Raw genomic sequence first — 72,089 nt, forward strand, 5'->3', positions numbered from 1 at the left:
GGCGAGAAACGGTGCAGCGAGTCCGATGGGACAAAATACCATCATATTGCCAAGAATGCAAACACGTTGGCCATTCAAGTGAGGTGTGCTATGCGACGGGCAAGAAGGAACGGCCGCCGAAGAGAAATTACCACAACGGCCCGCCAAAACAGCCACAACCCGAGAGACAAACCGAGAAGGGGAAACAAGATACGGGGAAGAATGTCCCCAACTCCAATGAATGGAAACGTCATGGGAAGAAACAAGGCAAGGCCGGTGATCGACCAAACAATAACAAAACAAATGGGGAGGATACCGGTGGTATTTCTTGGGAGGGACCGGACATTATGGGTGACTCTACTTTGGGGAGCAGATCGAGCTCCGGAACTCAAAATGCGGGGCTCAAGCCCGAGGTTGGGAAGTCCCCGCCGAACGGGGGGAGCCTTTCGCACCCCACCACCGAACCACCAACACCACGTGGGAACATGGAAGTGGAGTGGGGCTCCCCCAATGCGAGGCGCTCGGTTTCACCAGATTATCGAAGGAATCCGAGAGGAGGCGCGCGCCATGCTATGACAAGGGGGCGTGGGTTCTTTTCGGCAAAGAACCACATGAGTACTAACCAATATTACTCTCTCATGGCGAATGGAGAATTTGATGTTGAGAATTGTGGGGATGTGGACGAAGACCCCATGGAGTTGTACGGGGGGGACGAGAGGTTTGGAGGCAACATTCCGGCCGACGACGCCGAGGAGGCCGCCCCGAACAAAGAGCAACACCGCATTGACTATCAAGGAGGGCCTTCATCCTCCTTGGGTACGCACCCTTCTTGTCAATGATGTCTTACAATTTCATGTTTTGGAACGTGAGGGGGATCGCGAACGCGCCCACTCAAAACGTTTTAAAAAGACTAATTAGTTGTCATAATGTTTTATTTCTTGCAATAATGGAACCGCTCACTCCCCCGGACCCGGACCGATTCTCCAAAGCCTTGGGGCTACCCTACATTGGTTCGAACACGAACGGGAAGATTTGGTTGTTTGCGGAAGAGGGGTCCACCTTTGATATTGAGGATGAATCGGAACAAATTCTTCACGGGCGCCTCAAGTCCCACCGCCTTGCTAGACCGGTGGCCATTTCAGCCGTGTACGCCAAACGCACAAGGGTCGAAAGACATCACTTATGGGACAAGATGAGGGAGATCGCCGGGCCTCTCGAGGGATCACCTTGGATCATCGGTGGTGATTTCAACACCATCCTATCACACCAAGACAGAGTCGGAAGTGATACCAACCGGCAAGCTGAGATGGTTGATTTTGCGGAGGCAACGGAAGACTGTAGGCTGCTTGATCCTGGATTTGATGGAGCGGCATTCACATGGGCCAAGAATGGCCTTTTTGAAAGGTTGGATAGAGTGCTTGTCAGTGAGGAATGGACTAAGACCTTCGAGGCTAAGCCGAGATTAAAAAGTCCGCAGTGGAGTTTTACCAACAACTCCTTGCCCCCAACAATCCGACACTTGAAGATCCAGACCTCGACCTAATCCAGCAGGTCCACTCAGCCGAGCAGTTCGTTGGCATCGCAGACGCCCCAAGTGCGGATGAGGTCAAGAGTGCCACCTTTTGCATTTCCGGAGATAGTGCACCCGGACCCGACGGCTTCTCGGCCACTTTCTATCAAGCCTGCTGGCACATTGTGGGGCCGGAGGTAGTGGAAGCAATCAGACAGTTCTTCAGAGGGGCCTTCCTGCCAAGGAGCATCACGGCCACAAGCATTGTCCTTATCCCAAAGAAGGCCTCGCCAGAGTCATGGACCGACTACCGACCCATCAGTCTTTGCAATGTTTTAAACAAGATCATTACCAAGGTACTCACCTCTCGACTCTCCCCCTTCCTTCCACAGGTCATCTCCCCAAACCAAAGTGGGTTTGTCAAAGGCCGGCTCCTTAACGACAACGCACTACTGGCTCAAGAAATGTTCCATGAGCTTGCTAGATGTTCTCCAGCGCCTAATGTGGCTGTTAAGATTGACTTGGCTAAAGCCTATGATAGGGTCTAATGGCCCTTCCTCTTCAAAGTTTTACGCCGTATGGGATTCCCGGATTCATGGATTTCACTTATGGAGAGGTGTATTGGTTATTGCTGGTTCTCGGTTCTTGTTAACGGGGCACCCTCGGGCTTCTTTAGATCAACTCGAGGACTTCGACAAGGAGACCCGATCTCCCCTGCTCTGTTCGTGATCGCTGCGGAATACCTGTCCCGAGCCTTAGATAAGCTCATCCTTGGCCAAAAGGACATGACGTTCAAAGCCTCCCGGAGATGCATGGAGATCAGCCATCTAGCCTATGCGGACGACATAATTATCTTCACTCAAGCGGCGGCAATTCCTATGCGCCGGCTAAGAGCTTGTCTCGAGAAGTATGAAAGAGTCTCCGGCCAACAAGTCAGCCTTGCCAAGAGTAATTTCTATATCGCCGAAAACCATGAGCATTGGGCAAACTTGATCCAGGCGGAAGGAGGCTTCTCTAGAGGGGCCTTCCCTTTTCTCTACCTCGGTGTCCCTATCTACCGTGGTGTCAAGCGCACGGACATGTTCCTCTTCCTACGGGAAAAGATTGCAAGAAGGATTTCAGGATGGGCACACCGTCACCTCTCTTTTGGAGGAAGGCTCACGTTGATTAAGAGCACTCTTGAAGCGATCCCCTTGCACATCTTCCAAGCCGTCGAGCCCACGACCGGTACCCTAAAGCAACTTGATCAACAAATGGCCCGATTCTTTTGGGGGTCTACGAATGAGAAGAAGCGGACCCATTGGATTGGATGGGAACAAATGTGCCGCCCTACTGAAGAAGGAGGCCTTGGGATCCGAAAAACTAAGGAGGTCCTCCGCGCCTTCAATATCAAACTTTGGTGGCGCTTTCGGGAGCAAAACTCCCTTTGGGCAAGATACATGATGGCAAAATATTGCACCAACTCCACACCGCTCACCGTGAGACTGCCGAGCAGGAGTAGCCCTACGTGGAGAAGGCTCTCAAGAGCCTGGCCCCTCGCGCAACCGCACATGAGATGGCTAGTGGGACAAGGGGACATCTACTTCTGGGATGACATTTGGTTTGGTAATAGTCCTCTGAGGGAAATTAGCCTTGATGACAGGGGAAGACCAACCACCCGGGTTTCGGAGTTCATTACAAATGGTGTTTGGGATGTGCCCAAGCTCCAACTCCTTCACAATCAGGCCGGCCTTCCTCAGCATGTTATCGATGGCATCATTAATACACCGATCCTCCATGACGAACAGGATATCCTTCATTCAGCCCTAAACAAGGGCTGAATGAAGTTAATCAACATGGGGGGGTAGATGATACCCCGGGGCCCTCGTCGTGGCCGAAATCGATGGCGGACTTGTTTAAGGGTACACCTTTGGGCTCGGCGAGTAACACTCTACAAGGCGGGGGCGAAGGCGCCTCAAGCCACCCCGACCGGCCGAAAACTTTGGCGGACATGCTTAAAAGCTCGACTGACCCTATCGGCCCTCAAGCCTTTGAGCCGGATAAGCTCCAAAATATTGGATTTGCCTCTGTGTCCGACGGCATCCCGGCCATTTACTTCTCCGGAGCGGAAACTCAAAAGCTAGCTGAGCGCATGGGCCACGCCATTGTGGGTAAGTTCTCTCACTCTATCCCCACGGGACTTCAAATTCAAAAGACCCTTAATAATATTAAACTTCGGTGTGGATTTAGTTGGAAGTACATTAATGCTAAACACATTCTCATTCAATGCGAGGACTTGGCGGACTATGCCCGAATCCTTGGAGGCCCAAAGGGTACGCCCGTATGGCTCATTGACCGACACCCGATGAGGGTCTTCAAATGGTCCCCGGACTTTGATGCATATTGCGAGTCCCCCATTGCGGCAATTTGGTGCAACCTAATTGGCCTCCCCATTCATCTTTTCGACCAATCTGCCTTATTCGCCATCGGCAAGCTTCTCGGCACTCCAATACAAATTGATCGAGCCACGGCAAACAAGACTCGACTTTCATTTGCCCGAATTTGCGTCGAGATAGACATCACAAAACCGCCTCCCGAAGAGATAATCCTTGACCTTGGTGGGCGAGAAACGGTGCAGCGAGTCCGATGGGACAAAATACCATCATATTGCCAAGAATGCAAACACGTCGGCCATTCAAGTGAGGTGTGCTATGCGACGGGCAAGAAGGAACGGCCGCCGAAGAGAAATTACCACAACGGCCCGCCAAAACAGCCACAACCCGAGAGACAAACCGAGAAGGGGAAACAAGATACGGGGAAGAATGTCCCCAACTCCAATGAATGGAAACGTCATGGGAAGAAATAAGGCAAGGCCGGTGATCGACCAAACAATAACAAAACAAATGGGGAGGATACCGGTGATATTTCTTGGGAGGGACCGGACATTATGGGTGACTCTACTTTGGGGACCAGATCGAGCTCCGGAACTCAAAATGCGGGGCTCAAGCCCGAGGTTGGGATGTCCCCGCCGAATGGGGGGAACCTTTCGCACCCCACCACCGAACCACCAACAACACGTGGGAACATGGAAGTGGAGTGGGGCTCCCCCAATGCGAGGCGCTCGGTTTCACCAGATTATCGAAGGAATCCGAGAGGAGGCGCGCGCCATGCTATGACAAGGGGGCGTGGGTTCTTTTCGGCAAAGAACCACATGAGCACTAACCAATATTACACTCTCATGGCGAATGGAGAATTTGATGTTGAGAATTGTGGGGATGTGGACGAAGACCCCATGGAGTTGTACGGGGGGGACGAGAGGTTTGGAGGCAACATTCCGGCCGACGACGCCGAGGAGGCCGCCCCGAACAAAGAGCAACACCGCATTGACTATCAAGGAGGGCCTTCATCCTCTTTGGGTACGCACCCTTCTTGTCAATGATGTCTTACAATTTCATGTTTTGGAACGTGAGGGGGATAGCGAACGCGCCCACTCAAAACGTTTTAAAAAGACTTATTAGTTGTCATAATGTTTTATTTCTTGCAATAATGGAACCGCTCACTCCCCCGGACCCGGACCGATTCTCCAAAGCCTTGGGGCTACCCTACATTGGTTCGAACACGAACGGGAAGATTTGGTTGTTTGCGGAAGAGGGGTCCACCTTTGATATTGAGGATGACTCGGAACAAATTCTTCACGGGCGCCTCAAGTCCCACCGCCTTGCTAGACCGGTGGCCATTTCAGCCGTGTACGCCAAATGCACAAGGGTCGAAAGACATCACTTATGGGACAAGATGAGGGAGATCGCCGGGCCTCTCGAGGGAACACCTTGGATCATCGGTGGTGATTTCAACACCATCCTATCACACCAAGACAGAGTCGGAAGTGATACCAACCGGCAAGCCGAGATGGTTGATTTTGCGGAGGCAACGGAAGACTGTAGGCTGCTTGATCCGGGATTTGATGGAGCGGCATTCACATGGGCCAAGAATGGCCTTTTTGAAAGGTTGGATAGAGTGCTTGTCAGTGAGGAATGGACTAAGACCTTCGAGGCTACCCGGGTAACGAATCTCCCCCGGGTTGCCTCGGACCATGGACCAGTTCTTGCAAGGTGCACGAAGCTGAACACATCCGCTGGAGCCAAGGCATTCAGGTTCCAGAACATGTGGATCCGGCATGAAGGATTCATGGCCGTTGTGCAAAAAACATGGGAGGAGCCCACGGGGGCGGGTGGACTCCTAAACATTCAAATCAAGCAGGCCAGAGTTAAAAAGGCTCTTAAGGAGTGGAACAAAGAGGTTTTTGGGAACATCCATTCTAACCTAAAGGAAAAGGAGGAAGAAATTGCTGTGGCTCAAGCTAGTTTCGAGGCAAGGCCGACACCGAATCACAGGACAGCAATCAACAAACACATTGCCGAGTACATCCTTTTGTTGAGAATGGAAGAAGATTTTTGGCGACAGAAGGCAGCCTTGAGGTGGCTTGCCGAGGGAGATAAAAATACCCGGTTCTATCAAAGCTGGGTGAAACAAAAGAGGGTCCGTCTCCGCATCCACTCAATTCGTGCCAATGGGCAGGAGCTCACCGAGGAAGCCGAGATTAAAAAGTCCGCAGTGGAGTTTTACCAACAACTCCTTGCCCCCAACAATCCGACACTTGAAGATCCAGACCTCGACCTAATCCAGCAGGCCCACTCAGCCGAGCTGTTCGTTGGCATCGCAGACGCCCCTAGTGCGGATGAGGTCAAAAGTGCCACCTTTTGCATTTCCGGAGATAGTGCACCCGGACCCGACGGCTTCTCGGCCACTTTCTATCAAGCCTGCTGGCACATTGTGGGGCCGGAGGTAGTGGAAGCAATCAGACAGTTCTTCAGAGGGGCCTTCCTGCCAAGGAGCATCACGGCCACAAGCATTGTCCTTATCCCAAAGAAGGCCTCGCCAGAGTCATGGACCGACTACCGACCCATTAGTCTTTGCAATGTTTTAAACAAGATCATTACCAAGGTACTCACCTCTCGCCTCTCCCCCTTCCTTCCACAGGTCATCTCCCCAAACCAAAGTGGGTTTGTCAAAGGCCGGCTCCTTAATGACAACGCACTACTGGCTCAAGAAATGTTCCATGAGCTTGCTAGATGCTCTCCAGCGCCTAATGTGGCTGTTAAGATTGACATGGCTAAAGCCTATGATAGGGTCCAATGGCCCTTCCTCTTCAAAGTTTTACGCCGTATGGGATTCCCGGATCCATGGATTTCACTTATGGAGAGGTGTATTGGCTATTGCTGGTTCTCGGTTCTTGTTAACGGGGCACCCTCGGGCTTCTTTAGATCAACTCGAGGACTTCGACAAGGAGACCCGATCTCCCCTGCTCTGTTCGTGATCGCTGCGGAATACCTGTCCCGAGCCTTAGATAAGCTCATCCTTGGCCAAAAGGACATGACGTTCAAAGCCTCCCGGAGATGCATGGAGATCAGCCATCTAGCCTATGCGGACGACATAATTATCTTCACTCAAGCGGCGGCAATGCCTATGCGCCGGCTAAGAGCTTGTCTCGAGAAGTATGAAAGAGTCTCCGGCCAACAAGTCAGCCTTGCCAAGAGTAATTTCTATATCGCCGAAAACCATGAACATTGGGCAAACTTGATCCAGGCGGAAGGAGGCTTCTCTAGAGGGGCCTTTCCTTTTCTCTACCTCGGTGTCCCTATCTACCGTGGAGTCAAGCGCACGGACATGTTCCTCTTCCTACGGGAAAAGATTGCAAGAAGGATTTCAGGATGGGCACACCGTCATCTCTCTTTTGGAGGAAGGCTCACGTTGATTAAGAGCACTCTTGAAGCGATCCCCTTGCACATCTTCCAAGCTGTCGAGCCCACGACCGGTACCCTAAAGCAACTTGATCAACAAATGGCCCGATTCTTTTGGGGGTCTACGAATGAGAAGAAGCGGACCCATTGGATTGGATGGGAACAAATGTGCCGCCCCACTGAAGAAGGAGGCCTTGGGATCCGAAAAACTAAGGAGGTCCTCCGCGCCTTCAATATCAAACTTTGGTGGCGCTTTCGGGAGCAAAACTCCCTTTGGGCAAGATACATGATGGCAAAATATTGCACCAACTCCACACCGCTCACCTTGAGACTGCCGAGCAGGAGTAGCCCTACGTGGAGAAGGCTCTCAAGAGCCTGGCCCCTCGCGCAACCGCACATGAGATGGCTAGTGGGACAAGGGGACATTTACTTCTGGGATGACATTTGGTTTGGTAATAGTCCTCTGAGGGAAATTAGCCTTGATGATAGGGGAAGACCAACCACCCGGGTGTCGGAGTTCATTACAAATGGTGTTTGGGATGTGCCCAAGCTCCAACTCCTTCACAATCAGGCCGGCCTTCCTCAGCATGTTATCGATGGCATCATTAATACACCGATCCTCCATGACGAACAGGATATCCTTAGGTGGAATCTCTCTAAGCATGGGGAATTCACGGTGGCTTCGACATGGGACACACTCCGAGGGCGAAACCCGATCATCCAAGGTTTGGGGGATGTTTGGAAGGCGGGACTCACCAACTCAATAGCCATCTTTATCTGGAGGCTACTCTCCAATCGGGTGCCGGTTGACACAAAACTTCAATGGCGGGAGATTGAGCTAGCCTCTAAGTGCCAATGCTGCCCAATTCGACCGAACATTGAGTCCCTCCAGCACCTCTTCATTCAGGGATTCGGAGCCCGTAGAGTATGGAGAGAATTTGATGAATGGTTTGAAGGTACATCCCCCCGCCTTTCAATCAATGACACAATCCCAACGAGAATTGAAGTTTGGATGCAAAGATGCAATCAGCCGAATAGGAAGCACCTTAGCCGAGCCATGCCCTACCTCATCCTATGGTTCATCTGGTCGGAGAGGAATAGGAGCCGACACCAAGATACAAGATTTAAACCCCACAATGTAATATGGCAGGTCCACATGTACATCCGGAATTCTATGGTAAACGGGTGCCTGAAGCCGAAGCACTGGCGAGGAGTTAAACTTGGAATTAACATCCCTCAACAAGCGGAAGCCATTCGGGCGTTGCCTCTCGCCATGGCGATCAAATGGGAGCCACCGGACCCCCCTTGGATTAAAGTGAATACGGATGGTTCCTTCAATGAAGCGATCAACAAAGCAGGAGGGGGAGGAGTCATTCGCGATTTCTCGGGTAAAATGCTTGTGGCCTTTTGCATTCCTCTTGAAGCACAATCGGCTCTGGAGGCGGAATTGTTGGCAATGATCCACGGGCTGAACATCGCCAAGGAATTTGGCCTCCCTATTTGGATTGAATCAGACGCCGAACAAGCTATCAAATTGATTAATGGGGCAGGATGGGGACCGGCGCTTGCCCGGGAAGCCATGGCGCATCTGACCCTTCTTAAGCGCCAACTTAAATTCCGTGCCACCTTCATTCACCGGGAGGGAAACAAGGCGGCGGATTTCCTTGCGAGAATGGGACTAGGGAGAGATAGAGGCCAACAAATGCAACAAGACTCGGTGCCGAGAGAGCTTGCGGACCTCGTCCGCATGGATCAAATGGGCCTTTCACATGTTCGTACCCTAGGAAGGGACGGGGACTAGAATTGTTTTCTCTTGCTTCTTGTAATTTTGTCGGGAGTATGATGAGGTCCGACCCTTGTGGGATCGGACCGCATACTACTCTTGGTTTTTGTCTTGGCACACCACCTTCGGGTGTGGCCGCGCTTTGTAATTACCTCATTTTGAAATATAGGGATGAGGGACCCACGAACCCTCCACCGTAAAGGTGTTATAAAAAAAAAAAAAAAAAAAAAAAAAAAAAGGATATCCTTAGGTGGAACCTCTCTAAGCATGGGGATTTCACGGTGGCTTCGACATGGGACACACTCCGAGGGCGAAACCCGATCATCCAAGGTTTGGGGGATGTTTGGAAGGCGGGAGTCACCAACTCAATAGCCATCTTTATCTGGAGGCTACTCTCCAATCGGGTGCCGGTTGACACAAAACTTCAATGGCGGGAGATTGAGCTAGCCTCTAAGTGCCAATGCTGCCCAATTCGACCGAACATTGAGTCCCTCCAGCACCTCTTCATTCAGGGATTCGGAGCCCGTAGAGTATGGAGAGAATTTGATGAATGGTTTGAAGGTACATCCCCCCGCCTCTCAATCAATGACACAATCCCAACGAGAATTGAAGTTTGGATGCAAAGATGCAATCAGCCGAATAGGAAGCACCTTAGCCGAGCCATGCCCTACCTCATCCTATGGTTCATCTGGTCGGAGAGGAATTGGAGCCGACACCAAGATACAAGATTTAAACCCCACAATGTAATATGGCAGGTCCACATGTACATCCGGAATTCTATGGCAAACGGGTGCCTGAAGCCGAAGCACTGGCGAGGAGTTAAACTTGGAATTAACATCCCTCAACAAGCGGAAGCCATTCGGGCGTTGCCTCTCGCCATGGCGATCAAATGGGAGCCACCGGACCCCCCTTGGATTAAAGTGAATACGGATGGTTCCTTCAATGAAGCGATCAACAAAGCAGGAGGGGGAGGAGTCATTCGCGATTTCTCGGGTAAAATGCTTGTGGCCTTTTGCATACCTTTTGAAGCACAATCGGCTCTGGAGGCGGAATTGTTGGCAATGATCCACGGGCTGAACATCGCCAAGGAATTTGGCCTCCCTATTTGGATCGAATCAAACGCCGAACAAGCTATCAAACTGATTAATGGGGCAGGATGGGGACCGGCGCTAGCCCGGGAAGCCATGGCGCATCTGATCCTTCTTAAGCGTCAACTTAAATTCCGTGCCACCTTCATTCACCGGGAGGGAAACAAGGCGGCGGATTTCCTTGCGAGAATGGGACTAGGGAGAGATAGAGGCCAACAAATGCAACAAGACTCGGTGCCGAGAGAGCTTGCGGACCTCGTCCGCATGGATCAAATGGGTCTTTCACATGTTCGTACCCTAGGAAGGGACGGGGACTAGAATTGTTTTCACTTACTTTTTGCTCTGTTTCCCTACTCTGTAGCTCTGTGTAACTGCTCGTGGTGTTTGAGGGAGTATGATGGGGTCCGAACCATGTTGGATCGGACCGCATACTACTCTTGTAATGTTGGTGGCACACCACTTTCGGGTGTGGCCAAGTTCTGTTTAATTGCCTTGTTGAAATATAGGGATGAGGGACCCACGAACCCTCCACCATGACGGTGTTTGAAAAAAAAAAAAAAAAAAAAAAAAACCTTCAACCGCTTTCAAGGCCTACCAAACGGAGTTCCCACCCTTGGAGAAAGGTCGAACTCTAAAGCTACGTGATTCCTTTGAGCGTGGCCGACCGAAAGGTGCCGAGATGGTGCCGAGTCCGTGCTCGAGTCAGCACGATCTCCCTTACACGCATGTCAAGCCGGGTGCGGGAGAAGGCCCCACGGTCTCGGCCAGCATGCCCGAGCCCCCGAAAATTGGGGCGAGCCCGTCATCATCTCCTAATTCCGGGGTAATGGCTGACCTCTTTAAGGTAACTCCATCAGCCACAATGAATGGACCACAGTGTAGTAGAGAAGAGGGAGCCGGGGTCGGTTCGAACGGCAACTTGCCGGCCAATGGTGCCGAGATGGGCTCGGTAACCACAAATGCATGGCGCTCAATGGCGGACCTGATCAAGGGAGCCTCCGATCCGAATGGACCGCAAGTGTTCGTGGCCGACAAGATCCAAACCATTGGATTAGCATCAGTCTCAAATGGGATACCATCAATCTACTTCTCGGGGCTGAAAATCCGGAAGCTTGCCGAAAACGTAGGGCACGCCATTGTAGGTAAATTCTCACACTCTATACCGACAGCCGGACAAATTTAAAAGGCTCTTAATAACATGAAATTTCAATGTGGCATTACTTGGAAATACATTAATGCCAAGCACATTCTTATTCAATGCGAGGACTTGGTGGATTACGCAAGGCTCCTTGGTGGCCCGAAGGGGACGCCGGTGTGGCTCATCGATCGGCATCCAATGAGGGTGTTCAAATGGTCTCCGGATTTTGACGCCTATTGTGAGTCCCCGATTGCAGCAATATGGTGTAACCTAATTGGCCTTCCGATCCACCTATTCGATCAATCAGCCCTCTTCGCCATTGGCAAGCTCCTAGGGACGCCAATACAAGTTGACCGAGCCACCGCGAACAAGACAAGGCTCTCCTTTGCGCGCATTTGCGTCGAGATTGATATCACGAAACCACCCCCCGAAGAAATCATACTTGATATTTGTGGAAGAGAGACGGCCCAACAAGTGCGGTGGGATAAAATTCCAGCCTATTGTCGGGAGTGTAAGCACGTCGGCCACTCGAGCAATGTTTGCTATGCTGTGGGAAAGACCGAGAGGCCACCGAAAAGAAACTACAACAATGCAGCCCCCCAAAAAGCAAATCAAGATGGAAACAGTCCCACGGAAAAGCAAGCCACGGAAAAGCAAGCCAATTTGGAGGCCAAGCAAAATGATAACAATGAGTGGAGACGGCAAAGGAGAAACAAAGGAAAGGGATCACCCCCGAAAGCTAGGCAGAGTGGGGAGGAGTCGGTCTGGGAGGGTCCGGACATTGTGGGCAACCTTCAAGAAGATGATGGGCTTGGGAAAGGTCAACTTAACACAAGGCCGGTCCAAGGTGAGGAAGCCGCTACTAAATACTCAATGGGGCCGAGTCGAATAAAATCGAAAGATGAGGAATCAACGGGTGTGCCGTGGGAACATGGAGACACAAGCCGTCGGATGGCTTTGAGCTCCCGAGGTGGGTCAAGAGGGGGCTCGAGAGGGCGAGGGCGACATCCCTCATCAAACCATGGAAGGAGTGAAGATGAGTGGACGGGCAATGTCATGAGCACAAACAAGTACTACTCGCTCATGGCTAACGGGGAATTTGACATCGAAGCATGTGGCGAGATGGATGAGGTGGAAATGGATTTCCAAACCTTTGGTGCACAACCTAAGGATGCCTCGCAACAAGTTGATCATGTCTTACAACCTCATGTTTTGGAACGCTAGGGGAATCGCTAATGCGCCGACCCAAAACGTCCTTAAAAGACTAATCAAGTGTTATAATGTCATGTTTCTTGCAATAATGGAGCCACTCACTAATCCCGACCCGGATCGGTATTCCAAGGTGCTGGGACTAAATTTCAAAGGATCAAATACGTCTGGTAAGATATGGGTATTCGCCGAGGAGGGTGCCAACTTCATCATTGAGGAGGACTCGGACCAAGTCCTACACGGAAGGCTTACTTCGCACCGCATGGCGAATCATATCTCCATTTCGGCCATCTACGCTAAATGTAGTAGGTTGGAGCGACACCCTCTGTGGGATAAAATGAGGGAGATATCATTCAGGACGGAAGGAACCCCGTGGCTGATTGGAGGGGATTTTAATACGATCCTTGCACACGAAGACAGGGTTGGTAGTGAAACCAACCGGCAAGCAGAGATGATTGATTTTGCCGAAGCAATTGAAGATTGCCGGCTTTTGGACCCGGGATTCGATGGTGCGGAGTTAACTTGGGCTAAAAATGGCTTGTTTGAGAGGTTGGACAGGCTGCTTGTTAATGAGGCATGGTCTAATGCGTTTGAGGCAACAAGGGTGACTAATCTCCCAAGGGTTTCCTCGGATCATGGTCCGATTCTTGCAAGGTGTAAGATGCCGAGGCTTCCCTCCGGGGGCAGCGCCTTTCGTTTCCAAAACATGTGGGTCCGGCATGAAGGCTTCCTGCAGCTTGTGCAGAATATTTGGGCTCAACCAACAGAGGCGAGTGGGCTATTGAATCTCCAAACTAAGCTTGCTAGAAGCAAAAAGGCCCTCAAGGCGTGGAACAAGGAGGTTTTTGGCAACATTCACGCCAATCTCAAAGGAATGGAGGAAAGAATCGCGCAGGCTCAAGCCGACTTTGAGGCTGATCCAACGCCACACAATAGATCCGAGATCAACAAAAGCATTGCCGAGTACATCCTTCTTCTCCGGATGGAGGAGGACTTCTGGAGGTAAAAGGCGGCTCTAAGGTGGCTAGCAGATGGAGATAAGAATACCAGATTCTACCAAAGCTGGGTGAAGCAGAAGAGAGTTAGACTCCGAATTCACTCTATCAATGTGAATGGCCGGGAGATTGCAGATGAAACTGAGATACGGCACTCGGCGGTCGAATTCTTTCGGAGCCTTCTCGCCCCGGACACCCCGGACCTTGAGGACCCGGACCTTGATCTTATTCAACAACTCCCCCCCTCAACGGATCTTGAGGAGCTACACTACCCACCGAACTCCGAGGAGGTGAAGAAAGCGGTTTTTGACATCTCCGGGGACAGTGCTCCAAGTCCGGATTGCTTCTCGGCCGTCTTCTACCAAACATGTTGGGGGATTCTTGGAACGGATGTGGTGGAAGCCATAAAACAGGTCTTTCTCGGGGCCTACCTCCCTCGGAGCGTTACGGCCACAAACATTGTCCTTATCCCGAAGAAGGCCTCGCCCGAGACATGGGCCGATTATCGCCCCATAAGCCTTTGCAACGTCCTCAACAAGATTATTACAAAAGTTCTAACCGCACGCCTTGCGCCTTTTTTGCCACAGGTTATCTCCCCGAACCAGAGTGGATTCGTGAAGGGGCGGCTCCTACATGACAACGCCCTCCTCGCCCAAGAGATGTTCCACGAATTAGCAAGGTGCTCCCCTGCACCGAATGTGGCCATTAAGATCGACATGGCCAAGGCGTATGATAGAGTGCAATGGAGCTTCTTGATCAAGGTGCTTCGGCGCATGGGTTTCTCGGATGCGTGGATCGACCTGATTGAAAGGTGCATTGGTTCTTGTTGGTTCTCGGTCCTTATTAATTGTGTCCCAACTGGATTCTTCAAATCTACTCGGGGGCTCAGACAAGGAGACCCCATCTCCCCGGCGTTGTTTGTGATTTCCGCAGAGTATCTCTCCAGGGCCCTCGACAAGCTCATCCTTGGTAAAAAAGAGATGACCTTCAAAGCGGCCAGGAGGTGCATGGAAATCAGCCACTTAGCATATGCCGATGACATTATTATCTTCACTCAAGCAGCTGCAACCCCATTGCGTCGGCTTAGAGAGTGCCTTGACGGGTATGAGAGAGTCTTCGGGCAGCAGATCAATCTGGCAAAAAGCAATTTCTATATTGCTGAAGCGCACGAGCATTGGGCGCATGAAATCCAAAACGAGGGAGGCTTTGCTCGGGGGTCCTTCCCATTCCTCTATTTGGGGGTCCCTATATACCGTGGAGTCAAGAAAACCGAAATGTTCATGTTCATTCGAGAGAAGATCGCTAGAAGGATTTCCGGATGGGCGCATCGTCATCTATCTTTTGGAGGAAGGCTAACTCTCATTAAGAGCACTCTTGAGGCAGTTCCTATCCACATCTTCCAAGCCATTGAGCCCACGGCCGGAACCCTTAAGCTACTCGATCAGCAATTGGCTCGCTTCTTTTGGGGCTCGACGACTGAGAAAAAACGGACACATTGGATCAGCTGGGACCAAATGTGCCTCCCCACCAAGGAGGGAGGGCTCGGGATCCGAAAGTTCACAGAAGTTCTAAGAGCATTCAACATTAAACTCTGGTGGCGGTTCAGAGAACAGAACTCTTTATGGGCCCGGTACATGATGAGAAAGTATTGCGCCAATTCCTCGCCACTTTCGCCAAGGATCAAGGGAAGGAATAGCCCGACGTGGAGGAGGCTGGCCAAAGCTTGGGCCCACGCTCACCCGCACATTCGTTGGATTGTTGGTCAAGGTAAGATCTACTTCTGGGATGATATATGGCTTGGCAACGTCCCTCTTAGGGGGCTATGTTTCGACGAGAGGGGCAGCCCTACAACGATTGTCCCTCTTAGGGGGCTATGTTTCGACGAGAGTGGTCCGGTCGCCTCAACCCATCATCCAAGGGCTCGAGGAGATTTGGACGGCTGGCCTCACAACTACCATCGCTATCTTCAATTGGAGGCTCATATCTAACCGCATCCCTGTTGACGCAAAGCTGCAATGGCGCAAGATTGAACTCGCATCCAAATGCCAGTGCTGCCCACACAGGCCTAGTACCGAGTCTCTCCAACATCTCTTCATTCAAGGAGTAGGTGCAACAAGAGTGTGGAGGGAATTCGACCGGTGGTTCGAAGGCTCGGCCCCCACTCTCGTGGTCAATGACACGATCCCAACAAGAATTGAGGTATGGGCGAGAAGAGTGCAGCAGCCGGGAAGGAAGCACCTCAGCCGAGCCATGCCTTACCTTATCTTCTGGTTCCTCTGGGCAGAGAGAAATAGAAGCCGCCATCATGATGTTCAATTCAAACCGAGCAATGTGATTTGGCAAATCCTCACTTTCGTCCGAAACAGCATGGCCAATGGGAGGCTTAAGCCAAAGCATTGGAGAGGGGTTAGGCTCGGAGTCAGTATCCCAAGCCATGCCGAACCTCAACGGCTACCGCGACACGCTATGATGGTTAAGTGGGAACCACCGGATCAGGCCTGGATCAAACTTAATACGGACGGGTCCTTTAACGAAGCAACAGGAAAAGCTGGGGAAGGCGGCCTCATTCGAGACCATTTGGGTAAGGCGCTCGTCGCCTACGCGCTCCCTCTCGAAGCACATTCACCACTCGAAGCCGAACTACTCGCCATGCACCACGGCTTGATGCTGGCCTCGGAGCTTGAGAAACCAATTTGGCTCGAATCGGACGCCGAGCAAGCACTCAATCTCATTAAAGGGCCAAGTTGGGGGCCTGCTCACACTCGTCAAGCCATGGCCCACATGACCTTACACAAGCGTCAACTCACACTCCGAACTACCTTCATCCACCGTGAAGGCAATAAGGCGGCTGACTTACTTGCGAAGATTGGTGTCGACTTGAGTCACAGTCGAGTCTTGGAGGCCCAAGACTTACCGAGAGCCGTCCAAGATGTCATTCGAATGGAACAAATGGGGATTCCGAACTTCCGGGTCCGTGCCGAGGAAGATGCTTAGGAGGACACCGTAGAGTAGGCGGGTGTCGAGCCATTTGTGACACGACCCCTACTTACTCTTGTGGTGATTTGGCCTTTTGATTGTCCTTGTTTTGGTTGTAATAGTTAGTTGTAATAGCCGCTTGTAACCCTAAGCCTCGAGCTAGGCTAATTGTAACCGAGAAATATTTTGCTATATAGGGATGAGGGACCCACAAAAAAAAAGAAGAATAGACAGATTTGGAGGATACGAGGGTATCGACTTTGGTCTTTGTTTAATTGTATTTTGATTTTGTAAGGGAGTATAATGAGGTCCGGGCTTGTTGCTTGGGACCGCACTCTACTCCTAAGATTGTTATGGCACATCACTTTTGGGTGTGGCCACGTTTTGTATGCACCGTCTTTTGAAATGTAGGGATGAGGGGCCCGCGAACCCTCCACCATGATGGCGTTGGATAAAAAAAAATCGAGCCAACTTCCGGGGCGCTTAAGCAACTTGACCAACAGATGGCTCGATTTTTCTGGGTGTCGACAAATGAAAGGAAAAAAACACACTGGATTGGCTGGGATCAGATTTGCCTCCCGACCTCCGAAGGGGGGGTCAGGGTCCGAAAATCCAAAGAAGTTCTCCGAGCCTTCAACATCAAACTATGGTGAAGATTCCGAGAGCAAAGCTTGCTTTGGGTAAAATACATGAAGGCGAAGTATTGCAAAAGAACCTCCCCCTTGCGGCCAACCCCTCCGGGCAACACAGCTCGAATTGGAAGAGGCACTTGAGAGCGCGACATCAGGCAAACCCATACATCAGATGGATGATTGGAAAGGGAGAAATCTATTTTTGGGACGACTTTTGGGTGGGTGACTCCGCCCTTAGGGAACTCAGTCTTGACGATGGGGGTGCCCACACTTCTTTGGTCGCGGACTTCATCACGGAAGGCGCTTGGAAAGAGGCTAAACTCCAGCAGCTCCACGACCAGGCCGGACTTCCGCAATGGGTAATATCTCAAATCCTTGATACCCCGATCAAGGCTAGGGAACCGGACATCCCGAGGTGGACTCTCTCCAGACTCGGAGAATTTTCGCTAGCAACAACATGGGACACCATACACATAAGCCGAGGATACAGAGGCTCGAAGATATTTGGAGGGCCGGCCTCACTAACACTATGGCAATCTTTAACTGGCGACTCGTGTCGAACCGCATTCCGGTTGATACCAAGCTTCAGTGGAGGAAAATTGAGTTGGCATCAAAATGCCAATGCTGCCCCAAGAGCCCTAATATCGAATCCCTCCAACATCTGTTCATTCAGGGCCGGGGAGCAATTAGCGTGTGGAGAGAGTTTGATGGGTGGTTTGGGGGATAGGCACCTTCTCTTCGAATAAATGACACTATCCCGGATAGACTAGAGGTGTGGTCGCTAAGGATCCAACAAGAAGGTAGGAAACACCTCTGCCGAGTTATGCCGTATCTCATCTTGTGGTTCCTTTGGGTGGAGCGAAACCGAAGCCGGCATGAGCAAGGCCAATTCAAACCGTACAACGTGGTGTGGCAAGTTCAATTGTTCATCCATAACAACATGGCCAATGGGATCATCAAGCCAAAGCATTGGCACGGGGTGAAATTGGGAATGAGCATACCGTACCAGGCCATCACAAGGGGCCCGAGACCTCTAGTTATGCCGGTTAAGTGGCACCCCCCAGAGGGGACGTGGATAAAAGTCAACATAGATGGGGCATACTTGGTAACAAAGGATAAAGTGGGAGGGGGGCATTGTGCGTGAATATTCCGGGAAAATGCTTGCGGCTTTCGCAACCCCCCTCGACACACACTCAGCTTTGGAGGCTGAGCTCATGGGCTTCCACCACGGACTGGAGATAGCCAAGGAGTTTAACCAACCCATTTGGATTGAGTCAGACGCGGAACAAGCTATCACGCTCTTCAATGGTACTACATGGGGTCCGGCGCATGTTCGTCTAGCGATGGCACGCCTATTCATGTTCAAGAGGCACCACACCATCTTTTGCCACATTCATCCACCGGGAGGGCAACAAAGCGGCTGATTTGCTCGCTAAGATGGGGCTCGAACAAGAGTCCCTAATTCGTATGACCACTCACAATGCTCCAAGAATGCTTAAAGCCATTGTCCGGATGGACGAGTTGGGAATTCCCAACATCAGGGTGAGAGATGACAATCGCGAGTAGTCATGGGACCGGAGAAGGAAATGGTTCGATCTCTCCTTTTCGTGTGGTGTAATCGTCCTAGGGTGTATTATTTTCTGTTGTTTTGGCTTAAGTGTACTGTTGAAAGGAGTAGGGTGAGGTCCGGACCATTTGGGACCGAACCGCATAATACTCCCTTGTTTCGATTAGGCACACCACTTTCGGCTGTGGCCTTGTTTTGTATTTGGACCACTTTGGAATATAGGGATGAGGGACCCGCGAACCCTCCACCGTGATGGTGTTTGATTAAAAAAAATCTGGAAAAGTAAAACAAAAACAGAGTAGCAAAATGCTTCGGCCCCTCATGGTTTAAGAAGAACACAAACTGAGAAATGCTTCTTCCAGGGTTCAGCTCCCTTCTTCCTTGATGATGAAGAAGAGAGGGATTTGATGGTAGAACGTCGACTCCAGCAGCTCCTAGCTTCCTTGCTCCACACTATCTACAACCTAGTGTCTACGAGAATATTGAGTGAGTAGTGATCTGTGGTGCCTGATGATCCTCCCCTTGCTTCATTTCCTCCCCTATTTATAGGACGGCATGGTCACCAATCCCAAGGTAAAGTCTTCCTGATTTGGCGTTAATACCCCTTGCCAAAAACATCATCTCTTATTTCTCTCTCTTCTGACTCATCATCTCATGTCTTCATTCGGTTTGCTTCTCTAGGTCGGCTTGCTCAGCTTGTCTCAACTTGATCAGTTTGCCTCCAATTCTGGCCAATTTTCGCTTCTTTCCCGAGTTGATCAAGTCGCTTCTATACTTGGCCGCTTCAGCACTTTTTGGCTCCTGCACACTCAAACAAACACTTTTTCCCATAACTCCATCCTTCTTAATGGTGGGCTCCTTTGTGCTTTTCTCGGCGGTTGGAAACTGTTGCTCCACCTCTTTCCCATCCTCCAGTGGTCCTCCCATCACGTCCACTACATTTTCATTGTCCATTACGGCGGTCCCCTCGCTGCGTTCCTTTTCCATGCCTACATCGCCGGTCTCCGTTTGAAGAGGTTGTGAAACTTGTTGCACAGTAGCAAGAGGCGCGGTGGTTGCTTCGATTTGGGCCAAGAACAAGGTGGGATCCACGTTCGTATTCAATGCTTGGATCACCTCCACAAGTTTTTCTCTGGACAATGTGACGATGGAAAGGCGGCTGCTCTCGGAGACGGCTGGTGTTGTGTTGGTCGAACTCGCTTCTGCCCTTTCAACTTCCCACTACAGGGGACTCAAATTGCCAGTGGCTTTAGTGGAGGATGCACTTCCCAAAGCTGTTGATGACTTTCCTTCCATTTCTCTCGGCGGATTGTGGTTGATTACGACGATAGGGTTTGAGTTTCACCGAAACCTACAGAGAGAGAATGGCAATTAGAACTTGGGGGTAGTTGTTGGAGTGGAGTACGGGGGCGGTTCAGATTAGACTTTCAGTACTAGCTCCCAAGAACACGGGTAAGATGACTAGTAGGTCTTGCTTAACATATACTGCCTCTTGCCCCGAGGTGGTGGAGATAGAAAGTGTTGGTTCGTTTTCCAAGTGGGCATAGAGTGAACATATCTCTGGATCATTCTTCTGCTCATTACCCATGGTTGCCTCTTCCTCATTCGGGGTGGCCCTTGATTCAGACGTACTCACAAAGGTGATGTTCTGACTTTATTCACTGCTGGCATCCGAGTCAGTCGGCTGGCTAGGAGGTGGTTTTGATTGGTCAGTGTCTGGTTCCACTTCTTCCTTTGTTTGCCTCTTGAACTCGGTGCCTTCCAACTGGGCAATACAAAAAATAACGAAATGTTAATTTACAATATTTACACTAATCTTTTTAAACAGAACCTAAGATGCTCCGCCCATCTAAGTGCTACTCTTTCCCTGTTGCCTCCTCGGTCCACACCAGCAGATCAGCTTCCTCTGGACCAATTGGCAATTGTTCATTGTGGACAGGAATTGTTGTTTGCACTCTTGGGTGACCTGAGCCATCTCTGCTCCAACTGAAAACAAAAAAGGAAGAAAAGTAAATTATCAAGAATATTTACACCAAAGTGTCTTGCAACAAATGTATAAAGAACGTCATCCTCCCGGCAAAGGCTCCATTTGAAAGGCTATTGTGTCTCTGCTTTTCGAGATATTCTTTGTGTCGTTATCTATCCTTTGCTGAAATTCGAGTGTGGGTTGGGTATCGCATATTGATCAGGTAGGAATACCGAACGGACCAGGACGAACGATGTTTTTTGTCACTTGCACGTGTCCTATGAGCGGCTCCATGTTAGAGTTTGTATACCAAAAATCACCTTTCGAGTGATTAAATACTGTAAAACTTCATATTTTATTTTCCAATGGATGCAACTGATTATTTTTGTCATAATTTTGTTATGTTTTACATTTAATGAATGTTTATTACATATTTAAATGTATAAGCAACGTAACAAAGTCTAAGCCTTTGTTTTAGTAGACTGGTTGTGGGCGTGGTCCACTTTAAGGTAACACGGTCAGTTCTGAACAAAGAAAAATAAGAATTTCACAACCCAGATAGGCCTAGACTACCTATCGTGAAAGGTTGCAATGTTAGTCCGCATATTTCTATGCCTTACTGAAATAAGATGACATTGGTGTGGTATAATACTGAATTGGATCTTTTTTTTAACACCTTTGCGGTGGAGGGTTCGTGGGTCTCTCATCCCTATATTTCAAAAGGAGATGTATACAGAACGTGGCCACACCCGAAGAGTAGTATGCGGTCCGGTTCCACACATCCGGACCTCATCTTACTCCCTCCCAAAAATCAAAATACTATTGAGTATAAACAAAAGACTATACACTCCTTTCATCCAACGCCTGACCCTATTCTTCATCTTCATTTTGGACCCGAAGGTTCGGGACTCCCATTGCATCCATCCTAATGATTGCTGTGATGTGTCTTGGCGCCGTGAGGGCATTCATACGGCAGTAGTCGGTTCTATCCAATCCCATTTTGGCAAGGAGATCTCCTGCTCTATTCCCTTCCCAATGGATGAAGGTGATACGAGTGTCCAGTTGGCGTTTAAGGATTGCGAGACGCGCCAACACCCGGCTAATGTGGGTCGGGCCCCAGCATGTGCCATTAAGGAGCTTGACCGCTTGTTGTGCATCCGATTCAACCCAAATAGGCCGCCTGAATTCTGAGGCAAGAGTCAACCCGAATTGGATTGCAAGTAGCTCCGCTTCTAGAGCTGAGTGAGCCTCGAGTGGGGAGGCAAAGGCTGCAAGCATGTCGCCCTCATGATCCCGAATAATTCCTCCTCCCCCGGCCTTATCCGTTGCCTCGATGTATGCTCCGTCAATGTTGAGTTTAATCCAAGGATCATTCGGTGGGTTCCATTTGATCACCATCGCAAGGGGCCTAGTCCTCCGTTGCTCGACTTGGCTCGGGACGTTGATTTTGAGGCGGACTCCTTTCCAGTGCTTCGGTTTTTAGGATCCGTTGGCCATGCTATTTCTGATGAACATTTGCGCTTGTCAAACCACATTAAAATGCTTAAATTGCATCGATTGATGGCGACTCCTATTTCGTTCCGCCCAAATGAACCAAATGATAAGGTACGGCATAGCCCGGCGGAGGAGTTTCTTACCGTGTTGCTGGGCTCTTCATGCCCAAACTTCGAGCCTTTCTGGGATAGTGTCATTGATCCGGAGGGGTGGTGAAGATCCCTCGAACCAGGAGTCGAACTCCCTCCACACATCGTGAGCACCAGCCCCTTGAATGAAGAGGTGTTGAAGTGATTCGATGCCCGGTCTCTGTGGGCAACATTGGCATTTAGACGCCATTTCCATTTTTCTGCACTGTAGCTTCGTATCCACCGGAATTCGGTTGGAAAGGAGTCTCCATATGAAGATAGCAATAGAAGACGTGGCCCGCTTTCCATATGTCATCATGGCCTTGGATGATAGGTCTTTGAGTTCGGATGGTCTCCCAAGTTGTAGCTAGTGAGATTCGTCGGCCTAGAGAGAGAAGCTCTCCCTTCTCTCTAGAATTCGCCCTCTCTTTCTCCCTCCCCTTCGAGGGAGGTGAAATGTGATTGTTGCATCCCACAAATGGTGAAGTCCGGTGATAAGTCGTCGGAAGGGGATGCCACGGCCTTGGTTCACACGGTACGGCCAAAAACAAAACGAGTTGGCACACCGCACGGCACGGCTAGAAGTTAGTTTGGTGGTTAGTAGGGCTAAGAAAATGATGGTCTTTGAAATGGCTGATTGTCTCTTCGCCAAGCACCATGGAGAAGATAAGAGGCTGCCGGAAAATGAGCAAGCCCTCATTGGGGAGATGTTGAGCTCTTTTGCTCAAATGGCAAAGGATGGGAGTGTGCCAGCGGGTGGAAGGGATAGAACTGCCGGCGAGGGGGTAGCCGGAATGTCACCGGCGCCGGCTGGTCGGAGTCATGAGGATCCACGCTTGGAGTGTGAGTTGGTCAACAATGTGGACATTGCAAGTACAATCTCCCACGTGAAGAGGCTTGGGGATGGGTTGGCATGTGATGGTTTGGATGCATGTGACCCACTTAAGGAGAAAGAGACAAAGGCCACTTTACATGGGAAAGAATATGATGGTCCATTTGTGGAAGGTGCCATTTTGAATTCAAAATCAGTACCTTGAGCTATCCATCTCCCTTTTGGCAACGATGGAGGCAAGGGGGACGCACCCCCGACGCATGGCCGCCGGAGTTCTCGCCGGAAAACTTTGTCTCGCCGGCGAACGCTTGGAAGGAGGCCAAAGACCTCTTCTCACTTGGGGGGACGGGGTCCATGGTGGGGGCTCCAAACCCACACATTTCTTGTAAGGCCAAGCCAATCACTCTTGACGCCGGCAAGGCCAAGCCTATGGGGACGGCCAGCTGCCACGAAGGTATCCCATCTCTCTCCTTTACCGATTTAGAAACGGAATATCTCTCGGAAAAACTAGAATTAGCCATAGTCGGGAAGTTCTCCCATTCGCTCCCTACTACGCCTCAAATTCAAAAGAGTGTTAGGAGCATGGGGTTAGTTGGCTCTTTCACTTGGAAATACTTGAATGCTAAGCATATCTTACTCCAATTCCAAGACGTGGCTGATTATGCCAAGGTGTTAAACGGTCCTAATGGAAATCCGGTATGGTATATTGATATTCATCCGATGAGGGTGTTCAAATGGGCACCGGATTTTGATACGTTCTTCGAGTCGTCGATCGTTGCCGTGTGGTGTAATATCGTGGGAGTCCCGGCCCACCTATTTGAGGAATCGGCCCTCATGGCGATCGGCAAGCTCCTAGGCAAGCCGTTGCAAGCGGATCATGCCACAATCAATCAAACCCGGCTCTCCTTTGCTAGGATATGTGTGGAGATTGATATCTCCAACCCCCCGACGGAGGAGATCATTCTAAACATCCTAGGCAAAGAATCAAGACACAAAGTGGCATGGGATCGTATCCCATTGTTTTGCGAGAATTGTAAGCATGTTGGGCACGTCATTGATGAATGTTATGCATTGGGAAGGAAGGGACGAGCAGGAGGCAAGGTCCACCGAGCATCAACAAAGGTGTTCCATCCTAGCCATGTCCCCAAGACCATTCGCCGAGAGTGGCGTCCAAAAGTGGCGACTAGGGTTGGCACCTCACCGATCAGTGACCACACGAAAAAGGAGAACGAAAGTGACAACCAAGAGGAGAACAAGGAGGGCACAATGGATGCTGGCCCACGGAGCTCAAGAGCGTCCTTTGGGAGTCAACCAAGTGTGTTTGAGGATGGGTTCCAACTGGTGTCACGAAAAAGGAAAGGCAAGGATCGTAAGGGAGACACACACTCCAAGGCTCAACACATTAATCATTGGCGCTCAAAGGACAATGTGGCTATGGTTTCATTTGATCGAGAAGAACCTAGCGCGAACGAGCCAAGCACTTGCTCAATGAGTGTCTCATGTGGGCTCCCCGACCGGGAGAAGGAAGGCTTCATCGAGGAACTTGATCCGGGAGGGATTATCCATCGCGGGGGTATCTCTATTGCGGGTCTCAATTGAGGGATGGAGTTATGTTTTGTGATAGGAAGGTCCCGTCATGTTAATTTTTATAGGATTGCTAAGAGTACATTGATGACCACTCTAGTTGATAGGGAGGCCCTCGTTGTACTCTAATTGGTTGTTGCGAATTGTCACTTTCAGGCGATTCGGTGTTTTGATTGTCCGTTGCAATTGACTTTGGAAATGCACAGGTGTGGGTCCGCCTTAACCCTCCACCCCCGTGGTGCTTTAAAAAAAAGTTGTAGCTAGTGAGAACTCCCCATTGTGTGATAACCTCCATCTCGGAACATCTGGTCCGTCCGAGATAAATGGCGTGTCAAGGATCTTCCGGACAGCTTGTTGTGACAGTCAGGCTTGCGCTTGGAGCATTTGCAATTTGGCCTCATTCCATGTCCCATCCGTAATGAAGTCTGCGACATGAACAAGTGGTCCTCCCCTGTCGTCAAGACTAAGTTCCCTCAATGGAGCATCTCCAAGCCATAAGTCATCCCAAAATAGGATCTTTCCCTCTCCCACCACCCATCGAATGTGCGGTTGTGCAAAAGCCTGAGCCTTCAAGAGTCGCTTCCAAGTAGGGCTACTCCTTCCCGAAGCTCTAGACGTGAGTGGGGACGCCTTGTAACAATATTTGGCCATCATGTACTTAGCCCAAAGAGAGTTTTATTCCCGGAACCTCCACCAAAGCTTGATATTAAAGGCACGTAAAACCTCTTTGATCTTACGGATACCCTGGCCCCCTTCGGCCGTGGGAAGGCAAACCTGGTCCCAGCCTATCCAGTGCGTCCTTTTATTCTCATTGCTCGACCCCCAAAATAAGCGGGCCACTTGTTGATCTAATTGCTTGAGGGCACCACCCGTTGGCTCGATTGCTTGGAAGATATGTAGTGGGATTGCTTCAAGCATGCTTTTGATCAAGGTGAGTCTCCCCCCGAAGGAGAGGTGCCGATTGGCCCACCCCGCGATCCTAGCCGATATTTTCTCCCGGAGGAACAAGAACATATTGGTACGCTTTACCCCTCTGTAAATAGGGACTCCAAGGTAAAGAAAAGGGAATGTACCTCGGGAGAAGCCCCCTTCACTTTGGATTGAGTTTGTCCATCCTTCATTGGCCTCGGCAATGTAGAAGTTGCTCTTGCCAAGGTTGATTTGTTGTACGGACACCTCGGCATAGTGATCAAGGCATGCACGTAGCTTTCTGAGAGGGGTCATGACCGCTTGCGTGAAAATGATGATATCATCGGCTTATGCGAGGTGGCTGATCTCCAAGCTATCCCGGGTGGCTTTGAATGTCATCTCTTTGTTTCTAAGGATTAGTTTATCAAGTGATCTCGAGAGATAATCTGCGGCTAATACAAAGAGGGCGGGGGAGATGGGGTCTCCTTGCCTGAGCCCACGGGTAGATTTGAAGAAACCCGCCGGAGCACCATTAATGAGGATCGAGAACCAGCATGTCCCAATGCACCTCTCGATGAGCGCTACCCAAGATTCCGGGAAGCCCATTTGCTTGAGGACCTTGAGAAGGAAGGACCATTGCACCCGATCGTAGGCCTTAGCCATATCGATCTTGACAGCTATGTTCGGGGCTGGGGTGCTTCTTTGGAGCTCATGGAACATTTCCTGTGCAAGGAGCACGTTGTCGTTGAGAAGCCTCCCTTTGACAAACCCGCTTTGGATTGGTGCGACGACACACGGAAGGAGCGGGGTGAGCCGCTTTGTGAGGAATTTAGTTATCGCCTTGTTGATCACGTTACACAAACTAATGGGCCTGTAATCTCCCAAAGTTTCGGGTAAAGGCTTCTTGGGGATGAGTACAATACTCGTGGCCGTAAAGCTTCGGGGAAGGAAAGCCCCACCAAAAAATTGCCTAACCGCATCCACCACATCTGGTCCCACAATGCCCCAACATGCTTGGAAGAACAAGGCCGAGAAGCCATCCGGGCCTGGAGCACTATTGCCCGAATTATCGAAGATCGCTCGTTTCACCTCACCTGCATCTGGCGGTTTGGGAAGATCCTCCAATTGCTCCGAGGGGGGGGGGGGAGTTATTGCAAGAGGCTAAGGTTCGGATCAGCGAGCTCCGGGTAGGTTGGAGCAAGGAGATTTTGGAAGAACTCAACCGCCAATTCTTTGATTTCCGTTTCATCCGTAAGTTCCCTCCCATTGGAGTTAATCTTGTGAATTCGTAAACGAATCCTCTTTTGCTTCAGCCAAATTTGGTAGAATCTAGTGTTTTTGTCCCCTTCGTCCAGCCATCGCAGAGCCGCTTTCTGACGCCAAAAGTCTTCCTCCATCTTGAGAAGGAGGATGTACTCGGCTATTTGTTTATTGTCCTCCATTCTATTCTGGGCCGAGGGGTTTCCTTCAAACTTAGATTGAGCCACGGCAATGTTCTCTTCACAAGTTTTGAGGTTGGCGTGAATATTCCCGAAGATCTCTTTGTTCCACCGTTTGAACGTTCTTTTAATCCTTGCTAGCTTGATCTTCAAGTTGAGAAGGCCCTCGGCTTCCGTGGGAGCCATCCAATCTTCTCGTACCAACTCGGCAAAGCCCTCATGCGGTACCCACATGTTTTGGAACCGGAAGGCTCTGCCACCCTCGTGGTTGTTCGACACTCTGCATGTGACGATGATAGGTCAGTGATTCGAAGTTATGCGGGGGAGATTTGTAACTCTTATTGCGTCAAATAGTTGGGATGACGTTTCACTGACCCCATAAGGCCATTCTTAGCCCAGGTGTATTCTGCCCCGTCAAAGCCTGGGTCCATTAGTCTACAATCCTCTATGGCCACGGCAAAATCAACCATCTCCGCCTGCCGGTTTGTGTCGCTTCCCGTCCTATCTCGAGTGAAGAGGATGGTGTTGAAGTCCCTTCCAATGAACTAAGGCATCCCTTCCGCCACTTGGGTAATATCCTTCATCTTTTCCCAAAGAACGAGCCGCTCCCCTCTTGTGCATTTAGCATATACGGCCGAGATCATAATATGAGTTGGTATCCGGGGATAGGTGAACCTCCCATGAAGCAACTGTTCCGAATCATCCTCAACTACAAAATCCGCCCCCTCCTCCACAAAGATCCATATTTTCCCATTGGTGTTCGAACCCTTGAAGGACAGCCCTAACGCTTTCGAGAACTTGTCCGGGTTAGGGGAAGTAAGCGGCTCCATTATTGCAAGAAAACAAATATTATGAGATTTGATTATTCTTTTTAGGACGTTTTGAGTAGACGCGCTCGCGATCCCCCTAACGTTCCAAAATAGAAAGTTTAATGACATGATTAACAAGAGAGGTTCGTACCCGGCGGGTTTGAAGGCCCTCCTTGGAATTCAATGATTTGAAGGTCATTCCCTCCTTGAGACGTCTCGGCCTCCATAAGGACGGGGTTGACTCCATCATCATTTTCATTATGAGAAATGGTTTCTTCCCAATCTTCCTTTTCTTCCAAATCATTCTCCATGAAGTTCTCCCGAGCCATGAGGGAGATATAGCAGTTGGTACTCATGTGACTTGACGCCTCTTGTGTCTCGGGTCTCTCCAAGGCAAAAGGTTTGAAATGGCCTTTCGGTTGCACTAGGTCACCCGATGCCGAGGCCGCTTCGCATCGTGCCTTATCCGGTCCTTTCGGCCTACTCCCTCGACCACCTCCAAAGGACGAGGATCTAGTGAGCGGTTCTTTGGGCTGCTTGGGGTCAAGCTTGTCGGGGATGACGATCATATCCATGCCCCCCACGTTATGCATATTGCCCAAGAAGTCCGGCCCCGACCAATCCGCTCCGGGGTGCTCACTGGTCTTCGAGTTCATCCGTGAGTTACTTTCCCTTGCCTTGTTTTTTTCCTTGTTGTTTCCATTCCATGTTATTGTCAGTTTGCTTCGGTTCATCATTGTTCTTCTTAGCTCCAATTCCTCCATGTTGTGGCTGTTTTGGTGGTGCTATGTTGTAGTTTCGTTTTGGAGGTCGCTCCGCCATCCCGGTTTTTTTTTTATCTAAACACCGTTACGGTGGAGGGTTCGTGGGTCCTCATCCCTATATTGCCACACAAAAGGATTACAATCAGAGATTACAAGATTTCCTATCCATCGGTATCTAGGTACACAAAACAATATACAAAGTACACTAGCTCAATTACACTACGAGAGTAGGTGGAGGACCTGCCAAGGGTGGCTCGACCCCTGCGTACTCTCAAGCGTCCAATAAGGTCAGGATCAATGAGGCCGCTCTCGGGCCAAACTCTACTCTTGGTCTTTATTTCTAACGCGGATGTTGGGGATTCCCATCTCTTCCAGCCGAACAATGGCTTTGAGCATTCTTGGGGCAGTGTGTGGTGTCATGCGTAGGTAGGTAGGTTGTTCAAGGCCCATTTTTGCGAGCAAATCCGCGGCTTTGTTACCTTCCCGGTGAATGAAGGTGGCTCGGATGATCTGGTCTTGCTTGAGGAGAACTAATTGTGCCAAGGCTCGGCGAATGTGGGCCGGTCCCCAGGAGGCCCCATTGAAGAGCTTGATGGCTTGTTCCGCGTCGGACTCGGCCCAGATGGCCTATCCGAAATCTGAGGCCAGGGTCAAGCCGAGGTGCAAGGCCATGAGCTCAGCTTCCAGGGCCGAATGGGAGTCAAGGGGTGCGGCGAAGGCAGTGAGCATTTTCCCGGAACAGTCCCGAACCACACCTCCCCCTCTGGCTTTATCTGTTGCCTTCACGTATGCTCCATCAGTGTAACCTTGATCCATGTTCAAGGGGGCCCCCAATGCTTCACGTATGGCTGGCATTCAATGGCGGATATGCTCAAGGGGGCCCCCGATGCCAATGGCCCGCACGTGTTCGTGCCCGATGAAATCCAAAACATCGGATTTGCATCGGTATCCAATGGAGTGCCAGCCATATATTTTTCGGGGTCGGAGATCCAGAAACTTGCCGAGAACGTGGGGCACGCGATTGTAGGTAAATTCTCACACTCCATCCCGTCAGCCGTTCAAATTCAAAAGGCCATTGATAATATTAAATTTCATCGTGGTTTTACTTGGAAATACATTAACGCCAAACACATTCTTATCCAATGCGAGGAACTGGCGGATTACGCTAAGCTCCTAAGCGGACCGAAGGGTACCCCGGTTTGGTTCATCGATCGCCACCCGATGAGAGTCTTCAAATGGTCGCCGGACTTTGACGCCTATTGTGAGTCACCAATAGCAGCCATTTGGTGCAACTTAATTGGATTTCCAATCCATTTGTTCGATCATTCGGCCCTCTTCGCAATTGGCAAATTACTTGGGAACCCGATTCAAGTTGACCGAGCCACCGCCAACAAAACAAGGCTCTCTTTCGCGCGAGTTTGTGTCGAGATAATTTTTATTTTTATTATTTTTTTTTATCAAACACCCTCATGGTGGAGGGTTCGTGGGTCCCTCATCCCTGTATTTCAAAGAGTGATGATTACAAAACGTGGCCACGCCCGAAAGTGGTGTGTCCTCACAAACTTAAGAGTAGTATGCGGTCCCAAGCCACAAGCCCGGACCTCATCATACTCCCTTACAGAAAACAAAATACAATCAATCAAGGAACAAAGGGTACCCTCCAAACATCCCAAATACAATTCTATTCTTCGTCGTCATGTTGGACCCGAATGTTCGGGATTCCTAGTGCTTCCATCCTAGTAATTGCAGCGAGGTGTCTCGGCATCGTGTGGGCATTCATACGGCAGTAGTTTTGACTGTCAATTCCCATCTTTGCAAGTAAGTCTCCGGCCCTGTTCCCTTCCCGAGGGGTGTAGGTGAGGCGCACAACTCGTTGGCGCTTGAGGAGTAAGATCCGCGCCACCACCCTGCTCGTGTGTGCCGGTCCCCATCGTGTACTTTAAGGAGCTGGACCACTTGTTGTGCATCCGACTCAATCCAGATAGGCCGATTGAACTCCAGGGCAAGTTCTAACCCGAGTTGGATGGCTAGGAGCTCCGCCTCAAGGGCGGAGTGGGCCTCAAGTGGGGATGCGAAGGCTGAAAGCACTTTGCCCGTATGATCTCTGATGATACCACTTCCCGCGGCTTTATCCGACGCTTCCAAGAATGCACCATCGGTGTTGAGCTTGATCCAGGGGTCATCCGGCGGGTGCCACTTGATTGCCACTGCAAGCGGCCTAGGGCTCCGTAGTTCATCATGATCCGGGAGGGGTTGTCCCATGTGGGGACACCCCTATCGCGGGCCTCAACTAGGTGACGGACTTAAGTTTTTGACGATGCGATGGCTGCATCATTTTAATTGTAATAGGGATGCTAAGAGTATTTTGATGACCACCCTAGTTTATTGGGAGGCCCTCGTTGTACTCTAATTGGTCGTGGTGAGCCGTCACTTTTGGGCGGCTCAATGGTTGTTTTGGCTGCAATTGTTGTTGGTAATGCACAGGTGTGGGTCCGCCTTAACCCTCCACCCTCGGGGTGCTTTAATAAAAAAAAAAAAAAAAAAAAAAAAGCTTTGTATCCACCGGAATGCGGTTGGAGAGAAGTCGCCATAAAAAGATGGCAATAGAGGACGTGAGGCCCGCTCTCCAAATGTCGTCGAGGCCTTGCACAATCGGCCTTTGGCTTCGAAGGGTCTCCCAAGTAGTAGCGAGAGAGAACTCTCCATTGGATGATAACCACCATCTTGGTATACCCGGCCCATCCGAAATGACGGGTGTGTCGATGATCTTTTGGACGATGTGCTGTGCTAGGCCGGCTTGCGCTTGGAGATTCCACAGCTTAGGCTCATCCCAGGAACCATCCTTAATATAGTGCGCCACACGAGCAAGAGGCCCTCCTCTATCGTCAAGGCTAAGTTCTCTCAGGGGAGCCTCTCCTAGCCATAAGTCATCCCAAAATAGTATCTTTCCTTCTCCCACCACCCATTGAATGTGCGGTTGGGCCTGAGGCCGAGCCTTCAGCATCCTCTTCCACGTAGGGCTACCCCTCCCCAAGGGTCTAGCTGTAAGTGGGGAGACCTTATGGCAGTATTTAGCCATCAAGTACGTAGCCCACAGGGAATTTTGTTCCCAGAACCGCCACCATAACTTGATGTTAAAGGCTCTTAAGACTTCCTTGATCTTCCGGATGCCCAAGCCCCCTTCGGCCGTTGGTAGGCAGACCTGATCCCAGCTAATCCAGTGCGTCCTCTTCTTTTCATTAGTTGACCCCCAAAAGAAACGAGCCATTTGCTGATCCAATTGCTTGAGGGCACCACCCGTAGGCTCGATAGCTTGGAAAATATGTAGTGGGATCGCTTCAAGTGTGCTTTTAATCAGAGTAAGTCTCCCCCCATAGGAGAGGTGTCGATGCGCCCACCCAGAGATCCTAGCTGAGATTTTCTCACGGAGGAACAAGAACATGCTCGTACGCTTCACACCCCGGTAAATAGGGACTCCAAGGTAAAGGAAGGGAAACGTACCTCGGATGAAGCCTCCTTCTCTTTGTATTGTGTTTGTCCACCCTTCATGAGCATCGGCAATGTAGAAGTTGCTTTTGCCAAGGTTGATTTGTTGGCCTGACACCTCGGCGTAATGATCAAGGCATGCGCGTAGCCTCCGGAGGGGGTTCGCCCCCGCTTGCGTGAAGATGATGATGTCGTCTGCGTAGGCGAGGTGGCTGATCTCAATACTTCCCCGGGTTGCTTTGAACGTCATTTCTTTGTTGCCGAGGATGAGTTTATCAAGTAGTCTCGAGAGATAATCCGCGGCAAGGACGAAAAGGGCGGGTGAGATGGGGTCCCCTTGCCTTAGACCACGGGTAGATTTGAAAAAACCCGCCGGCACCCCATGGACAAGGATTGAAAACCAACAAGACCCAATGCACCTTTTGATGAGATCCACCCACGGCTCGGGGAAACCCATGTGCTTAAGGACTTTTTGGAGGAACGACCATTGAACCCGATCATAGGCCTTGGCCATATCGATCTTGATTGCAACATTAGGGGCCGGCGTGTTTCGTTGTAGCTCATGGAACATCTCTTGTGCAAGGAGTACATTATCATTTAGAAGTCTCCCTTTGACAAAACCACTTTGATTGGGAGCTACCACGCGCGGGAGAAAAGGGGCAAGTCGCTTGGAGAGGATCTTAGTAATCACCTTATTTATCACATTACACAAGCTAATGGGCCTGTAGTCTCCACAGGTCTCTGGTATAGGCTTCTTAGGGATGAGTACAATGCTTGTGGCCGTGAAACTTCGGGGAAGAAAAGCCCCACCGAAAAATTGTCTAACCGCTTCCACCACATCCGATCCCACAATGCCCCAGCAAGCTTGGAAGAAGAGAGCCGAGTATCCATCCGGGCCAGGTGCACTATTGGCCGAGATGTCGAAAACCGCTCTTTTCACTTCATCTGCATCTGGAGGTTCGGGGAGGGTCGCCAAAGACTCCGAGGGAGGAAGTCGGAGTAGGAGGCTAAGGTCCGGGTCCGTGGGTTCTGGGTTGCTCGGGGCAAGAAGGTTTTGATAAAACTCAACCGCCGACGCTTGGATGGCCGAGTCCTCCGTGAGTTCACACCCATTATGATGGAGCTACACCCAAGCTGATCTACAAGGACAAGAAGATAGATCCATTGTTAAAGTGGACCAATTACAAGAGCTAGAGCTAAGAAGATAAGGAGTCCATGATGCTTTTAGTTGATGAAGTAAAAGCCCAATTCCAAGACCAATCTACATTGGGCCAAATGGTGAATATTATTCAAGTTAGTGGGCAGCCCAATGGATGAAGTTTTGAGTCACTATATATCACATTTTGGAGGCCCAAATTGAAGATACATGATGCATTTTCGTCCAAGTTGGAGCAACCAAAATGAAGAGTCATTTTTAAGTTACTTTTTGAGTTAAATAAGTGACTTTAGATGTCCTAAAGTCACACCAATAGTTTAGGAGTTACTTTTCACTTATTATGAGTCATTCTAAAGGTCTTAAGTTGTACTAATGATATAAGACTTTCAAGAGTCCATTCTAGCCTATAAATAGGCTTGTAAGCATGTCATTTGAGGACACCATTGATCAAATACGAAAATAGACTTTGTCTTGTGAGTTGAATTCTCTTTGTAGAGTTTTTCACTTGTTTGGAACTTATCAAGATACTTTGAGCAAGTTCTTGTGGCGTTCAACCATACCGAGGTTCTTGGCTGATCATATAGCCAACGGGTCGAGGTTTTCCAAGCTCTGGAAGTGGATCAAACCAGATTATCAATCAAGGAAGTCCGCTGCCAAACCTTATACGTGGGGTTCTTGGATCAATATATCCAATGGGTCCTTCGTCCTATCCCAATCCATATCATTTGGTATCACGAGCCATCTGGTATTGATCTATTCTTAGCTTTACCTTACATTCATATCTTAGTTTCAAAAAAAAAATTGAAAAAAAAAAGTGAGAAAGGCTAGCACAACTTTATCTTCATTTTATCTATTTGTTGCAAAAAAGAAAAAAAAAGGGCCAAAATTTGTGAGATTGATGCACCATGTTTTGAGAAAATTCATTGGAAAATTTGTGGTTGTTTATTTTGATGATATTCTTGTCTATAGCAAAAATGTGGATGAACATCTTAACCATGTGCGTGCAGTTTTGGATACCTTACGAACTGAATCTTGTATGCAAATCTCAAAAAGTGTTCTTTTTGCATGGATAAAGTTGTTTTCTGGGTTTTGTTATAAGTGCTAATGGGATTGAAATGGAAAAGGAGAAGGTGAAAGCTATTTTAGAATGGCCAATTCCTCAAAATGTAGCACAAGTTAGAAGTTTTCATGGTCTTGCAAGTTTTTATAGGAGGTTTGTCAAGGATTTTAGTACAATTGAATGAAAAAGGTTGTTTGTTTTTATTGGGGAGAAAAACAAGAGCATGCTTTTAATCTCCTTAAAGAAAAACTTACAACTGCACCAATTCTTTCTTTGCCTAACTTTGATAACATGTTTGAGCTTGAATGTGATGCATCTGGAGTAGGCATCGGAGCTGTTTTGTTGCAGGATGGAAAGCCAATCGTTTACTTTAGCGAAAAGTTGAAAGGAGCTCAATTGAACTATCCAACGTATGACAAGGAGTTATATGCGTTAGTTAGAGCTTTGGAAACATGGCAGCATTACTTGTGGCCTAGAGAGTTTGTAATTCATACGGATCATGAATCTCTCAAGTACTTGAAAAGTCAAGGTAAGCTTAGCAAGAGACATGTTAAGTGGGTGGAATTCATTGAATCATTTCCCTATGTAATCAAATACAAAAAGGGAAAAGAAAACATTGTGGCTGATGCATTGTCTCAGAGGTACATTTTGATCACTAATTTGAGTTCTAAGTTGCTTGGTTTTGAGTTGATTAAGGAAATATATGATAATGACCCGGACTTTTCTTCTATCTATTTAGCTTGTGAGCATGCTGCATTTGACAAGTTCTATAGGCATGATGGCTATTTGTTTAGAGAAAATAAACTGTGCATTCCTAAAGGTTCTATGCGTGAATTGCTTGTGCGTGAAGCACATGGTGGTGGTTTAATGGGGCATTTTGGAGTCCATAAGACAATGGATATTTTGCATGAACATTTCTTTTGGCCTAAAATGCGTGTGGATGTTGAAAGAATTTGTAAAAGATGCATAACTTGCATGCAAGCCAAGTCTAAATCACACCCACATGGTTTGTACAAACCGTTACCAATTCCTAGTGCACCTTGGGAGGATATTTCAATGGACTTTGTTGTTGGTTTGCCAAGAACAAAAAGAGGTAGAGATTCAGTTTTTGTGGTTGTTGATAGGTTTTCAAAAATGGCACATTTTATTCCATGTCACAAAACTGATGATGCATCTCATATCGCTGATTTGTTCTTTAAAGAAATTGTCCGTTTGCATGGTGTTCCTAGATCAATTGTGAGTGATCGAGATGCTAAATTTGTGAGTCATTTTTGGCGAGTGTTGTGGAATAAGTTAGGAACTAAACTCTTGTTTTCTACTACTTGTCATCCACAAACTGATGGACAAACTGAAGTAGTTAATAGGACTTTGTCTCAATTACTACGAACTTTAGTTAAAAAGAACTTGAAAAGTTGGGAGGAATGCTTACCTTTTGCTGAATTTGCTTATAATCGAAGTGTTCATTCTGCTACTAACTTTTCTCCATTTGAAGTTGTGTATGGTTTTAATCCATTGAGCCCATTAGATTTGATCCCAATACCTATTGAAGATCGTGCAAGTCTTGACGGAAAAGCTAAGGCCGAAATGGTGAAAAGATTGCATGAAAGGGTAAGACTCAACATTGAAAAGAGGACAGAACAATATGCAAAGCAAGCCAAGAAGGGTTGGAAACAAGTCATCTTTGAGCCGGGAGATTGGGTTTGGTTGCATATGAGAAAGGAGAGATTTCCTTCGAAAAGAAAGTCCAAGTTGCAGCCAAGAGGAGATGGACCATTCCAAGTGATTGGAAAAGTCAATGATAATGCTTACAAACTTGACTTACCTGGTGAGTTTAATGTAAGTGCTACTTTCAATGTTTCTGATTTATCTCCTTATGTTGGTGAATTAGATTCGAGGACGAATCCTCTTGAAGAAGAAGGGAATGATGGAGCTACACCCAAGCTGATCTACAAGGACAAGAAGATGGATCCATTGTTCATTCAAAGTGGACCAATTACAAGAGCTAGAGCTAAGAAGATAAAGGAGTCCATGGTGCTTTTAGTTGATGAAGTAAAGCCCAATTCCAAGACCAATCTACATTGGGCCAAATGGTGAATATTATTCAAGTTAGTGGGCAGCCCAATGCATGAAGTTTTGAGTCACTATATATCACATTTTGGAGGCCCAAATTGAAGATACATGATGCATTTTCGTCCAAGTTGGAGCAACCAAAATGAAGAGTCATTTTTAAGTTACTTTTTGAGTTAAATAAGTGACTTTAGATGTCCTAAAGTCACACCAATAGTTTAGGAGTTACTTTTCACTTATTATGAGTCATTCTAAAGGTCTTAAGTTGTACTAATGATATGAGACTTTCAAGAGTCCATTCTAGCCTATAAATAGACGTTGATCTTGTGTATACGTAACCGAACCCTCTTCTGCTTCACCCAGCTTTGATAGAATCTGGTGTTTTTATCCCCATCTTCCAGCCAACGTAGTGCCGCCTTCTGACGCCAGAAGTCTTCCTCCATCTTAAGAAGGAGGATGTACTCCGCAATTTGTTTGTTGACCTCCGTTCTATTCCGGGGCGAGGGGTCATCTTCGAACTCCGCTTGGGCCATCGCAATGCTTTCTTCACAGGATTTGAGGTTGGCGTGTATATTCCCAAATACCTCTCTATTCCATCGTTTAAAAGTTCTCTTGACCCTTGCTAGCTTGAGCTTCAAGTTGAGGAGACCCGTCGCCTCCGTGGGGGCCCCCCAATCTTTCCTCTCCAAATCGCTAAATCCTTCATGTCGCACCCACATGTTTTGGAACCGAAAAGCTTTACCTCCCACGGGGGTATTAGGCATCTTGCATCGGACAAGGAGAGGGCCATGATCCGATGCAATACGAGGAAGGTTCGTGATTCGTATTGCATCGAACAATTGAGACGCCACCTCACTAATCAGCACCCTGTCTAACCTTTCCAGAAGTCCATTCTTAGCCCATGTAAAGTCTGATCCGTCATACACTGGATCCAAAAGACCACAATTTTCAATAGCCTCAGCAAATTCCACCATATCGGCCAGACGGTTTGTGTCACACCCCGTTCTGTCTCTCGCGGAGAGGATTGTGTTGAAATCCCCTCCGATAAACCACGGCATTCCTTCCGAGATTTGGGTCAGCTCCCTCATTTTTTCCCACAGTGCAAGCCTCTCGCCTCTCGAGCATTTAGCGTACACGGCCGAGATCAAAATGGGTGTTGGGATCCGGGGGCAAGTGAACTGCCCATGCAAAAGCTGCTCCGAGTCATCCACCACCTCAAAATCCATCCCTTCCTCCACAAAAATCCATATTGCATCCCCAACACTTTTGAAAACTTGTCCGGGTTAGGGTCGACAAGTGGCTCCATTATTGCAAGAAAACAAATATTATAAGATTTAATTATTCTTTTTAGGAAGTTTTGGGTAGAAGCATTTGCGATCCCCCTAACGTTCCAAAATAGATAATTCAAAGACATCATTAACTAGAAGGGTTCGTACCCGGTGGGATTGACGCCCCCTCTTGGAATTCAATGATTTAAAGATTGCTCCCTCCATGGGATGTCTCGGCCTCCAGAAGAGCTGGATTGGCTCCATCTTCGTCTTCCTTGTGCGAGAGAGACTCCTCCCAATTTTCATCATCTTCCATATCATTCTCCATGAAGTCCTCGCGGGCCATGAGGGAGAAATATCGGTTAGTGCTCATGTGACTCGATGGTCCCGGATCCTCAGCATTCTTGACGACAAAGGGCTTGAAATGGCCTTTTGGTTGGACTAGGTCGTCCGAAGCCGATTGACCTTCATGCCGGGTCAGGTCCGCCTCTCTCGGCTTGTTCTTTCGCCCATGTTTAAACGAAGGAGCCTTAGTGTGCGCCTCTCTAAAATGTTGTGGGACACGTCCACTATGATCGATGGTCATGTTCGCACTCCCCGGGCCATGCAAATCCCCCAAAAAATCCGGTCCCGACCACTCTGCCCCCGTGCGCACACTAGCCTTCGGGCTCATCCGGGTGTTGCTTCGCTTCCCCTTGTGTTTTCCTTGTTGTTTCCATTCCATGTTATTGTTGGTTTGCCTCGATTCATCAACGTTCTTCTTCGTGCCTATTCCTTCAAGATGTGGTTGCTTTGGTGATGCCATGTTAAGATTGTTGGGATTGTAGGCCTCGGCATCTCGGTTATGTGGCTGTCGCAAAGGATTTATGTTATTGTAGTTCCTCTTGGGAGGCCGCTCCGATGGCCTTGCCGCATAGCACACCTCACTCTTGTGTCCCACATGTTTGCATTCCCGGCAATAAGACGGGATTTTATCCCACTTCACTTGTTGTACCGTTTCACGACCACAAATATCCAATATGATCTCCTAGGGTGGCGGCTTAGTGATGTCAATTTCGATACAAAGTCTTGCAAAGGAAATTCGTGACTTATTGGCCGTGGCTCGATCCACTTGGATTGGCGTTCCTAGCAGCTTACCAATGGCAAATAGTGCCGCATGATCGAATAGGTGGATTGGTAACCCGACCAGGTTGCACCATATTGCCGCAATAGGGGACTCACAGTATGCATCAAATCCAGGTTGCACCATATTGCCGCAATAGGGGACTCTCCTTCAGCCATGCCAGAACACCCGCCGGATCCTCCACCGGGGTCCAAGGAACCCCGCACCATCTCGGATCACCAAATGGTCCTTCGGGCGGCCGAGGACCCTCTCTTGGTCCAACAAATGACGTTCACGTCGGAAGAGGCTTCCTCCACAAGCCTTCCCTCCAAGAAAATGGCGAGGAAATCCTTGAAAACAAACGTGAAAGAGAGGAAAAGTACCCCGGCCCCTTCCACCAAAGGCGATGGTCGGAAAAGGTTTGTACTCTCACCTATGCCGGAAGACAAGCAACTCCGGAAGAAGATTGATTTCGGGGCCGAAGGTGGCTCACCGGTTGGAAGTCCCAAATGCAAAACAACCATCTTTCTGGCGCCTCCCGGCCGCGATATGAAGGTGGCTCCACCCGGGAATGAGGCCGAAATCGTCACCTATGATGAAGGGGATGAGAAAATCGCCATTGTTCTTGACTCTTACGATTATGCCGACGAGATTCCGTCCTCCGGCCAGGACTCCGGCGACGGCCGGTCGACCGTCGAAGCAAGTGACGAGCCAGCCGCGCACGCTCCCCCACCACCTCATGTTGGACCACGTGATGCACAACTCTCCAAGATGGTTGGTGAAGTCATCTTGCCAAATATGGATAAAGGAACAAAACCACCTTTGAAAAGCTCCTTTGTCCCTTACCCTCCCAATAAAGGTGTCACATGTGCTGCAAAGAATACCTTGAAAGAAGGAGTAGTCAACTTGCCCGAAATGGAGTTAGGAACAAAATCACCTTTTGAAAGTGCCTTGGTGCCTTACCACAATGGGGGCTCACGTGAGTTGCTAGCCGTTTTTTTTTTTTTTTTTTTTTTTTTTTTTTTTTTTTTTTTTTATCAAACACCTTAACGGTGGAGGGTTCGTGGGTCCCTCATCCCTATATAGCAAAATATTTCTCGGTTACAATTAGCCTAGCTCGAGGCTTAGGGTTACAAGCGGCTATTACAACTAACTATTACAACCAAAACAAGGACAATCAAAAGGCCAAATCACCACAAGAGTAAGTAGGGGTCGTGTCACAAATGGCTCGACACCCGCCTACTCTACGGTGTCCTCCTAAGCATCTTCCTCGGCACGGACCCGGAAGTTCGGAATCCCCATTTGTTCCATTCTAATGACATCTTGGACGGCTCTCGGTAAGTCTTGGGCCTCCAAGACTCGACTGTGACTCAAGTCGACACCAATCTTCGCAAGTAAGTCAGCCGCCTTATTGCCTTCACGGTGGATGAAGGTAGTTCGGAGTGTGAGTTGACGCTTGTGTAAGGTCATGTGGGCCATGGCTTGGCGAGTGTGAGCAGGCCCCCAACTTGGCCCTTTAATGAGATTGAGTGCTTGCTCGGCGTCCGATTCGAGCCAAATTGGTTTCTCAAGCTCCGAGGCCAGCATCAAGCCGTGGTGCATGGCGAGTAGTTCGGCTTCGAGTGGTGAATGTGCTTCGAGAGGGAGAGCGTAGGCGACGAGCGCCTTACCCAAATGGTCTCGAATGAGGCCGCCTCCCCCAGCTTTTCCTGTTGCTTCGTTAAAGGACCCGTCCGTATTAAGTTTGATCCAGGCCTGATCCGGTGGTTCCCATTAAACCATCATAGCGAGTCGCGGTAGCCGTTGAGGTTCGGCATGGCTTGGGATACTGACTCCGAGCCTAACCCCTCTCCAATGCTTTGGCTTAAGCCTCCCATTGGCCATGCTGTTTCGGACGAAAGTGAGGATTTGCCAAATCACATTGCTCGGTTTGAATTGAACATCATGATGGCGGCTTCTATTTCTCTCTGCCCAGAGGAACCAGAAGATAAGGTAAGGCATGGCACGGCTGAGGTGCTTCCTTCCCGGCTGCTGCACTCTTCTCGCCCATACCTCAATTCTTGTTGGGATCGTGTCATTGACCACGAGAGTGGGGGCCGAGCCTTCGAACCACCCGTCGAATTCCCTCCACACTCTTGTTGCACCTACTCCTTGAATGAAGAGATGTTGGAGAGATTAGCTTGTGTAACGTGGAGAGAAGCTCCCACATCTCTCTAGAAAGTCTTGCCCCAACCATCTCACGTCCAACGCCGACGGTCTCCCTCACCTTTGGGTGAGGTGGATATGCGGCCGGCCTAACGTCGGTCATGGTCCAGCCCGGAAGGGACTCACCGGGGAAGGAGGTCAAGGACACGAGTCCCTCTCCCTCGCCGAAATGGGTTTTCCGACCAACTAATGTGAAACGGAATATGAAAAAGTCAGCCACTCCCCACCCCATTAAAAACGGTGGTAATACAAAACGCAGCGCTTGTGTGCCATTGACGGAGACCGGAAGGGTGAGGAAGAAGATTGTCTTTGAGTTCGATGAGCTTATTGCCGGAACTAATGGTGGAGGTAGCGCCATTGCCGGAAAAGACGGTTGGAGCTCCCTGCCCGGGGAGAGAGAGAAGGGCCGGTGGAAGAGAAAGGCACGACCTGGCCCTTTTGAAGCCTGCACCGGAGCGTTTGAGGTGGTGCCGGGAGTTCTCCCATTAATCGCGGGGGAGCTCTGTTTCTCCATGGGAAAAAAGGACGGCTCGGCCAGGCACCAGCCGGAAGTCGTGACCGGAACTCGGCTGGATGGTGCATTACCGGAGGTGAATGAGGCCGTTGCACAAGGGGTACTCCGGTCAACGCGCGTGGAGGCGGCTGCAAGTGCAGCTGTCTTGGACGAGGACACACCCTCGAAAAGGAATGGTGCCAACATGCTTTTTGACCCACCCACTCTTGCTGCACCATTTCCGGAAAAGGATAGGCATGTACTAGCTTGTGAGACATGTGACTCCCTTATGGGTCAAAGCATCTTGCAATTCAAATCTGGTGATGGTACAAATTTCAAGGCCGAGGATAACAATGGAGGGGGTGAGGCCGGGCTCAACGGGACGCCGTCGGCGCCGGATAACCCGTCGGACCCGCCGGACGAGCTGCTGGACCAGGACAGGGACCAGCCGGAAATCCTACCCAAGCACTCGGCGTCTGAGGTAGGCATCGACGTGGCCTCCCCCGTTGGGAGTCCGCCGACGGTGGGCCACTCGCTGGAATTCATCACGGACAAGGCCGCTCAAGCCGAGACCCAACCTGTTGAGCCAGATCTAGATGAAAAGCCCGCGAACACGGGTGCCGGGCTGGATAGTGGAGGACCACCGAAATCTGACGCGGTGAACCTTGATGCTGATCACGACACGGAGATGGGGACATTCGGATGGTGTGAAGGGATCCCTTCGCTTACGTTCTCAAACGAGGAAACAAAGTGCTTGGTGGACAAGGTAGGGCACGCCATTATCGGAAAGTTCTCCCACACCCTTCCAACACCACAACAAATCCAAAAATCCCTTTCCAACATCAACTTCGTCGATGAATTCAAATGGAAGTTCGTTAACGCCAAGCACATCCTAATCCAATTCCGTGATGTACGAGATTACGGCCAGATGCTCAATGGTCCCAATGGAGCGCCGGTTTGGTTTGTCGAGCATCACCCAATGCGGGTGTTCAAATGGACTCCGGAGTTCGACACATTTTTTGAGACACCTATTGCCGCCGTTTGGTGTAAGGTGGTGGGACTCCCGATCCATCTCTATGACCAAGTAGCCCTCATCGCGATTGGCAAGTTGTTGGGGAAGCCAATCCAAGTGGACCATGCGACCTTCAACCAAACCCGACTCACCTTTGCTCGGATGTGTATTGAGATTGATATCTCGACGCCTCCACCGGTGGAGATCATTCTCAACATCCTAGGCAAAGACACTAGGTACAAGGTGGTATGGGATCGGATTCCCCTATTTTGTGCGGAATGTAAGCATGTTGGGCACGTCAAGGAAACATGCCTTATCCTAGGGAGGAGAAAGGAGCAGGCCATCACGGATCCCACCCGACCTCCACAACCCCGCCGACCCCACTCTGCGTCAAATCCCATCCGCCGGGAATGGAGGCTGAAAACTAACGTACATGGCACCCACAACCCGGATCCGGGCCAAGGGTCTATGCCAAAGGGGGAGACCAAGCCGGGGACACACAAAGAGAAGAGCGGTGTGGAAGCGGCCCCTAGCTTGAAAGCAACACCGAGGGTGCAAGCCCAGGTAGATGACGATGGTTTCCAAGTGGTGTCTAGGAAGAAGAAAGGAAAGGTCCACGAGGGTGATGGGTACATCAGAGCTCTCCACAATGATAAGTTGCACCTTAAGGAGAACGTAGCAACGGTTACTTTTGGGGCCTACGACTCGGGTGCAAATGAGCCGGGCATTGGCTCAATGAGTGTATCATGTGGGTTCCTAAGCCGGGAAATGGAGGGCTTCATCGAGGACCTCGATCCAGGAGGGGCTGTCCCATGTGGGGGCACCCCTATCGCGGGCCTCAACTAGGTGACGGACTTAAGTTTTTGACGATGCGTTGGCTGCATCATTTTAATTGTAATAGGGATGCTAAGAGCACTTAGGTGACCACCCTAGTTTATTTGGAGGCCCTCGTTGTACTCTAATTGGTCGTGGTGAGCCGTCACTTTTGGGCGGCTCAATGGTTGTTTGTTTTGGCTGCAATTGCTGTTGGTAATGCACAGGTGTGGGTCCGCCTTAACCCTCCACCCTCGGGGTGCTTTAATAAAAAAAAAAAAAAAAAAAAAAAAAAGAAGAGATGTTGGAGAGACTCGGTACTAGGCCTGTGTGGGCAGCACTGGCATTTGGATGCGAGTTCAATCTTGCGCCATTGCAGCTTTGCGTCAACAGGGATGCGGTTAGATATGAGCCTCCAATTGAAGATAGCGATGGTAGTTGTGAGGCCAGCCGTCCAAATCTCCTCGAGCCCTTGGATGATGGGTTGAGGCGACTGGACCGTCTCCCAAGTCGAGGCTAGCGAGAAATCTCCTCGCCTCGTGAGCGTCCATCGTGGGATGTCCGGCTCCCCGGGGAGTATCGGGGTTTTGCAAATTTGGTCAATGATCTATTGGGGAAGGCCCGCCTGGTCGTGGAGAACTTGGAGTTTTGGAGCGTCCCACTCACCATCCGTGATAAAATCAGAGACAATCGTTGTAGGGCTGCCCCTCTCGTCCAAACATAGCCCCCTAAGAGGGACGTTGCCAAGCCATATATCATCCCAGAAGTAGATCTTACCTTGACCAACAATCCAACGAATGTGCGGGTGAGCGTGGGCCCAAGCTTTGGCCAGCCTCCTCCACGTCGGGCTATTCCTTCCCTTGATCCTTGGCGAAAGTGGCGAGGAATTGGCGCAATACTTTCTCATCATGTACCGGGCCCATAAAGAGTTCTGTTCTCTGAACCGCCACCAGAGTTTAATGTTGAATGCTCTTAGAACTTCTGTGAACTTTCGGATCCCGAGCCCTCCCTCCTTGGTGGGGAGGCACATTTGGTCCCAGCTGATCCAATGTGTCCGTTTTTTCTTAGTCGTCGAGCCCCAAAAGAAGCGAGCCAATTGCTGATCGAGTAGCTTAAGGGTTCCAGCCGTGGGCTCAATGGATTGGAAGATGTGGATAGGAACTGCCTCAAGAGTGCTCTTAATGAGAGTTAGCCTTCCTCCAAAAGATAGATGACGATGCGCCCATCCGGAAATCCTTCTAGCGATCTTCTCTCGAATAAACATGAACATTTCGGTTTTCTTGACTCCACGGTATATAGGGACCCCCAAATAGAGGAATGGGAAGGACCCCCGAGCTAAGCCTCCTTCGTATTGGATTTCATGCGCCCAATGCTCGTGCGCTTCAGCAATATAGAAATTGCTTTTTGCAAGATTGATCTGCTGCCCGGAGACTCTCTCATACCCGTTAAGGCACTCTCTAAGCCGACGCAATGGGGTTGCAGCTGCTTGAGTGAAGATAATAATGTCATCGGCATATGCTAAGTGGCTGATTTCCATGCACCTCCTGGCCGCTTTGAAGGTCATCTCTTTTTTACCAAGGATGAGCTTGTCGAGGGCCCTGGAGAGATACTCTGCGGCAATCACAAACAACGCCGGGGAGATGGGGTCTCCTTGTCTGAGCCCCCGAGTAGATTTGAAGAATCCAGTTGGGACATGGTTAATAAGGACCGAGAACCAACAAGAACCAATGCACCTTTCAATCAGGTCGATCCACGCTTCCGAGAAACCCATGCGCCGAAGCACCTTGATCAAGAAGCTCCATTGCACTCTATCATACGCCTTGGCCATGTCTATCTTAATGGCCACATTCGGTGCAGGGGAGCACCTTGCTAATTCGTGGAACATCTCTTGGGCGAGGAGGGCGTTGTCATGTAGGAGCCGCCCCTTCACGAATCCACTCTGGTTCGGGGAGATAACCTGTGGCAAAAAAGGTGCAAGGCGTGCGGTTAGAACTTTTGTAATAATCTTGTTGAGGACGTTGCAAAGGCTTATGGGGCGATAATCGGCCCATGTCTCGGGCGAGGCCTTCTTCGGGATAAGGACAATGTTTGTGGCCGTAACGCTCCGAGGGAGGTAGGCCCCGAGAAAGACCTGTTTTATGGCTTCCACCACATCCGTTCCAAGAATCCCCCAACATGTTTGGTAGAAGACGGCCGAGAAGCAATCCGGACTTGGAGCACTGTCCCCGGAGATGTCAAAAACCGCTTTCTTCACCTCCTCGGAGTTCGGTGGGTAGTGTAGCTCCTCAAGATCCGTTGAGGGGGGGAGTTGTTGAATAAGATCAAGGTCCGGGTCCTCAAGGTCCGGGGTGTCCGGGGCGAGAATGCTCCGAAAGAATTCGACCGCCGAGTGCCGTATCTCAGTTTCATCTGCAATCTCCCGGCCATTCACATTGCTAGCCGTTGAGGCTCCAATACAGCCACAAACCCATGAACTCATCCACCTCGCCACCTTGGACTCGGCGGAGACCCTCGACACAATGGCCGCCCAACCCCTCATCATTGCCGGACCACCGGAGACCGGAAGTAAGCTCTACGTGGCGCGCGCCAGCCGGGTGCCAAGACTTGAACCTCCGGGGTCCTCACCCTCGACGGACCTTATCGCCTCACTTGAGGAGTTTCCACCACTTGAGAAAGGTAGAACACTCAAAATTCGGGACACTTTTGAGAAGGGATCACCGAGTCGCAAGGAGGAGATGGCCGCGACAAATCCAAAACTAAGATGGGGCAGCTCCGTGCCACAAGGAACACAACCGAAAGCGCCTCTTCGATTAGGATATGGAGTCCCAAGCATTGAAACGTCCATCCCGATGGTAATTGGAGATAGTGACCCGGAGACGAGCAACAACTATACACCCCCGGATTTGCATGGGCCGAACCAACAAACTCCCGGAACAGGGATGGGGCCGACCACGGGATTGAACCATGCGAACCTGCCCAAGACACACGAGCCACACTCGGTGATCGCCGGGAAGCCGATAACATTGGCCGAAGTGCTAAAAGGCTCCTCCGACCCAAACGGCCCGCAAGTGTTCGAACCGGAGAAGATTCAAAACATTGGCTTTGCCTCAGCATCAAACGGCATCCCGACCATTTACTTTTCCGGGGCGGAGACACGAAAGTTGGCTGAAGGCATTGGGCACGCAATCGTGGGTAAGTTTTCTCATTCTATCCCTACGGGGCATCAAATTCAAAAGGCCCTTGACAACATCAAATTGAGTCGTGGCTTTAATTGGAAATATATTAATGCTAAACACATTCTTATTCAATGCAAGGACATTGGGGATTATGCTCGCCTTCTTGGTGGCCTGAGGGGCTCCCCCGTATGGTTCATTGACCGACACCCGATGAGGGTATTCAAATGGTCCCCGGAGTTTGATGCGTATTGTGAGTCCCCGATCGCGGCAATTTGGTGCAACTTAATAGGCCTCCCAATTCACCTCTATGATCAATCGGCCCTATTCGCCATCGACAAGCTCCTCGGTACCCCAATTCAAATCGACCGTGCCACGGCCAACAAGTCTCGGCTATCCTTCGCACGCATTTGCATCGAGATTGATATTACAAAGCCACCTCCCGAGGAGATCATTCTTGATCTTTGTGGGCGGGAGACGGTGCAACAAGTCCGATGGGATAAGATTCCTTCCTATTGTCAAGATTGCAAACATGTTGGACACACGAGGGAGGTTTGTTATGCAACGGGCAAGAAGGAACGACCGGCCAAGAGAAACTATAATATCGGCCCACTCAAACAGCCACATTCGGACGACCGAGGTGTTAAAGAAATGCAAGACACCGGGGGGAATGATGCTAATCCTGATGATGCTAATCCTAAGGAATGGAAACGCCAAGGGAAGAAAAAGAATAGTGGAGCTGATCGAGCAAACTACAAAGCAAAAGGAACCAAAGGTGCGGACACACATTGGCAAGGCCCGGACATCTTAGGAGATTTCAATGACAACAAGGAAGCTTCGTCGGAATCACATCGTGCGAGTGGAACTCGGAATGGTCGAGAGGCCTCAAGCCATCTTAAAGGCTTCAAGCCTTTTGCCTATCCACTCGAGGAAGCGACACCGGGTGTCGTTAACCGGGTCTCGGCCGTCCGGGGTGGGAATCCCGTCTCAGCACCCATCGGCCCAAGCGGCTCAACAACAAAGACCACCGTGGCCAAGAGTAGAGAACAAGAGAAGGCAAACTGTTTGAGCACTAATCAATACTTCTCCCTCATGGAAGATGAAGAATATGAGGATGGTGATCATGATGCCAATGAAAGCTTCGAGAGGGGCGCGCACAATAGTGATGATGCTGGTGGTGCGAGCAACCCAACCTTGGAGGCCGAGACGGATCACGAATGGCACGACCAACAAATGACCGATTTCCGAGGGGGGCCTTCACACCCGCCGGGTACGGAACCTCACTGTTAATTATGTCCTTAAACTATATGTTTTGGAACGTTAGGGGTATTGCGAATGCTCCAACCCAAAACGTTTTAAAAAGATTGATCAAGTCTCATAATGTTCAATTTCTTGCAATAATGGAGCCGTTTACAGACCCCAACCCGGAGAAATTCTCTAGGGCATTGGGGCTAGTGTTTAAAGGCTCAAATACTAATGGAAAAATTTGGATTTTTGTTGAGGAGGGCGCCAACTTTGTTGTGGAAGAGGACTCAGATCAAATGCTCCACGGCCGTTTCCTTTCTCCTCGCCTTGAAAGACACATTTCAGTCTCGGCTATCTACGCGAAGTGCTCACGGACGGGAAGATACCACCTTTGGGATAAGTTGAGGGAGATTGCGGTCATCACCGACGGAACACCTTGGATCGTCGGCGGGGACTTCAACACTATTCTATCCCCACATGAGAGAGTTGGGAGCGACACCAACCGGCAAGCTGAGATGATTGACTTCGCCGAGACAATTGAGGATTGCAGGCTTCTTGACCCGGGGTTCGACGGATCGGACTACACGTGGGCAAAGAATGGACTTATGGAGAGGCTCGATAGAATTTTGGTGAACGATGCTTGGCCACAGGTTTTCGAGGCAACGAGGGTTACTAACCTCCCACGCGTCTCATCGGATCATGGGCCGGTCTTGGCAAGATGTAGATGTCCTAATCGGCAGCCCGGAGGAAAGGCCTTCCGATTCCAAAACATGTGGATCCGCCATGAGGGCTTCTTGGATACTGTACGCAATACTTGGAACCAGCCTACGGAGGCCGAGGGATTGCTTAATCTTCAAATCAAGCTTGCGCGAACAAAAAAAATGCTCAAACTTTGGAATAAGGAAGTCTTTGGAAATATACATGCCAATCTAAAGGAAATGGAAGATAAGGTGGCTGAGGCCCAAAGTGAGTTTGAAATAAACCCGTCGGGCGAAAACAGAGCCTTGGTAAACAAGCTCATTGCCAATTACATCCTTCTCCTCAAAATGGAGGAAGACTATTGGAGACAAAAAGCGGCCCTCCGATGGCTAGCGGATGGAGACAAGAACACAAGGTTCTATCAAAGCTGGGTTAAACAGAAGAGGATTCGATTGCGGATTCATAGAATATCCGTGAATGGAGTGGAAATCACTGGGGAGGAAGAGATCAAGAACTCGGCGGTTGATTTCTACAAGAACCTCCTAGCACCCCCACCCTTGGCCCTCGGCGTGCCGGACTTTAGTTTGATCCGCCAGCTCCCACCTTCGGAACAACTCTGGGATCTTCCTACACCACCTGAGGGGGATGAAATTAAGCGAGCTGTGTTTGATATATCTGGGGATAGTGCACCAGGACCGGATGGTTTTACGGCTACCTTCTATCAAACGTGCTGGGGTATCGTGGGACAAGATGTGGTTCATGCGGTTAGACAATTCTTCCTTGGGGCGTTCCTCCCGCGGAGTGTCACAGCAACAAGTATAGTCCTGATCCCCAAGAAGCTCACTCCTGAATCGTGGGGGGACTATCGCCCCATCAGCTTGTGCAGTGTGATCAACAAGATCATTACAAAGGTCCTTACGAAAAGGCTTACTCCTTTCCTTCCCCACGTCATTGCCCTAAACCAAAGTGGGTTCGTGAAAGGTCGACTTTTGAACGATAACGTGCTCCTGGCCCAGGAAATGTTCCACGAGCTTCCAAGGTGCTCCCCTGCCCCGAATGTTGCTCTTAAAATTGACATGACAAAGGCCTATGACCGCGTCCAATGGCCGTTTCTCATCAAGGTCATACGACAAATGGGATTTCCGGAAGCTTGGATCTCCCTCATTGAAAGATGTGTTGGCACTTGTTGGTTCTCGGTGCTAATTAATGGCGCCCCCTCGGGCTTCTTCAAATCTACCCGAGGGCTCCGACAGGGCGATCCTATCTCACTGGCCCTGTTTGTGATTGCGGCGGAATACCTCTCTAGGGCGCTTGATAAACTTATTTTGGGACACAAAGAGATGGCTTTCAAGGCGGCCCGGCACTGCATGGAGATTAGCCACTTAGCCTATGCCGACGATATCATCATCTTCACCCAAGCGGCGGCGCCCTCTATTAGGCGCCTAAGAGCATGCCTTGAAGATTATGCGGAGGTCTCGGGCCAACAAGTCAACCTTGCTAAGAGTAATTTCTACATTGCCGAGATTCATGATGGTTGGGCAGGATCAATCCACTCGGAAGGAGGATTCTCTCAAGGTACATTCCCTTTTCTTTACTTGGGAGTACCCATATTTCGAGGAGTTAAACGAACGGATATGTTTATGTTCCTCCGGGAGAAAGTGGCGTCGCGGATCTCGGGATGGGCTCATAGGCATCTCACGTTCGGGGGGAGGCTAACACTAATCAAGAGTACCCTGGAAGCGGTTCCCCTTCACATTTTTCAAGCCATAGAGCCAACAGTCGGCGCTCTCAAACAGATTGATCAACAGCTGGCTAGGTTCTTCTGGGGATCCTCAAATGAAAAGAAGAAGACACATTGGATCGGGTGGGATCAAATCTGCCTACCCACCGCCGAGGGCGGCCTTGGCATCCGCAAGTCAAAGGAGGTTCTCCGAGCCTTCAATGTCAAATTGTGGTGGCGATTTAGGGAGCAAAACTCTCTTTGGGCTATTTATATGATGACCAAGTACTGTACCATGGCTTCCCCTCTTGTGGCTTGGCCCTCGGGACGAAGTAGCCCTAATTGGAAACGGCTCATGAAAGTTCAGGTGCAAGCACAGCCGCACATCAGATGGGTGGTGGGGCTAGGCAAGATCTTTTTCTGGGACGACATATGGCTCGGCAATTGCACCTTAAGGGAGCTAGCGCTTGATGATAGAAGATGCGCAAGGGATAGGATCGAGGACTATACCCGGGATGGAGTATGGGACGAAACCAAACTCCAACTCCTCCAAGCCCAAGCCGGCCTCCCGCACCATGTAATCCAGCAAATTATCGGCACCCCAATTGTTCATGGAGAACCGGACATCCCAAGATGGAACATCTCTCAGCTCGGGGACTTCTCCCTTGCCACGACATGGGAGACCATCCGTAACCGGAGGCCTATCATCCGGGGCTTGGATGACTTATGGAAGGCCGGCCTTACACACTCAATTTCCATCTTCATTTGGAGGTTGCTCTCTAACCGTATCCCGGTCGACACAAAGCTCTAGTGGAGAAAGATTGAGATGACCTCTAAATGCCAATGTTGCCAATTTAGGCCAAACATTGAGTCCCTACAACACCTCTTCATCCAAGGAACGGGGGCTACCAGGGTGTGGAGGGAGTTTGACGCTTGGTTTGAAGGATCAGCACCACGAATCCAGGTCAATGACACCATTCCGGAACGACTGGAGGTCTGGTCGAGAAGAACCAGGCAAGATAACAAGAAACACCTGAGCCACGCTATGCCTTATCTTATCATGTGGTTCCTATGGGCCGAGAGGAATCGTAGTCGTCACCAAATGACCCAATTCAAGGCGTACAACATGGTGTGGCAGGTACAAACTTATATCCGAAACAGCATGATTAATGGGAACATAAAGAAAAAACATTGGAAGGGAGTGAGATTCAATTTTCACCTACCGGCCGAAGCGGAGAATAGGGTGCCGAGGCCTCTTGTTGTATCAATTAAGTGGCACCCTCCGGCCGGGGCATGGATCAAGATCAATACGGACGGTGCCTTCCTGGAATCCTTGGATAAGGCCGGAGGGGGAGGAATTATTCGTGACTGTGCAGGGCGAATGTTAGTCGCCTTCACCACACCACTCCGAGCCCACTCGACCCTTGAGGCTGAACTCAAGGCCATCCATCACGGACTAACCTTGGCGAAGGAGTTTAACCGACCTATTTGGCTCGAGGTGGACTCTGAACAGGCGCTTAACCTCCTTAATGGTGCCAGCTGGGGGCCGCCCCAAGTTAGACATGAAGTAGCTCGTCTAATCGTCCTCAAATGACATATAACACTCCGCACATCCTTTATTCATCGGGAGGGAAACAAAGTGGCCGATTTCCTAGCAAAAATGGGTGCGGAGAAATTAGAGTATCACCGCATGAACGATAGCACAGCCCCTCGGCTATTAAGGGCAATGATCCGCTTGGAGGAGATGGGCATTCCGAATATCTGAGTCCGAGATGAAGACTCTACCTAGTCTAGGTCGTTTTTATCGTTTTGAGTTTTGAATGGAGTAGGGCGAGGTCCGCACCATGTTGGCGCGGACCGCTCACTACTCTAATGGCTCTTTCTTTGTCGGGACACCACTATCGGGTGTGGCCATGAATTGTAACCTACCCCCTTTTTTGAAATATAGGGATGAGGGACCCACGAACCCTCCACCGTGACGGTGTTTATTAAAAAAAAATTCAGGTGACCATTTGAATACTCTCATCGGATGCCGATCAACATACCATACCGGGGTGCCTTTGGGGCCACTAAGGAGCCGGGCATAGTCCGCAATATCCTCAAATTGCACAAGTATATGCTTAGCATTAATATATTTCCAAGTAAAGCCACGGCGAAATTTAATATTCTCAAGTGCTTTTTGAATTTGATGGGAAGCCGGGATGGAGTGAGAAAACTTACCAACAATCGCGTGTCCGAGGTTTGTGGCAAGCTTTTGAATTTCTGCCTCGGAGAAGTAAATTGCCGGCACTCCATTGGAAGTAGTTGCGTAGCCAATCTTTTGAATGCTCTCCGGGTCGAAGACTTGTGGTCCGTCTATTGAAGAAGGTCCTCGGACCATGTCCGCCATGGACTTTTGGGCTTTGCCATTCCTCTCTTCCGGGACGTGGTGTCCCCTCGGGTTGTTGTGTTCGGCATTGTTTTCCTCGGTTTGGGCGTTCTCACCACCTTTCAATCCATGTTGTGCCAAGGCATCGCCCATAGGGATGAGGGACCCACCTCCACCGTGACGGTGTTTTTTTTTTAAAAGAACAAAAAAAATGGCATCGCCCATAGGCGTGTCAATGGATGTTGTTGTGTCCGGCATCACATCGGGATTCTTGGTATTGGCCGAGACTCTAGTCATGGGCTCGGGGTCTTGGCTAAGACGGTTGGCCGACGTCGTCATTGTAGGCAACGTGTAGGCTACGCACGCATCTTTATGTTTCGGCCAATTCTCGAACGTAGCTCGGATCTTCCGAGTTTGTCCACGTTCAAGAGGTGGGAAGTCTTCGCTAGGTGGCCCAATCTCTTTCCAAGCGGTATTTGTGAGACTTTTGATGCATGTCTCAATAGTGTTGGGGCCTCCCGTCGAGTTGCGGCCGACCTCCGGCAGGTTTTCGGCCAGTAGTGGTTGCGCCGACGCCGTATCGAGTGTCTCCGACGAGTCCAAGGCTACTAGGTGTAGGATCTCTTTTACTTTTGGCTGCATTGGAGGGGATCCCAACGGAACATCATGTGACTTACTAGGCGAGTATGGGACAAAGGCACTTTCATGAGTTAGTTTTGTCCCTATACCCATTTCAAGTAATTTGACTTTCCCATCCTCCAAGGCACCTTGGGTACTACGTGAGCCATCCGGATCAGGTAGGAGGGCGGGGATGTGTGTGTCTCTTCCATCTCCAACGGTCTCCAAAATGACGCAGGAAACTTGGCCGGCCGTGGACTTTTCTCCGGCTACCCGGTTTTCACCATAGGACCCATCATGTGGTGCTTCCCCCTCGAGTTGGAGCAAGCTTTCGGTCTCAACACCGGGGTTGTGGCCCTCCTCGTTGGAGGTGGGGTTGGACGGGAAAATGGCTATTCTACACCGGGGTGGATCGATGTCGGAGCTGGTGTCATTGTCGAAGAGGAGTTTCTTGTAAAGTTGCTTGTCCTCCGGGAGTGGAGAGGGAACAAACCGTTTTCGGCCATCCCCTTTGGTGGAGGGAGCCGGGGTGCTTTTCCTTGCTTTGCACCGGGATTTGGCGAGCTTGAGTTTCATAGCTTTGGTTAGGGCAGTGGGTGTCTCTTCCTCACACGACCGGAAGGTCATTTGCTGATTCGAGAGGTCCCGCGGAGCCTCTGCCCCTGGTTCAGGAACCAGTGGGGGGTTCGTCATCCAAGGCAGGGCCTAGTTCTTTGGTTCGGCCGAGAGTTGGTGCCTTGGGTGTGACTTACTAGCTTCAAAGGTGTCTCAGATTTTGAGTGTCCTACCTTTCCCAAGGGGGGGAAAATCCTCATACGATGGGTTGTGTGTCGCCGCACTTGAAGGCATTGCTGGTTCAATTCTCGGCTGGCGAGTATTGTATGGCTCCGGTGCCATGGGTTCGGTTTCCGGTGGCCCAACGGTTAGAAGTGGTTGAGCGGCCAAGGCATCCATTATTTCCACCGAGTCCAAAGCGGCTAGGTGGATGAGCTCCGCCTCCTTTTGTAGCTTAGGGTTCTCAACTTCGATGGGTTCACGTGAACCTCTGGTGCGGAAAGGCACGAAAGCACTTTCGGAAGTTAGTTTTGTCCCTATACCTGAATCGGGTAACTTGCCTTGCTGCAAAAAGGATGTCATATTTGGTTGTTTTGAGGCTTCAACGGCTCCTTGTGGACCAGCAGCACGTGATGTCCCAGCTTGGCAAAGCGCCAATTGGCTTTCGAAGGGTGGAAGTGTTGGTGTGGCCAATTCGGGCAAGTTGACTATCTCGGCCTCCAAAGCTCCTTGTCCCATTCTAGGACCATCTCTCACCACTCGCACATCATGGAGGCTGGAGTCCCCACCATGGGCGACGACCACCCCAACACCGTCGGACTCATGGCCGGCGGCTGAGCCACCCATGGCCGAATCAGCGTCGGCGTGGGCCTTGATGCGCATTCTTTCATTTTCGGCGTTGGGGCATGGAGGGGGCTTGTCCGGCGGTTGGCTATCACTTGCGGGTTGGCCGGAGCTCGCGGGGAAGATGACCGTTTTGCACTAGAGATTTCCGGCGAAGGCGCCATCTTCGTCACCAAAAGAAAGTTTCTTTCGTAGTTGTTTATCCTCCGGGAGTGGGGAGAGGATGAAGCGTTTCCGGCCATCTCCCTTTGAAGGAGGAGCCAGAGTATTCTTGCTGGCCTTGTACCTCGCCTTGCTCTCCTTCACTTTCATGGCTATAATCGGAGGTTTGGGTAGCTCCTCCTCGGGGGACCGAAAGACCATTTGCTGGTCCGTGAGTTCGCGCGCTTCCTCGGGACCAGGTTCGGGGTCCGGTTAGGGGTCCGGCATGTCCGGCCGTGGAGCAAAGACCGGCGTAGATGCGAGTGGACAAGCTCTTGTGAGGATCAGCCGGTTCGGGGGATTGGGAACAACCACCAAGGAGGGTGATGAAAGGTGAAGAACAGTCGGAGGAGGGATTGGTGCGTGGCGGGGGTCGGCTAAAGTCGTCGGGTGGCGAGGTGGTGGTGGGAGGTTGGCTGCGGAGGTCAAAGGTGGGGCAATAGGGTGGAGTATTTTAGAGAGAAGGAGGAGCTTCTCACTCTATCCTCAATGGTGTCATACGTTTTTTGGCTCGGTGTTTATGGTTGTTGTTTCAATTGCCCCTTTTTAATGCACAGGTGTGGGTCTGCCTTAACCCTCCACCCTCGTGGTGCTTTTGAAAAAAAAAAGAAGATAGAATCTGAAAGTGAACGTGAAGATGATGATGATGAGGAGGAGGATAAGCAATTGGAGGAGATTGGACCAGAACATGGAGAACTTTTGGTGGTTCGAAGGGCTCTAAACATGCAAAATAGAAACGATGATCAACAAAGGGAGAACATCTTCCACGCGAGGTGTTTGGTCCAAGGTAAACTTTGCATAATGATTATTGATGGTGGTAGTTGTGCAAATGTTGCAAGTTCTGAAATGGTGGAAAAATTGATCTTAACAACGGAAAAACATCCTAATCCATACAAGCTAAATGGCTTAATGAATGTGGAGAAATTCGAGTGACTAATCGAGTTCTAATTTCGTTTTCAATTGCCAATTATAAAGATGATGTTCTTTGTGATGTTGTGCCAATGCATGCAAGTCACATTCTTTTGGGGAGGCCATGACAGTTTGATCGTAGGGTGATTTATGATGGATTTCACAACCACTACACCTTCAAGCACAACAACAACTCTATTATGCTTGTCTCATTGACACCTCAACAAGTTCAAGAGGACCAACAGAAATTGTCACAAGCAAGGAGAGCTCGTGAGGTTGAAGATCAAGCTGGCTAGGATCAAACAAACGCTTAAACGATGGAACAAGGAGGTTTTTGGGAATATACACGCCAGCCTCAAAACTTGTGAAGAGAACATTGCGCTGGCTCAATCGGAGTTTGAAGGTGACCCCTCGGCCCGGAATAGAACAGGGGTCAACAAACAAATTGCTGAGTACATCCTTCTCCTTAAGATGGAGGAAGATTTTTGGCGTCAGAAGGCGGCCCTCCGTTGGTTGGAAGAAGGGGATAAAAACACTAGATTTTACCAAAGTTGGGTGAAGCAGAAGAGGATTCGGCTACGTATCCACAAGATTAACGCTAATGGGCGTGAACTTACGGATGACACGGCCATCAAAGAATCGGCGGTTGAGTTCTTTCAAAACCTCCTAGCCCCAAGCTACCCGGAGCTTGTGGATCCGGACCTCAGCCTCTTACATCCACTCCCTCCCTCGGAGCAGTTGGCGGGCCTCCCCACACCCCCGGATGCGGATGAGGTGAAACGAGCTGTCTTCGATATCTCGGCCAATAGCGCGCCCGGCCCGGATGGCTTCTCGGCATTGTTCTTCCAAGCTTGTTGGGGCATTGTGGGGCCAGACGTGGTGGAAGCGGTTAGGCAATTTTTTGGTGGGGCTTTCCTCCCCCGCAGCTTCACGGCCACGAGTATCGTACTCATCCCCAAGAAGCCTTTACCCGAGACTTTTCTTTTTTTTTTTTTTTTTTTTTTTTTTTTTTTTTTTTTTTTTTTTTTTTTTTTAATCAAACACCTCTACGGTGGAGGGTTCGTGGGTCCCTCATCCCTATATTTCCAAAGGAGATAATTACAAGGCGTGGCCACACCCAAAAGTGGTGTGCCGTAACAAAATCAAGAGTAGTATGCGGTCCGATCCCACAAGGTTCGGACCTCATCATACTCCTTTCCAAAATACAATTGACCACAAAGCTAGTCACTATAATCTCCCATCGTCTCATGATCAACTTTGATGCCCGTCCCCGTCTAGGTTTCGGATGTGCGACACTCCCATCTCGTCCAATCTAACCAAGTCCAATAGTTCTCTCGGTGCTGAGTTGTAGTGCATTCGTAGGCCACTGTTTTGGACTAGCCCCATTTTCGCAAGGAAGTCCGCCGCTTTGTTCCCCTCCCTGTGTATGAAGGTGGCTCGGAATTTGAGTTGGCGTTTGAGAATGGTTAGTTGCGCCACCGCTTGCCGAGCGAGTGCCGGCCCCCATCCCGTCCCATTGACCAATTTGATTGCTTGCTCTGCATCTGACTCAATCCAGATTGGTAGGCCGAATTCCTTGGCTATATTTAGCCCGTGAATCATGGCCAACAGCTCCGCTTCTAACGCCGAGTGGGCTTCAAGGGGTGTGCTGACGGCGACGAGCATCTTACCCGAGTGGTCTCGAATAATCCCGCCAGCCCCTGTACTGCCGTTCGCTTCATTATAGGAGCCATCCGTGTTGAGCTTTATCCACGGCTGATCCGGGGGGTTCCATTTGATTGCCATGGCTAGGGGTAGCGCCCTGATTGCCGCCGCTTGTTGAGGAATATTGATTCCAAGTTTAACTCCCTTCCAATGTTTCGGCTTCAAGCTTCCATTAGACATAGCATTTCGAATGAACATGTGGACCTGCCATACCACGTTTTGTGGTTTAAACTGTGTGCCTTGGTGGCGGCTCCTGTTTCTCTCCGACCAAATAAACCAAAGGATGAGGTATGGAGTGGCTCGGCTAAGATGTTTCTTGTTCGGCTGTTGGCACCTTCGCGCCCACACTTCGATTCTCGTAGGGATTGTGTCATTGATATGGATGCATGGGAACGGGCCTGTGAACCAGCCGTCGAACTCACTCCATACTCTGCGAGCTCCATATCCCTGGATGAAGAGGTGTTGGAGTGACTCAGTGTTCGGTCTGTGGGGGCAGCATTGGCACTTAGAGGCTAGCTCAATCTCTCGCCACTGAAGTTTCGTGTCAACCGGCACCCGATTGGAGAGAAGCCTCCAGATAAAGATGGCTATTGAGTTGGTGAGGCCTACCTTCCAAACGTCCCCCAAACCATGGATGATCGGGTTTCGTCCTCGAAGTGTGTCCCATGTCGAAGCCACCGTGAATTCCCCATGCTTAGAGAGGTTCCACCTCGGGATATCCTGTTCGTCATGGAGGATCGGTGTATTAATGATGCCATCGATAACATGCTGAGGGAGGCCGGCCTGATTGTGAAGGAGTTGAAGCTTGGGCACATCCCAACCACCATTTGTAATGAACTCCGAGACCCGGGTGGTTGGTCTTCCCCTATCATCAAGACTAAGTTCCCTCAGAGGGCTATTGCCAAGCCAAATGTCATCCCAGAAGTAGATGTCCCCTTGTCCCACTAGCCATCTCATGTGCGGTTGCGCGAGGGGCCATGCTCTTGAGAGCCTTCTCCACGTAGGGCTACTCCTGCTCGGCAATCTCAAGGTGAGCGGTGTGGAGTTGGAGCAATATTTTGCCATCATGTATCTTGCCCAAAGGGAGTTTTGCTCCCGAAATCGCCACCAAAGTTTGATATTGAAGGCGCGGAGGACCTCCATAGTTTTTCGGATCCCAAGGCCTCCTTCATCAGTGGGCCGGCACATTTGTTCCCATCCAATCCAATGGGTCCGCTTCTTTTCACTCGTAGACCCCCAAAAGAATCGGGCCATTTGTTGATCAAGTTGCTTGAGGGTACCGGCCGTGGGCTCGACGGCTTGAAAGATGTGCAAGGGGATCGCTTCAAGAGTGCTCTTAATCAACGTAAGCCTTCCTCCAAAGGATAGGTGACGGTGTGCCCATCCTGAGATCCTTCTTGCAATCTTTTCCCGTAGAAAGAGGAACATGTCCGTGCGTTTGGCACCACGATAGATAGGGACTCCGAGATAGAGAAAAGGAAAGGCCCCTCTAGAGAAGCCTCCTTCCGCCTGGATCGAGTTTGCCCAATGTTCATGGGCCTCGGCAATATAGAAATTACTCTTGGCGAGGCTGACTTGTTGGCCGGAGACTCTTTCATATTTTTCGAGACAGGCTCTTAGCCGGCGCATAGGATTTGCCGCCGCTTGAGTGAAGATGATAATGTCGTCCGCATAGGCTAGATGGCTGATCTCCATGCATCTCCGGGAGGCTTTGAACGTCATGTCCTTTTGACCGAGGATGAGCTTATCTAATGCTCGGGACAGGTAGTCCGCAGCGATTACGAACAGAGCGGGGGAGATCGGGTCTCCTTGCCGAAGTCCTCGAGTTGATCTAAAGAAGCCCGAGGGTGCCCCGTTAACAAGGACCGAGAACCAGCAATACCCAATACACCTCTCCATAAGTGAAATCCATGAATCCGGGAAACCCATACGGCGTAAAACTTTGAAGAGGAATGGCCATTGGACCCTATCATAGGCTTTAGCCATGTCAATCTTTACTGCCACATTAGGTGCTGGGGAGCATCTAGCAAGCTCATGGAACATCTCTTGGGCCAGAAGTGCGTTGTCGTTAAGGAGCCGACCTTTGACAAATCCACTTTGGTTTGGGGAGATGACCTGTGGGAGGAAAGGAGAGAGTCGAGAGGTGAGTACCTTGGTAATGATCTTGTTTAAAACATTGCAGAGACTGATGGGTCGGTAGTCGGTCCATGACTCCGGCGATGCCTTCTTTGGGATAAGGACTATGCTTGTGGCCGTGATGCTCCTCGGCAGGAAGGCCCCTCTGAAGAACTGTCTGATTGCTTCCACTACCTCCGGCCCCACAATGGGCCAGCAGGCTTGATAGAAGGTGGCCGAGAAGCCGTCGGGTCCGGGTGCACTATCTCCGGAAATGCAAAAGGTGGCACTCCTGACCTCGTCCGCACTTGGAGCATCTGCGATGTCAGCGAACTGCTCGGCTGAGTGGACCTGCTGGATTAGGTCGAGGTCTGGATCTTCAAGTGTCGGATTGTTGGGGGCAAGGAGTTGTTGGAAGAACTCCACTGCGGACTTTTTAATCTCGGCTTCCTCGGTGAGCTCCTGCCCATTGACACGTATTGAATGGATGCGGAGACGAACCCTCTTTTGTTTCACCCAGCTTTGGTAGAACCGGGTATTTTTGTCTCCCTCGGCAAGCCACCTCAAAGCTGCCTTCTGTCGCCAAAAATCTTCTTCCATTCTCAGCAAAAGGATGTACTCGGCAATGTGTTTGTTGATCGCTGTCCTGTGATCCGGAGTCGGCCTTGCTTCGAAACAAGATTGGGCCAGAGCAATTTCTTCCTCCTTTTCTTTTAGATTAGCATGGATGTTTCCAAAAACCTCTTTGTTCCACTTCTTAAGGGCCTTTTTAACTCTGGCCTGCTTGATTTGAATGTTTAGGATTCCACCCGCCTTGGGGAGACTTGGGGAGACTATAGGCCCATTAGCTTTTGTAACGTGATCAACAAGGTGATTACTAAAGTCCTCACGAGGCGCCTTGCCCCATTCCTTCCAAGTGTTGTTGCACCGAATCAAAGCGGTTTTGTCAAAGGGAGGCTCCTCAATGACAATGTACTCCTTGCACAGGAGATGTTCCATGAGCTCCATAGAAGTACACCAGCCCCTAATGTTGCTATCAAGATTGACATGGCTAAGGCCTATGATAGGGTTCAATGGCCGTTCCTCCTCAAAGTCCTCAAGCAAATGGGCTTCCCCGAACCTTGGGTGGCGCTCATAGAAAGGTGCATCGGGACATGCTGGTTCTCGATCCTTATCAACGGGGCCCCGACGGGCTTTTTCAAATCCACTCGTGGCCTTAGACAAGGGGACCCCATTTCCCCCGCCCTCTTCGTCCTTGCTGCGGACTATCTCTCGAGATCACTCGATAAACTTATCCTCGGAGACAAAGAGATGACATACAAAGCAACCCGAGGCAGCATGGAGATCAGCCACCTCGCCTATGCGGACGACATCATCATCTTCACGCAAGCGGCCGTAAACCCCCTCCGGAGGCTACGTGCATGTCTCGAGCATTATACCGAGGTGTCCGGACAACAAATCAACCTCGGCAAGAGCAATTTCTACATCTCCGAGGCGCATGAAGGCTGGTCAAACATAATTCAAAGTGAAGGAGGTTTCTCACGAGGTACGTTCCCCTTCCTTTACCTTGGTGTCCCTATTTACCGGGGGGTGAAGCGCACGGATATGTTCATGTTTCTTCGAGAGAAAATCTCGGCTAGGATATCTGGATGGGCTCACCGACACCTTTCCTTTGGGGGGAGACTAACCTTGATAAAAAGCACACTTGAGGCGATTCCCTTACATATTTTTCAAGCGATCGAGCCAACCGGCGGAGCCCTCAAGCAATTAGATCAACAAGTGGCTCGCTTCTTTTGGGGGTCGAGTAATGAGAAGAAAAGGACGCACTGGATAGGATGGGATCAGGTTTGCCTACCCACGGCCGAAGGGGGCTTGGGCATTCAAAAGATCAAGGAGGTCTTACGTGCCTTTAATATTAAATTATGGTGGAGATTCTGGGAACAAAACTCCCTTTGGGCTACGTACTTGATGACTAAATATTGCCTTAAGGCGTCCCCACTCACAGCTAGAGCCTCGGGGAGGTGTAGCCCTACTTGGAAGAGGCTTTTGAAGGCTCGGGCACAGGCGCAACCGTACATTCGTTGGGTGGTGCGAGAAGGTAAGATATCTTTTTGGGATGACCTATGGCTAGGAGAGGTTCCTTTGAGGGAACTTTGTCTTGATGATAGGGGAGGCCCTCTTGTCCATGTTGCTGATTACATTATCAATGGATCTTGGAATGAAGCCAAGTTGCGGATTCTACAAGCGCAAGCCGGCCTTACACAACACATCGTCCGGAAGATCCTTGACACGCCAATCATCCCGGAGGGGCCGGATGTGCCGAGATGGAGGCTTTCACACAATGGGGAGTTCTCGCTAGCATCAACTTGGGAGACCATCCGAACTCAAAGACCTATCATCCAAGGCCTTGATGACTTATGGAAAGCAGGCCTCACGTCTTCTATTGTTATCTTCATTTGGAGACTCCTATCCAACCGAATTCCGGTGGATACGAAGCTACAGTGGAGGAGAATGGAAATGGCATCTAAGTGCCAATGCTGCCCTCATAGACCGGGCATCGAATCACTGCAGCATCTCTTCATCCAAGGGGCTGGCGCCCGAGGTGTGTGGAGGGAGTTTGACTCCTGGTTCGAGGGATCTTCATCACCTCTCCGGATCAATGACACCATCCCAGAGAGGCTCGAAGTTTGGGCACGGAGAGTCCAACAACCCGGTAAGAAACACCTCAGCCGGGCAATGCCGTACCTTATTCTTTGGTTCATTTGGGCTGAGCGTAACAGGAGTCGTCATCAATCGGTGCAATTTAAGCCTTTCAATGTGGTATGGCAAGTGCAAATGTTCCTTAGAAATAGCATGGCCAATGGATCCTACAAACTGAAGCATTGGAAAGGAGTCCGCCTCAAGATCAACGTCCCGAGTCAGGCCGAGCCACGAAGGACCAGGCCCCTCGCGATGGTGGTCAAATGGAACCCGCCGGATGAACCGTGGATCAAACTCAACACTGACGGAGCATACATGGAGGCAACGGATAAAGCCGGGGGGGGAGGTCTTGTTCGTGACCACGAGGGCAACATGCTTGCAGCCTTTACCTCCCCACTCGAGGCCCACTCAGCCCTCGAAGCGGAGCTTCTGGCCATCCAATTCAGGTTGACGCTCGCTGCAGAATTCAGAAGGCCTATTTGGGTTGAGTCGGATGCACAACAAGCGGTTAAGCTCCTAAATGGCACGCACTGGGGTCCGGCCCATATTAGTCGGGTGATGGCACGACTAGCAATCCTCAAGCGCCAACAAGACACCCGTATCACCTTCATCCACCGGGAAGGGAATAGAGCAGGAGACCTCCTCGCCAAAATGGGATTAGAAAGAAATGACTACTGGCGTATGAATGCCCTCACGGCACCAAGGCACCTCACAACGATGATTAGGATGGATGCAATGGGTATCCCGAACATTCGGGTCCATAATGAAGAGGAAGAATAGGCTCGAGTTTTTGGTGGAAAGGATTATAGTCTTTCTTTTGTTGAATTGTATTTTACCTTTTGAAAGGGAGTATGATGTGGTCCGGGCTTGTGGAACCGGACCGCATACTACTCCTAATTTTCGGGTAGGCACACCACTTTCGGGTGTGGCCACGTTTTGTATTCAACCACTTTTGAAATATAGGGATGAGGGACCCACGAACCCTCCACCGTGAAGGTGTTTGATTAAAAAAAAAAAAAAAAAAAAAAAAAAAAAAAAGAGAGTGTTTTCATCTTAGTGTACAAACAGTCTTTGTTTACCACTAACGAATTAACCACTTCTTTGCCAAGTACTTTTGTGTCTCTTTTACAAGAAATTGAAGATATTTTTCCAGTAGAAGAATCAAGTGGATTACCTCCATTAAGAGGTATTGAACACCAAATTGACCTTGTTCCCGGGGCAGTTCTACCAAACCGACCAGCCTATAGAGCCAATCCCGAAGAGACTAAGGAAATTCAAAGGCAAGTGCAAGAGTTGTTGGACAAAGGAAAAATCCGTGAGAGCATGAGTCCATGTGCTGTTCCGGTAATTGTTGTTTCTAAGAAAGATGGATCTTGGAGGATTGCATCGACTGCCGAGCAATCAACAAAATCACGGAAAAATATCGCTATCCTATTCCTAGGCTAGATGATATGCTTGATTAATTGCATGGATCTGTTGTGTTTGGTAAGATCAATTTGAAAAGTGGTTATCATCAAATTCGAATTAGAGAAGGAGACGAATGGAAAACAACCTTTAAAACAAAATTTGGTCTATATGGGTGGTTAGTAATGCCTTTTGGTTTAACTAATGCACCAAGTACTTTCATGAGATTGATGCACCATGTTATGAGAAAAATCATTGGAAAATTTATGGTTGTTTATTTTGATGATATTCTTGTCTATAGCAAAAATGTGGATGAACATCTTAACCATGTGCGTGCAGTTTTGGATACCTTACGAAAAGAATCATTGTATGCAAATCACAAAAAGTGTTATTTTTGCATGGATAAAATTGTTTTTCTGGGATTTGTTATAAGTGCTAATGGGATTGAAATGGAAAAGGAGAAGGTGAAAGCTATTTTAGAATGACCAATTCCTCAAAATGTAGCACAAGTTAGAAGTTTTCATGGTCTTGTAAGTATTTATAGGAGGTTTGTCAAGGATTTTAGTACAATTGCTGTACCTTTGAATGAAATTGTGAAAAAAGATGTTTGTTTTTATTGGGGAGAAAAAAAAGAACATGCTTTTAATCTCCTTAAAGAAAAACTTACAACTGCACCAATTCTTTCTTTGCCTAACTTTGATAACATGTTTGAGCTTGAATGTGATGCATCTGGAGTAGGCATAGGAGCTGTTTTGTTGCAGGATGGAAAGCCAATCGCTTACTTTAGCGGAAAGTTGAAAGGAGCTCAATTGAACTATCCAACGTATGACAAGCGCTAATGAAATGGGCATGTCATCGCCAATGTATAAAATTTGGGTTTGATGTCATCTATGCAAAACTAAGTTTAAATATAGAAATACAGAAATTATTTAATCCTAGGGCCAAGATTTGGGCTGTATTTCTGGATTTAAGCACATACTTGTTTTGATCATCTCCATATATATATGGGGCACTATGGTCAATAAGTGAAATTCTGTCAAAAATCAAATCAAATTTCAGCCGTTGGATCCTTAGATTGGATGGTTGTGATAAGCTACATTATTAGACTAAGATGTTACATTATTAGCCAAGCTACATTATTAGATGACACGTGACATTAATCTAATGGTTACATCACAAGATCCAATAACTGATACTTGCTTTGATTTTTGACAGAATTTCACTTATTGATCTGATCACGCCCCTCTGGCATTAAGGTTCTATTGCCCCCTTAGTGTTAAGTTCCAACTTAATATCAACCATTAGATTAAGAAGGTGGATGGATTAGATGGTGGTGAGATATGTGATTCCGCGTTACATTATTAGGTCTAATTGGTACATTATAAGGGTATATCTGTAAACATATAATGAATTACACACGTTTCAAAATGGCAGGTCCGATAATTAAGCGGGATTTTCATAGAAACCGATTGACATTCCATCTACACTCTCTCTCTCTCACTCCAAACGTCTCACATCCCTCAACCCACGATCAAAACCCATCCCCCACAATTCCAACCAATTTGTAAACCCTAGCCGCCGGAAAACCGAAGTATCACAAGGCTCACGATCGGTTTTCTCCGTTAAAACACCCGACAATCGACGATTCTCAGTTTTTGTTGGCCTCCATCCGCGGTCGACGGTGGATCTACCGTCGACAACAAGCTAGGTTTCAATTGCGCCATGTACGATTGTTGGTAAGAGATGTTCCGACTTTTTCTCCTAAACAGTGTCACGATTTTCACAAACCTTTGATCGATCTTTCTATAAATAATCAAATCGTGTTCATTATTGTTAGGTTTTTGTTCATTATTGACATTTTTAGTTAATTGCTACTTTAGATTTGCGTATTGGTTAATTGTGTTGAGGAAATAGTTGTATGACCTTATGGTTTATGGATGGTGGGTGGCTGACACAGGTTTGAATAGCCAACAAACCCCGAATGTCGAAGAGAGGAAGACCATTTAAGAGCCAACCCACCCAAAATGCAGGTGAGCAATCTCTTGGGTTTCAGTATTCAGAGTTACATGATTTGCCATTTGTATTCATCAATTAGTTATACATTGTGGTAGGCAGTGGACTACAATATGTTGTTTTTATAAGCTACAGCTATCGTTTTCATTGTATACTTTTAATTCTTTTGAACTTACTGTCCAACATGGTTGTGTTGCCATATAAATGGATGTTTACATTACATTATATATACATTTTGGTACATTATTGATCCGTTACATTAATGTTGTGCTAATGATGTGCATTTATACATTATTTATATTTGACAATCTTGTTACAGCTATAAAATATGCATTATATGAACTTGTTGGTACATTACTGATTTGCATGGGAAAATTATAATACATATTGGTACATTATTGATCTGTTAATTTGCATTATATGCCAATTTTCGTACATTACTGATCTGTTACATTATTCATTATTGTTGTAGCTATAATACAAGCATTATATATACATTTTGGTACATTATTGATCTGTTACATTAATGTTGTGCTAATGGTGTGCATTTATACATTATTTATATTTGACAATCTTGCCGCAACTATAAAATATGCATTATATGAACTTGTTTGTACATTACTGATTTGCATGGAAAAATTATAATACATATTGGTACATTATTGATCTGTTAATTTGCATTGCTTATCCGTTAATTTGCCTAATGTTTACATTACATTATATTTATAAGATACATTATTTATACCATGGTATACATTACGTCATTCATAGGGGCCTATCCTTTAATTTGCCTAATGTTTACATTACGTCATTCATAGGGCCTATCCACTTCTTAGCGGTGAGTGAAATAATAACTGCATTATATGCCAATTTTGGTACATTACCGACATGTTACATTATTAATTATTGTTTTAGGTATAATACATGCATTATATATACATTTTGGTACATTATTGATCAGTTACATTAATGTTGTGCTAATGATGTGCATTTACATATTATTTATATTTGACAATCTTGTTGCAGCTATAAAATATGCATTATATGAACTTGTTGGTACATTACTAATTTGCATGGGAAAATTAAAATACATATTGGTACATTATTGATTTGTTAATTTGCATTATTTATCTGTAACACATTTGATTAGCTTTTATACATATATTATATGGGTATATGTTTACATTACTGATTTGTTACATCACTAATGCACCCATTTAAATTACACGATTTAAGTAAGATATATGAATCTGTTTTGTTGCAATTTAACATGACACAATTATGTGGTTATTGTCAGTGTGCATATGTGGACCGGGTTGTTCACTACCAGAGGAGAGTGAGCCGTGCCTGGCCCACAATAAAAGGTTGGAGGTCTGAGGCTCTTAAACAAAGGCATGATGCAGAGCTTAACCAATTCTGATCAGGGAGATTGGAGGACAAGATTGACAAAGACAAGTACCTTGAAGAGGATGAAGTGAGGAGGGTGCAAGGGTTGAACATAGGTGACAGGGTAGAAGTTATATCCATTCTCCAAGGGTTTAGTAGTGCATGGGGCTAGGATGTAGTACCAACCCAGCGGTACAACGTTCAATAAGAGCAGAGAGTTAGAGTCATTCCGTAAGGTTCAATTATTTATTGTTTGGTGTAGTAATGTCTGTTGTATTCTTACACATATTAGGTTACATTATTCAGGTTAATTGGTACTTTATTTGCTAGTGATGTACTACATTATTGTGTGTGGTTGTGTGCTATGTGAGATGAGTTCACTTGTTAAGTTACATTATATGTTTCGTCAGAGTAAATTAATTTCACATTTATAATAATCAGTGTATGTGTTTCTGAATAGGTTCAACGAGTGTAGGAATCAATTACGAGGACGACTTTGGCGATGACATGCCCATTTCATTAGCGTAATGACTGACTTTAAAGATGTTCAAATATATGCTACATTATTATGTGTTTTAGCATGCTTTGCTTTGAAACTTTGACCTAACTACTGAAATTAATTCTTCGGAGCATTCAGGTACAAACAAAACTGTGGAAAAATAGTGAAATCAGTTAGAATCAAATAAAAGGTGTATAATGCAATATACATTATTACATACAAGTACCGTACATTAAAACCATAAATATGTACATTACCAAATTGACTAAAACCAATTGACGGAAAATATACATTAACCTACTACATTCGTACATTACTTAGTAACAAAAATATACATTAAAATACTATAACCTAGCCACATGGATTGATAAACTCTCTGGGAATGGGTTTAACTTTAGCAACACATTAAATCATTATAATCTACATTAACCAAAAGGGGCCTTATACATTAAACAACCACAATCGTACATTACATTCAGTATGAATCATAAGACGACAATTCTAAAACGAATTTCGATGTATGAGTTGGTAATATGCCCTAGCCCCATGGGTTGCTAAACCCTAGGGGAATGACTGTAACTCTCTTCCTTTGGTCAAGATTTTGTTACTATACCCTAGCCTAATAGATTGCTAAACCCTTTGGAGAATGGATTTAATTTATGCCACACATTAAACTCATTGTAATATACATTCAGAAGGCAACATATACATTAAACAACCATAATCGTACATTAAATTCAGTATGAATCTTTTGTCGACAATTTAAAAAAGAATTTTGATGTACGAGTTAGTAATATGCCTTAGCCCCATGGATTTCTAATCCCTAGGGGATGACTCTAACTCCCTTCCCATGGTCAAGGTTTTGTTAGTGAGTCGGTACTATACCCTAGTCCAATGGATTGCTAAACCCTTTGGGGAATGGATTTAATTTCTGCCGCACATTAAAGCCATTGTAATATACATTAATCAGAAGACAACATATACATTAAACAACCATCATCGTACATTGAATTCACAGTATGAATCCTAAGAAAATAATTCAACAACGAATTTTTATGTATGGCTTAGTAACATGCCCTAGCCCTATGGATTGCTAAACCCTATGGGAATGGCTCTAACTCCCTTTCCGTAGTCAAGGTTTTGTTAGTGAGTCGGTACTATACCCTAGCTCCATGAATTGCTAAACCCTTTGGGGAATGTATTTAACTTCTGTCGCACATTAAACCATTGTAATCTACATTAATCAAAGACGGCATATATATACATTAAACAACTATAATCGTACATTAATACAATCTACATACACTTAATATAGTACATTACTTGACGAAAATTCACAAGATGTAACTTACGAAAAGAAAACACGAAAAACTATAAATGTAAGATGATTTCATGAAAATAAAACGACAATTGATGCAAAATAAAAATAAACACAAGAATGAACTAATCACAAAAAACACCGCAGACCGATGTGATATACATAGAAAACAGACTAGTGTAGATTTCACTTCCTCTTTAGGGCGATAACGATAGAGCAATCGGTTTTTCTCAGTGAATTTGGGGCGGCTAGGCTTTTGGTGAATGTTTTTTTTATCAAGGATTGCTATTAATCAAGACAACAAAAAAGACAATAGAATTCGACTTACAGAGTAGAACACCGGACGTATACAATCGAGAGAGAGATGAGAGAGAAAATCTAATTTAATTTAGGGAAAAAAATTAGAATCAATCTTCATTAATCATGTGTTGATAATAGAGGGAAAAATTTATGAGAATGAAATAACCGATTGCATTGGGGCTTCCCAAAATGACCTTTTTCGAACTGTTTAAATATTTTAATTAAATACGTGTGACACTATTTTCGGCTATCATATCTTCAAATTATGGGGATGAGATTTAGTTGGAATGAACAAAAATTAGGAAAATGATACAAATACATCCCTATATACAAGTAGGTAGTCGAGTTACTTTATTTTATTATATAAATGTACAAGCAACAATAATCATCTTGAGTATGAGCATTAAACATTGAGGTGAGAAAGACACTACCTTATATGCGACACTTATTATTTATTCTCTTAGGCGGGTTGCACTTAAGTTGGTTACCATAAAGATTGCATCCTGTAAGTGCTTGAAAGAGCAATTTGTGCAGGGTCGCGTGTTCAACTAGTCAGAGGAAACCCAAACCAAGTTGTGTCATTGGCACGAAACCTAAAACTTGTTATCAAAACCTCAACCCAATTCTACTGGCTAGTTGACTCATGCTATTTTTGCAATCAAAATATCACCCACAAGTGAATGGGGTACGTAGCACGTTGCAAGTTAAATTATCGATCCACAAAGACTAAAAGCCGGTTTGAGTACTATGATGCAACTTTGAACACTATCTAGACTAATACAAGGGGGTTTGGTTTTCTTAAACTAAGAGCAAAGAGTAAACGATAAAGTAAAGACAATTAACTAAGAAAAGCAAGTAAAATATGGTTTTCACACAAATTGGGAAAGGTAGGGATATGGATCCATTGGTATGGATCACAGGTGTCACCTAGGGATTATGCTCATCTATTGGGTCTCATGCATGGTTAGGAAGGTCAGGACGATTGGATAGACCCCCTCTCGGGTGGATCTAACACGTTGATCGGACCCTAATGTTGGAGTCTCCTCCCAACACTTCAAGTCCGACTCCCTGATTCTACGGACCCAAGCCCTCTCTCTAGCTATGCATCTCTTGATCACATAAAACGCACGGAGTTGTTGGTTATTTAACAATCTAATCAAGCATTTCTCAATGACAATAATTAGAACAAGATATATCAAATTGGTAGCTAAACAATTGAATAATAAGAACCCAATAACCAACAAAACCACACAAAGAGATAAATAAACATAAATCAAGGTTCAACCCATGAATTCCATACAAACTTCACCAAATCCCTAAAGTAATCTAGCTACTCATGGTCTAAGATAAAACAAAAAGAAATACAAAGCAAATGGAAAAAAGACATGGATGGAAAATGAAAACTAGAACTCCCTATGGTAGAATTGATGTTGGGGAGAGTCATCTTCTTCAATCTCTTGAAGATGGAAGCCTCTTTTCCTTCAATCCTCTTGAATCTCTTGATATCTCTCTTGATTTTGTAGTGTGGGAGGTTAGGGTTAGAAAGTGAGTGAGAACCCTTTTATATCCTGAGTGAGAAAGGGGCAAAAGTGGGCATCAGTAGGTATCGCCCGGCTGGGCGATTTGTAAGTGGGAAAATGCCCGGCCGGGCGTTCTGGGACAATCACGATGTAGCCTTCAAATGCCCGACCGAGCGTCTGTCGGATGGAAAACGCCCGGCTGGGTGAACTTTCTGTTTCTTTTCTTTAAACGTCCGACCGGATGTTTTGTATATGGAAAACGGTCGGCCGGGCGAACACTCTGGAGTCAGTCCGTTCGCTCCGTTTTGTCTGTTTTAGACCTGTTTTTGCATCAAAACTCCGACAAACTCGTTAACTCTAAAAATAACAAATAAGTGGATGCAACCTGACTTTATACCTCAAAAGATTCAACATGTGTTAATCACCCATCTAAACATCCTAAACTATGAGTTTGTCACTAGTATAGTGGTATAAAGGGTTGATTCCCACATAGATGGATGTATGCATAATATGATTGAGATGACATTCTGGAAGTGTTGGTTTGCTACCACGCTTGGGGTTGATTGATAAGGCTCATTTCATGCATCGGTTTAGGGATAAAATGTACGCTACTTGATCGGTTTATCACGCAAAGCAAGTGTTAAATGTGCAGGAATGCCGCTTGACCAAGGCAACAATGTCAAACTGATCAAGCAAGTACAATAGGCGAAAAGAGGCCAGAAATCGGAGGAGTTGATCAAGGGGAGTAACCAAGCAGGCAAGGAGGGGACCACAGGCTTCCAGAAGAAGGATACGCGCGGCAATGAGCTGGATGGTGCATATCATTCTGTTAGCAAGGACAACGTTCTAGAAGGGGACACGTGTTGATATATGAGACGCAAGGACAGAGCTGAGTCATGAATCTGTTACTGAAAAGTGATGTCATTCTAGAAGGAGAGCACGTAGCAATCGATGAGTCACTCACAATATTTCCTGCCAAGATCGTTATCCAGCTGGAGGTCGTGCCTATAAATAGAGGATGTGCCACCACATTAACCAGATCCGATCCTTTACTTTCCGTCTTTAGTTTAGTTTAGTTTAGCTCTCTAGTTTAGTTCAGTTCTCTAGATAGCTTAGATAAAGTAATGCTTAGTTAGAAAGGGTGAAGGAGCGCTGCAGAATACTTGATATCTGTCGGCGTATTCTTAAGTTTCCCGCAGAGGATCTCCTCGGTTTTACTTGTTTTCGTATTTTTCGAAGTGTTAGCTTAGTTTAAATTTCACGTTGTACTGTTCTGAGTTTAGTTTTGATCAAAGTTGCTTTCGTTTTCATCGTGGTGTTTACTGTTTCACGTAGTTAATTTTCATTCCAGTCTGAAATTTCCTTGATCAATTTAGTAAGTTAAATTCTGTCTAGAGTAAAATCAGTAGATAAAAACTACCAAAGTTAAAGCGTGGCAGCAGCCAACCCTCTGTTCACTACTCACACACTTGATACACTAGCTTCTCTATGGGATCGACCCCAAACTTGCCGCTTTACTGTTAAAGTAGTGCAAAATTGGGAGTTTATAAATTACTTT

General features: G+C 48.3%; 2 protein-coding genes across 2 annotated transcripts; both read right to left on the reverse strand.

The window, feature by feature from the left end:
• Window positions 1-26,715: 26,715 nt before the first annotated feature.
• On the reverse strand, window positions 26,716-27,476 carry LOC121770455. The gene is made up of 2 exons (XM_042167186.1): window positions 27,382-27,476; window positions 26,716-27,286 (listed from the first exon to the last, which is right to left on the reverse strand). Exons 1-2 carry the CDS (start codon window positions 27,474-27,476, stop codon window positions 26,716-26,718), a joined length of 666 nt encoding a protein of 221 aa, XP_042023120.1.
• A 2,879-nt stretch (window positions 27,477-30,355) lies between these two features.
• On the reverse strand, window positions 30,356-37,574 carry LOC121770456. The gene is made up of 4 exons (XM_042167187.1): window positions 36,933-37,574; window positions 32,291-33,188; window positions 31,313-32,122; window positions 30,356-30,786 (listed from the first exon to the last, which is right to left on the reverse strand). The coding sequence occupies exons 1-4, from the start codon at window positions 37,572-37,574 to the stop codon at window positions 30,356-30,358; spliced, it is 2,781 nt and encodes a 926-aa protein (XP_042023121.1).
• Window positions 37,575-72,089: the final 34,515 nt, after the last annotated feature.

Source organism: Salvia splendens, chromosome 16, assembly GCF_004379255.2.
Source record: "Salvia splendens isolate huo1 chromosome 16, SspV2, whole genome shotgun sequence".
In the NCBI taxonomy this organism is placed as follows: Eukaryota; Viridiplantae; Streptophyta; class Magnoliopsida; order Lamiales; family Lamiaceae; genus Salvia; species Salvia splendens.

Coding starts and splice junctions, on each gene's coding strand:
- LOC121770455 (XM_042167186.1), bottom strand. CDS start 27,476: ATGGTTGATTTTGCCGTGGCCATAGAGGATTGTAGACTAATGGACCCA. Junction 27,287..27,381: donor GCTAAGAATGGCCTTATGGG/GTCAGTGAAACG, acceptor CGTCACATGCAG/AGTGTCGAACAACCACGAGG.
- LOC121770456 (XM_042167187.1), bottom strand. CDS start 37,574: ATGGATTTTGAGGTGGTGGATGACTCGGAGCAGCTTTTGCATGGGCAG. Junction 33,189..36,932: donor TTAAACGATGGAATAGAGAG/GTATTTGGGAAT, acceptor GCTTGGGTGTAG/CTCCATCATAATGGGTGTGA. Junction 32,123..32,290: donor GTTCAAAGCAACCCGGGGAA/GTATTGAGATCA, acceptor ATGCTCATGAAG/GGTGGACAAACACAATACAA.